This window comes from Cupressus sempervirens, chromosome 1 (assembly GCF_028749045.1).
Source record: "Cupressus sempervirens isolate cs-2001-9-10 chromosome 1, ASM2874904v1, whole genome shotgun sequence".
NCBI lineage: Eukaryota > Viridiplantae > Streptophyta > Pinopsida > Cupressales > Cupressaceae > Cupressus > Cupressus sempervirens.
In genome coordinates, this window is record NC_143118.1 from 196856385 (window position 1) to 196928473 (window position 72089).

Below are 72089 nucleotides of genomic sequence, written 5' to 3' on the forward strand. Positions count from 1 at the left end.
TTCAACAACACTTATAGGACGCTTTTAATTAATGATTTAAATTGTAACTGTAGTGTGTAGTTATATATTAAACTATTTACATTATAAATAAAATATTTACTGGCAAACCATTGGAATTTGGAGCGATTGATGGAATCTATTTTTAATGCTTCTGTTGTCCACTTGTATGCAATTCAGATTTGATGCAGCTGCACCAGGGAAGATCACGCCTACCTAGAAGGAAAATGACTAAAAATGAGCTAGAAAAACTTGTGTAAATAATAAAACAATTAGGAGTTTAATGGAAACGCACACGACTTCCATTCTCGCCAGCAGAGCCAGACGTGGCAGAAACAATTCATCATAAAACAATCAGATGAACATCATTTTTTTTTTAATACTGAAATGTTTACATTGACGAATGCTCTCACTATAGAAAGCCTCTCGACTTAATTAATTAGAATTTACTATGAAAATTAAATAATTAAACTTTCTAAAATATTGACGATATTACTATAAGGACATTTAATTATAAAGCATTTTTAAATATTCATAATTTGTAAAAATTTAAAATAGAAATTATGTGATTTTAATAAATTAAACTTTAATTTTTATTATAAAGTTCATTGTTGAAATTAAAGAAAAAATGAAAATTAATATAAAATATTTTTTTTTTATTGATTTTTAATTTGAGTTTATTTATATTGGATTCTCGGAGACAATGAAATTGATTCAAAATTAGAAATTTTAAGTTGAAAGTTATTTTCTTTTCTTCTCAAATTGCTTCTTAGATGTAAGGTAGGGTTTTTTTAAAGCTCTGTAATTTCTATTTGAAATTTTTTTTCTTCATTCTTGGTTACTTTATGTGACTTCCAATTCTTTTTAGAAAAATTGAAATTTTGATAAAAAAAAATTATATTTGAAAGAAGACATCCAAGAATTTTGATTGTTTTAAAGAAATTGATGTTTTAGAAAAATAACATGCATCCTTGTTAATTTTTTAATTTGATCTTCCTCTAGATTATGGAGTTCTTTCATTCAAACAATAATAATTTTTAAAAATAAAAATTATTATTATTTTTTTTTAAAAAGAATACTAATAATTACAATTACTTATTACTTTATTTCAAAATTTAAAATAATAAACAAAAATTAATTATATGTCTTCTAGATTTCAATATCAATGTTTTTTGTTTTTATTTGTGTTTTTATTTATATAAATAATTGTAGTTAAATTATTAGTTAGATATAATTTAATATAAATTTATTAAAACAAGTATAGTTATAAATTAATAAATTTATAATTACAATTATTTAAATTGTACGAGGAGTTAAACAAAATTGTGTTTAGTATATAATCATTTAGTTATGATTATTTTATATTATTGATGAAATTATAAATAATTTAATTTAATTATGATTTAAAACTGACTATAAACAACTTGACTTATTTATATATACATTGTAAATTACTGTGGAAGTGAATATTAGTAAATAAGATTATTTTAGACAAAATGATGTTATAAATTGGATTTAATAAGATGTCAAATGAATGCATGTGATTTTTGTGTTGCAATTGTATAGATGTGGTTTTGTTGTGAATCTATGAGTGATACCATGTGTTCTTTAATCTCAATATTATGTAATTTGACCATAACAGGTGACAAACATTATTGTGTTGATATTCTACTTGGTTGTCTTGTTTCTTTTGTTGTGATCATTCTATAATTTGAAAGATTGTATTGTCAATGTATGTTTTACTTCATCTGTTGGAGAGATATGCTTTTGATGATCTTGATCTTGGGAAATGAGACGATGAGAACTGGTAATTGTTTTATTGAAATGCTCATTATGGGATTGACAATTTGGATTAGGATGTGATATTCTATTTTTGCTGCACTTTTCTTTGGTGTTTTTCATGACTTGATTTATAAGAAGTATTTTATTGTGTTGGTTTTGTCTTATATTGCTTCTTTGGTTGGAATATTAGGGTAGGTTATCTAGGAGCATATAGGGGAAGTGGCTTGCCTCATTCATGCTTTAAGAGCTACTATAAGATAGGATTGGAGTGGGCAAAGATATTTGATTGAGGTCTAACATTTAGTTTTTCTCTTGTTTGTATGAGAAAATTATTGATACCGCATATGATCACTTGGGTGATGGGGTCTTGAGAGAGATTATAGAGATAACTCGAGAGTTGACATATGTGATGGAACTTCCCCATGTGTATTTTAGGTTCCTACATTGTGTTTGGAACACCTAATTTGTGTATTGGTCATTTATACCTTATAACCATTTAGTTATATTTTATGTGTACCTTAGCATTAGTCTTACTTGTTTGGTTGATTCTTTGGGTGAGGTGTGGTGTTATTTCCTCAATAGGGTAGGAGTAGACCTCAAAGTTCCATTTGGTTGAGTGGAAGTTAATCTTATTACGATTGAGTTATGATGTTTATTTTTCATGTCCTTGGATGATCCCTCTTTCAATTTGTTCATTGCTTGGAGACTTGCTTATTGTCATCATGGAATGCATATCTTCTACTCTTTATGTATTGATTTGATATACATCTAGGAGATATATTTGTATATATATTTGCATTTGTATTGTATTTATAACTTGATTAATTATTGTGATCCTAACAACATATGCAGTGGAATTTGTATTGTTATGTATGTCATGATATATCATTGTATCTCATTGTATGTACCTTTGCTTAATTTGATGTAATAAGTTTATCTTATAATTTAGAGCGTAATGTATATGATAGTTTATTATTGTATTATTTTCCTTATGAATAAATAAAAACTAGTTCATGTTTCAATTTGGGCATTAAAATGAGTATATGATATACATCATATGATTATATTAAGATTGTTCTTAATACATTAGTTAACTTATACATAAGTACATCTTAAAACCCTTGGAATAGTTAACTAATCAATATAATATCTTATCATGTGTTGATAATTTTCTATTAACTAATGTTTGTACTTACTTCTCTTGGAAATTTGGTCAGTGCTCCCCGTGGGATTTTCGTGACAAGGGCTTAACTGCCTCCTATGTACTATAAGTTGAGTGGTTGTATCAAGCATTAATAGATCGGTCTTTTGGTGCAATGGAAATCCCACTCAAACAAATGATATCAGAGCTTGGTCATAGGTTCAAATCCTCAAACCCTCAAGTAACATTGAGGGGGCGATTGTTGAAAATTTGGTCAGCTCTCCCCTCAAGATTCGTGACAAAAGCTTCACCGCCTCCTATGTACTATAAGTTGAGTGGTTGTATCGAGTATTGACAAATCGCTTTGGTGCAACAATAATCCCACTCTAACAACTTCTACATTTGTAATGATTAATATTTGTTTAATATTTAATAAAAAACGATCATTGCATCAAAACAGTGTACACTTAATTTATCATGAATTTTATGGGCATTACATCCCCCTTTTATATTTGTATCCCTCTCTATCTTTATCTATCCCTATACCCAATATATTGCTCCCTTTATTTATATCTATCTTCCTCTAGCTTTATCTACATCTCTATCTCTATTTTCCTCTCCCCTTTATTTATACTCAAGTATCCATCTATTTCCCTCGTATTTGCCCTCCTCTCTATCTATATATCTCTACCTCTCTGTTTGTCCATATATTTTCTTGCATATCTCAAATCTATAACTCTCCTCTCTATTCCCTTTCTCCACAACCCTCTCCTACATCTCCATCTTTATCTCTAACTTCCTCTATTTTTATTTCTTGTTTTGTCTTCTCCCCCACCTCCCCCCATCCCATCCTCCACCCACCCACTCCCCACTCCTCGCCCGTAACACCCCCCCCCCCCGCCATATGTATTTGTATATGTATTTGCATTTGTATTGTCTTTATAACTTGATTAATTATTGTGATCCCAACAACGTATGCAGTGGAATTTGTATTGTTATGTATGTCATGATATATCATTGTATCTCATTGTATGTACCTTTGCTTAATTTGATGTAATAAGTTTATCTTATAATTTAGAGCGTAATGTATATGATAGTTTATTATTGTATTATTTTCCTTATGAATAAATAAAAACTAGTTCATGTTTCAATTTGGGCATTAAAATGAGTATATGATATACATCATATGATTATATTAAGATTGTTCTTAATAAATTAGTTAACTTATACATAAGTACATCTTAAAACCCTTGGAATAGTTAACTAATCAATATAATATCTTATCATGTGTTGATAATTTTCTATTAACTAATGTTTGTACTTACTTCTCTTGGAAATTTGGTCAGTGCTCCCCTTGGAATTTTTGTGACAAGGGCTTAACCGCCTCCTATGTACTATAAGTTGAGTGGTTGTATCAAGCATTGATAGATTGGTCTTTTGGTGCAATGGAAACCCCACTCTAACAAATGATATCGGAGCTTGGTCATAGGTTCAAATCCTCAAACCCTCAAGTAACATTGAGGGGGACGATTGTTGAAAATTTGGTCAACTCTCCCCTCAAGATTCGTGACAAAGGCTTCACCGCCTCCTATGTACTATAAGTTGAGTGGTTGTATCGAGTATTGACAAATCACTTTGGTGCAACAACAATCCCACTCTAACAACTTCTACATTTGTAATGATTAATATTTGTTTAATATTTAATAAAAAATGATCATTGCATCAAAATAGTGTACACTTAATTTATCATGAATTTTATGGGCATTACATCCCCCTTTTATATTTGTGTCCCTCTCTATCTTTATCTATCCCTATACCCAATATATTGCTCCCTTTATTTATATCTATCTTCCTCTTCCTTTATCTACATCTCTATCTCTATTTTCCTCTCCCCTTTATTTATACTCAAGTATCCATCTATTTCCCTCGTATTTGCCCTCCTCTCTATCTATATATCTCTGCCTCTCTATTTGTCCATATATTTTCTTGCATATCTCAAATCTATAACTCTCCTCTCTATTCCCTTTCTCCACAACCCTCTCCTACATCTCCATCTTTATCTCTATCTTCCTCTATTTTTATTTCTTGTTTTGTCTTCCCCCCCACCTCCCCCCATCCCATCCTCCACCCACCCACTCCCCCCGCACCCCCCACCACCAACACCCCCCCGCGCCCCATATGTATTTGTATATGTATTTGCATTTGTATTGTCTTTATAACTTGATTAATTATTGTGATCCCAACAACGTATGCAGTGGAATTTGTATTGTTATGTATGTCATGATATATCATTGTATCTCATTGTATGTACCTTTGCTTAATTTGATGTAATAAATTTATCTTATAATTTAGAGTGTAATGTATATGATAGTTTATTATTGTATTATTTTCCTTATGAATAAATAAAAACTAGTTCATGTTTCAATTTGGGCATTAAAATGAGTATATGATATACATCATATGATTATATTAAGATTGTTCTTAATAAATTAGTTAACTTATACATAAGTACATCTTAAAACCCTTGGAATAGTTAACTAATCAATATAATATCTTATCATGTGTTGATAATTTTCTATCAACTAATGTTTGTACTTACTACTCTTGGAAATTTGGTCAGTGCTCCCCTTGGGATTTTCGTGACAAGGGCTTAACCGCCTCCTATGTACCATAAGTTGAGTGGTTGTATCAAGCATTGATAGATTGGTCTTTTGGTGCAATGGCAACCCCACTCTAACAGATGATATCAGAGCTTGGTCACAAGTTTGAATCCTCAAACCCTCAGGTAATATTGAGGGAGCGATTGTTGGAAATTTGGTCAGTGCTCCCCTCAAGATTCGTGACAAAGGCTTAACCGCCTCCTATGTACTACAAGTTGAGTGGTTGTATCGAGTATTGACAAATCACTTTGGTGCAACAACCCCACTCTAACAACTTCTACATTTGTAATGATTAATATTTGTTTAATATTTCATAAAAAATAATCATTGCATCAAAACAGTGTACAGTTAATTTATCATGAATTTTATGGGCATTACATCCCCCTTTTATATTTGTATCCCTCTCTATCTTTATCTATCCCTATACCCAATACATTGCTCCCTCTATTTATATCTATCTTCCTCTTCCTTTATCTACATCTCTATCTCTATTTTCCTCTCCCCTTTATTTATACTCAAGTATCCATCTATTTATTCATCCATCTATTTCCCTCGTATTTGCCCTCCTCTCTATCTATATATCTCTGCCTATCTATTTGTCCATATATTTTCTTGCATATCTCAAATCTATAACTCTCCTCTCTATTCCCTTTCTCCACAGCCCTCTCCTACATCTCCATCTTTATCTCTATCTTCCTCTATTTTTATTTCTTTTTTTGTCTTCCCTCCCACCTCCCCCCATCCCATCCTCCTTCCACCCACCCACTCCCCCCACCACTGTAATGTCCCCATTTTAGCAGTTGACCAAGTGTGTGTGCGTTAGCCTTGTTCTACATGGTCCCGAGGGCTAACGAAGGGTTTAATGGGATCTTGGAGTGTTTTGGCCTAGTCATTTCCAGTTTGGGCCAAAACGAAGTTGATTTACTCAGTTTCAGGCATACTTACTATTTTTAGTAAGTCGGCAGGACACAGTGCAGGTCAATTTTGGTGATTGGATTCGATACTCCTCGGTGAGAGCTTTCCGATGAGCTATCACTCGCATTATTCGGAGTTCGATTGCTAATACATTTTAATGCCTGAAGTTTTATTAAAGTAACGTCTAATTTAATTGTAAAATATTAAAGTGTTACTTTAATATTTATTTTATGGTGATGTGTACCCAAGGGAGACATAAGGGGTATTTTAATATATGTTTTATATTACACATCTTTTATCCCACATTGCCCATATGAGTTGAGCGGACCCGTGGGAATAGAATAAAAGGAAGCATCTGTGGCTTCATTAGGCAGGTTGAATATGAGAAGAAATTGGTATGTGAGTTGCAGCTCAGTTCTTGGCATTTGAGGACGTCTATCCTCTCTTGTAACATTCTAGACGTCATTCCCTTGGGGTTTGGCCTTTGGAATTCTTTGTTTTTGGCTTCATTATCAGGCAGTTTAGTTGCATTTCTGGCTACAGGCAGATTTGGTATTTTGCTCATATCTTCTTCACTACTTGTCCGACGCTTATGCCGCTTTGAGGGAATGGTATTACGAAAGTAGTGGACTGATTGAAGGACAAAGTATTGCAGCAGCAAGTTCGTAAGCATGGGCTGGAGTATTATGTCAATACTGTTGAAGTAATTAGTGAGTTGATAAATCTGCCATGTATTTGGTTTTATGAATTCTGAAAATAACATTTTATTAGCAGCAGTTCATTTCCACTTTGCATATTATTGTAGTTCCTTTCTTGTTTATGTTGTATGATACCAATTCCATGCATGAAACACAACAAACAAATAAACGTTTGATTTCCGGAGTTATAAGGGGTTTTAAGAAGTTGAATGCAAACTGTTTGACATAATTCCTTTCAGCAATTTGGTTTAGTTTTTTGGGACATCCAGGGGTGCCCATTACAACCACCCTAATATTTGTCAATATATTATCTTGCATATCTCAAATCTATAACTTTCCTCTCTATTCCCTTTCTCCACAGCCCTCTCCTACATCTCCATCTTTATCTCTCTCTTCCTCTATTTTTATTTCTTGTTTTGTCTTCCCCCCCACCTCCCACCATCCCATCCTCCACACCCAACCACACCCCCCACCCCCACCCACCCCCCATATATTTGGGGTCATGTATCCTCTATTTATCCTTCCATTGCTTTCCTTCTTATTAGTTCTCTCTCTCTCTATATATATATATATATCTTTGCCTCTCCACAACTCTCCTCCATTTCCATCGTTATCTCTATCTTCCTCTCTTTTTATTTATTGTTCTCTCTCCTCCACCTCTCGTAATGTGTCCCTCTATTTAACCATCCATCTCTTTCCTTCTTATTAGTCCTCCACTCTATCTATATATCTTTGCCTCTCTATTTGTCCATATTTCTTCTTGCATATCTCAAATCTATCCCTCTCCTCTCTATTCCCTTGTCTCCACACCCCTCTCCTCCATCTCCATCTCTATCTTCCTCTCATTTTATTACTTGCACTATCTCCCTACCCACCTCTTTCTTACCTCTCCCCATTGACCTCATATATTCTATAGGTGTACGCAATAAATAGACCACAGTTTTCTCCATTTGACCTTCCACACCTATTTGGCATCATTGCACACCAAGGTGCAATTGGTAGTTTTAATCCACTCTCTGGTTCTTACTCTACAAGTTAAAAAATGTTTTCAAAGAGAATTCAAATATTACGATATCCTCTTTAATTATTCAACTTTTACCATATACGTCCTTCATATATGAATGGTTGTTGAATGCATTGTATTTGCCTCGGGAATTGCCAGTCTTAGCAAATCGATAGGATCTCATTAAATACTTACAATCAAAGCATCACAATCTGGGAAACAGATGTTTGATAAAGGTTCAAATTCAAATTACATTCAGTTTGGTTTCATTCAAGATGAACTCCTAATACAACTTGTGCTTTTTCGTAAAAGAAAACATGCTTTCAATTAATCAATAAAAGGCATTTACAGGCACAGCATAATCATACTTCGGACCAGCCATAATTCTGTTCAAAACAGATGAGCAAGTAATGTGAGAAATTTTTTTAATTCATTTCTGAATGCATATTCCACATCCATAAAACAGAAAATTCCTTGTGACAACGAACAGATTATCTATCATGGCATAAAATTCAAATAACTCAAATTGTCACTTCATTTGTTAGCATGGTTACCCAATCATACAGTTGCTTAGTTAATTTACACTTTTATCTTAGCAAATTGAATGAGACATATTCAAGTTCAGATATTTTGCAACTGCCTCCAATAGCATCAATCAAAATTCTATTTTGCATCCTTATCCAAGTCATGAAAAAGAAATTGATTGTGCCTCACCAAACCCACTCGATTATTTACTGGCATGATGGCAATGGACATAAATTAGTCAGCCAATATAACAAATTGAGACAGCTCACTCACCCATGATACATCTTTAACTGAGGTCTATATCAATAAGGCTTCTTCTCCACCCTCGTCCTCTTCACATTCTTCATCATAATCATCACTTGTCAAATAACCAATCAATTGACAGTCCTTTTCCCCCTTAGTCTGTGATTGTTGAAGCACCTGTTGAGCCTCAGCAATCACTGCTGCTTTTGCTGCGCAAACCACCTCCATTTTGGGCAATCTACCAACACCTGTTTCAACATGAGTTGGTCGTCCCTTGGTATTTTCAGCCATAGCCATTCTTATAGCATTTCTAGAATGCAACAAATCAATATACTTATCGTGAAGAGCAGGGTTCTTTACTTGTTTCAGCACTTCAGGGCTTACTAGAGTTTTCTGAATTTGCCGATGAGAATCCTCTGAAAATCTAGAGAGTGATTTCTGCCACTTAGCTGACTTTGTCTGGGAAAATGTTGACTCCGTGCTAGGTGTATGAGCATAATCAGGTGTAACAGATGAATTAGTAATTGGAATAAGGAAAGACTGTGATGATGGATCAAATGTTTCGACAGCAGAAAAAAGATCTGTCTCATAATCTTTATCAGCATTCTTATTCCTTCTGAGCATCTGCCTTACGGTCTTATGTGCAAGCAGAATTTTTTGTTTGCTGCTCCCTGACCTTCTGCCAGTTGAACCACCTGACTTCAACAATGTATTTACATCATCAGCAAAGGGTCGGACAGGAGACTCAGAACTGTTCCCTTTAATCCTTGAACGTGGCTGAGAAACAGGTGGAGTGGGGAAAGCTGAATAAAATCTATCAAAGCATTCCTTGGATGATTTGCCTGGAACCTGCAAAAAATACTAATGTTAATGAAGAGATGATGAATAGTATTACTAAAGCTATTATGTTCCTAGAAAAAAGCCACCTCAATTAAAACTATTATTTATGGAACAATTTATAGCTAGAAATGGAGAAAATGAGATTCATAAGGTCAACCCAATATTCATGTATTCTGAGAACCAGCACAGAAAAACAATAGTCGAATAACAGAATAACAGAACGCAATGAAGTGTGCTTTTAAGGAGCAGCATAAAATGAAGAAAGAGTGTGTATCAGCATTAACACTGTAAGGTGTTAATGGCTTTAACTTGCAACATAGCAAGAACGAAAGAGCTAGGCCTATGTGTGAATCATTGTGTCTATAAATTGATCTGCCAGACCATAAAGAGGCAGCAAAGAAATCAATTAACCACAAGCAAAGTCCCATACAATTACCTCAATTCAGTACATTATTAAGTACAAGATTTTTGTTTTCAATTTCTATTTCAGCTAAGAATTTGCAGCACACAAACCTGGAATTCATTTTAAAATTCTCTGGATATGATGCGTTTGGGATAGAAAGGGTATAATAATATCTTTATACAAACACAAACTAAAGTATCCATATAACATAAGAAATTCTAGACAAACTTTAGCCAAGAAACCCTCCTCTCATGAGCACAAGCACATGATAAATGGGAGACATGAAAAGGTATTTACCTCCAATGGTACGTAACATTTTCTTGATTTTTTTTACAATTTTTTCAATTCAGGTCAGGCTTCACACCACACGTATCACATACATTACCTAGCTGCCCTCAAATACATCACCCAACTGCACTATGTATATCTTAAAAAGATTATATGTACATATATTTCTGTAAAACCTTCCCTTATTGTTCAGGCTTTGCAGATAGATACATAATGCAGCTTTATCATAATGTTGTGCTTCTCTGGCTACATCATGTAAACCACTAATAATGCATTTCACTTTCAGATCCCTGCGACAGGATGAACATGCTTCGTATGCACCAAAACGCTTTGGAGAATTTGGTTAAACTAAATTCAGTTTCAATATAGATATACAAATAGCCCTTGTATATCTAACCACCATGACAAACTCTTAAAAATGAAAGATGCAATGAACAATACTTAGAAATTAACCAGAACCAAAACAAAGCCATTTAGGACTTTGCAGTAAATATATTTAACTTCAGAAGAGAATCTTTGAGATGAAAACAGAAATGCAAAATATATATAACTCTAGACAATTATTATTACAATCAGTTTGATAAATTAATTATTAATATTTATAATTTAAACTTTAATATATAGCTTAATAAATAATAATACATATATAAATTAGGATATAAATTTTATTATAATATTAATCATACAATTATTATATATTAAATATCAATATAGTTAAATAAGGAATACTATAAACTATATTAGATTGCAGCCCAAGACTGCATTCCCATCTTATCACATGAATAAAGTTGAATTGGGAGATATTCCCAGGACAATTTAAGCTTCAGTAATTCAAGTTATTATCTGTGAATAATGGTATTACAGGTGGTGCATGAAGGTAGCTCTATGTTCTTTTTTACTGGGTTCGTTGTACCTGGAAGTGCTAGAGAAAAGATAGAACAATACATTTAAGCAGGTCTGCAAATATATGCGGTGAACTAATGGACAGAAGGAATACTACATACGGACTCAATTTATAGTTGTTTTGATTAGGTTAAGAATAGCTGAAAATCGGACTACACACTGGCAGTTGCTATGAATCCCTTTTGGGAGATTCAACTAGCCTGGGCCAAGAGCGGAATTTCCCCAATGCAATCTACAACCGGACTTTGGGGAGGTTCTGACAACGCAGCAGCAGCCCACATAAATAAATTTATTTCCATGCTTTATAGGCTTACAAGTTCAAATTTGAACAGCTCCAGATGTGATGCATCCAGGAGGTATCCACAGGGTTTCTGTGGATGCATCCACCTCCACTACTTTCTTGGACACATCGATGTCTTAGACTTACAGTCATGACTCTCCCTAGCAACATCCAAATATGTTATGTCATTCAATACTTGACAATGATAATAGGTCATGTGTGAGAGTCCTTAAGGAGTGTTCCCAATTCCCATTAATCACTCATCTTCCTATTTTCTACTTGAAACTTCATAATTCACCTTTTTTTGTATGAATTCCATAAATATAAAACAATGCTAAATTTGAACATTAATAAATTAAATGATCTAATTTCTAGATCCATTTCCATATATTTTTTACATTTTCAATGGGATTACAACTTTTGTGTATCCCCCTACTTCCACACTTCAAGCAACCTGATGTACAAAACTGAAAGAAAATACTCATGTTTGCAGAAGCTGTTCTAATGGCAATGGAGTTAATTAATCAAATAATATCTTAGGAATCTTGATAAACTCAAAGAAGAAACAACTTATGTGTATCCCCTTCTTCCATGCCTCCTGCACCTGAAGAAAGAAACATATAAAGAAAACCATTGTGTAGAAAGTGAGTCTTGAGTCATTGAAAAATTTTGTACTTAGTAAATATTAAGTCTTCTTATTTTTGTAGTACCAATATGAGTTAGGTTAGGGCAGCAACAATAAGTGTTGCATTTTAAGGATCTAGAACTGGTAATTCAAGTTCATTAGTATTTATTGCCCATGATGGGTGGTCCCACAATAGTGTGTCCCACTTTTTTTGGACATCTTGATATTTGCTGGAATTGCACATTTTTAAGAAACCATGATGATTTAAGTAAAAGTCTTATTTGAAGGAGTAAATTGAAAATGGTTAGATAAGAGCCTCTTCGATCAAACTCTCTTTGGTATAATCTGTCTATTCCTCAGCTACACTGGTAATCAAGTCTCCTTTGCACCCATTAACATGTAGTAAAAAATCAATTTAATATTAGCTTTTTGGAGGGATCAAATTAAATTATTTGACAAACCCAAAAACAAGATCATAGTTGTATATATATATAGGGTTTATATGATTTTATTTTTTACATTTTACTAAACTTACATTGTCTAGCCATTCCGCAACATGTCTCTTTGATGGGTCGGGAAAAAATATGTAAGAAATAGGTATGTAAGTTACTTTTCTATAAAAACAAAAGAAAAAATGAATTTTGATATATACAGATCAAGTTAAAGAGATCAAAACGAACATATATCTAAATTACAGTTGCTGTCACTTCAAAACTTAATTAACTAAATAAATGAAACCAATTCCATCTTCTAGATATTGGTGTTGCAAACCCAACCTTGAAATAATTACATCGAAGTCATTTTTGAGAAAAAGTCATGTTCATCCAAGGTATAGTCACTTTCAATATATATAGATACAAATCAATTTCAATATATATAGAAACTAGAAACAAAATGCAAACAGACAGTAGTTTACTCATCTTCAAATTCCTAATATTTTTGATACAATAGATGTTTGAATGTGAATTTTTTTTTTCAGAATGTTGATCTAAGTGTCAAAGTTGGTCAAAAAGTGGGGCACACTATTGTGGCCTGACCTCCATCCATGTTATTGTCAAGGCCCCTTTACAACAATTTGCAAGGTCTAGAAAATAGCACTAAGAGTGGGAAGGAAAAGGGAAGCCAAAAAGAGCACTCAAACTGGTGATTCAAGTTAGAGTACCACGAGTGTTCATTGCCCATCCAAGTTATTGTCAAGGTATCCCAATGGTTCATCCAAAAGCAAGGCTCTTTTACAACCAATTTGTAACAAAAACTGAGATGCAAACAGAAAAAACCAAAGGGTTAACAATGAAGAAGCACTATAATATTGGTTGACCGTTGAATAATTATTAAAACCACAACATTAGTGGAACAAAATGCCCACCTCCTACAGATTTTTATTTTTTTGGTAAAAGAATTGGGGTGTATGATAGGCTCACTTAGAGAAAGGCCAAGACGACTATATTTCATAATGGTGACATCTCCAAACCTTTTTTACGAAAGAACTGTCACATCCTTCCAGAATTACTTGCAAAAAAATAAGCACAAGTTTATCTATTTTATTCTAGTGTAGTATAATTTAATAGGGAAAAGATATGGACATGGGATCAATTTAAAAACATGGTGATAAATATGTTCATGGTACAGACAAAAGATGAGGTAGATGATAGCATTGGTAAATTCTTCTTAAATTGCACTCTGACCAATGTTGCCCACTCGCCTTAATTTAAGGAGCCTATGTCCACAGTTGCACAAGGAAGAACTTCATATGCAAGACCAAGGGAAACAAAACTAAGGACCACTAACTTGGATAAGCACCACTTTAAGATAAATGTATTGAAAGATCACATGGGCTTCACATGGATGCAATATTATTATGGATGGGACGGTGGGCATTAGATATTGTCCGTCATTGATGTCATTATCACGTGTAAGAAGAGGCCTTACATAGAATAAGTGATCATTCAGGAAACTGTAAGGATGGAAATATTAAAATATCTAATTAGTAATTTTAGATCTTCAAATATGTCAATGAAAAGATTAGAGCCCAAAATGTGGGGTGGGTTGCATCAGATCTTCAAATTTGTGTGCAAGGCAGGCAAGAAAATGGTTGAAGCCGCCTGCCTGCAAGTATATCTACTCGACCCCTGGTTACATTTCTTGAACAATGCACTCAAGAACATCAACAAGATCAATTAGATCAAACAAGTTGTAGCTGATGCAAAAGATGTGTAAAGTTTCATCTAAGGTTACCACACACACAAGCACTGTGTTGGTCCTTCTTTGAGAAGGAATTCATCAAACTTGTTGAATCTAGATATGCAACCTACTTCAGTTTATTAAAATGATGATTGACTTGCATCAAACTTTCAACTAATGATCATATGACACAGCTGGAATCAGAGAAAGGAGTCCATGAGAAAGCAAGGGCTGTGAGCTATGTTTCTTTCTTTGTTTAGTTGCTTTCCTCACTGTTAGAGCTCTTCCCGTACAGTTAGGTACTTCCCGTACAGTTAGGTATCTAAATAGTTAGGTTCATTACTGTAAGTCAGGCTGCAGGCGCTACCATTTATAAGGTGCTGGACGGGATATTTTGATTGGAAAGGGAGGGATAAGAAGGTTCTGAAATCTCACCAGGATGCACATCCCGGCTGTCTTAACCAGCATCCATCATCCCAGTATTCCTGGAACAGTAGGTCAACACAGGGCATCCTTTGAATGTTTGACAAGGGTTGTGAGCTAAGTTTCTTTCTTTGTTTAGTCGCTTTCCTCACTGTTAAAGCTCTTTCCCTACAGTTAGGTATCTAAAATAGTTAGGTTCATTACTGTAAGTCGGGCCCTACCATTTAATAGGGTACTGGCTAGGATATTTTGATTGGGAAGGGAGGGGTAAGGAGGTTCTGAAATCTCACCGGAATGCAAATCCCGGCTGTCTTAACAAGCATCCACTGCCCCCAGTATCCGTGGAACAGCAAGGCAACACAGGGTATCCTTTGACTGTTCCATTATTTTGGTGAACCTGAGGATAAGTTCCCCGGATGCCATCCTCAAGGGCAAGAAATCTCTGGGACAGCAGGGAACATCTAAAGCATCCCTCAACAGTTCCAGAGACAGCTGCACATCAACATCAAAATCAGGTTTTAAAAAAAGAAATTAAAACAGCATGGGGACCCAAAAATTCTCACAACACCTTGGAAAACCTTACAGCACAAATAATTTTTGACATCACTTTCAGTGGAAAATGGAAGTGATGTCAAAAATTGATTGGCAGTCATTTTCAGCATCTAGGAATGGTAAGCCACACTTATGTTAGATCATTTTTAAATTTTCTCCATTTCAAATATCTTCGAGAATTTTTTCGCTATTTTTTCCAGTCTGCTGTCAAAAAATTCAGTTTCTTGAAGTTTAATTAAATTTGGGTGAGGAAAAGAATAAAAATGTGAATGAACTGAAACCAAGTACAGAGACGTTTACAAAACTCAAGGTTAGTTGCACCAAATACCTTTTCATGTCCTTCAACAACTGTCAATATACAACAGAGGACCTTTCAATCCCATGAAACACTTGCTGCAATATGTAATCAATTGAGGAAAACTAAAATATTTAATCCAAAGGGAGTAAATTGATTTTCATGGCAATTACAGCAAGGTCAGCTACCATTTATTAGGTGAGCTTGGACTTGGAGTTAGTGTTTGTAAGGACGTAGCTTTGAAGAGAGAGTTGAAATAGCTAGATTCTCTCTTCAAATAGCTAGATTGGTTGGGGAGAGTGGGACAAAAATGAAAGGGGTGCTTGTAGGATCTATTCCAATGTGTCATTTGTTGCTAGTAAGGATGTGAGAGGCAAGGGTTTTAATAAAATGAAGTGTATGCATAGCACAATAATAGGGTTGTTGATCCATGAACAAGAGTGTGTTGATGATAGTACGCAGATGATTTTGTCATCAAATTCCTTTATAACCATGTCATCCTATTTCATGTGGCACACTTTCCACATTTCAAAGATATGTTGAAGAAAAAGAATACTATTGGATCAACTTATGTCCAATTAAGAGCATAGATTGTGCACCACATTCCTTGATAAACAATATTCCAAGGTGAACTTGTTGATGGACGACATGAGAGAAACATGGATGACTCTATTAAACTAGGAGCCAGCTTAACATGCCAAAATAATATTAGTGAGTTGCCATTGTGAGGTAATAAATTCAACTTGTTTGCTAAGTTACTTTTAGTTATAAAATTTAATTTCTAATTCGTCATTTCAATTTTTGATAAATATTAATTTTGTTTTAACTTTGTTTTAACTTTGTTTTTTAAATTGTAAATGTTGTTTGCACATATATTTGCTCTATTATATGATATCATCTGTTCTTGGGTAACAAATTAAGCTGATAAAAAACTCTCCTATCTTTGGAAAGATTTGTCAACATGCTTACTAAGTAAGGCATGGTATTTGTACCATAGATCATAATTTACATTTTGATGAGGAACATATCAAGTCTACTCTCAGAATGAGATGGAATGCAATTAGCACCCCACTTCTAATGGCTGCATGTACCCATAACGCAAATTAGTACAATTTATAGAACATATTAGCATTTTCCATCATATTTAAATCAAAATTAATACACATCATAGACCAAAAAAAGAGTTCATAATCAAAATGAGTTACAGTAATCTTTAAGTCAACATACTCAAGAGTTATATCCCAATTCCTTAACAGCTCAAATTAACACTCATTTCCACAGATAAGAAAGCATCAAACAACCACTAAATACATAACAACAACAACGAAATTATCATATGCTCAACTCAACATTCATTTCCAAAGATATGAAAGTGTGAAACAACAGCTAACCACCCAAAGGTATTTGAAGAGAAAAATGGATGCATCCTCTAATTCAAACTTTCTTTTACTTTTCTATTTTACATTTCTTCTCCCTTCTTTATTTTCTGAAAATGTCACCTGTGCATTAGAACTTTTCAACAAAGCATTGCAAAAGTAGCTTTAAGTTAATAAGTTATATGAAAGGATGTACCATGACACGCAAGCCACTCAAAAGCATACTGCAAGCAAGCCTTTCAAAATCTACAGAAAAAAAGCTAAAGCAAGAAAAAAATCAGAAGTGATACAGCCAAAATGCTAAATTTCAACAATGTGCCTGGCAACTCAAGAACTGCAGATCTAACTCAAAAAATCCCACCAATCAAAATCAACAATGATGAACCAGCTCTGCATCAAGCTGTCCCAAGAGCAATAAAAACTTACATCTCTAATATCAAGTCCCTCATCAGGTCATATTAATGACAACACTCAAGTACATGCATATACCATGATGCTTTGACTCCCACCTAGGTTGGCCTTCCCAATCTCAAATTTTGTCAACCAACATACATTTTTGCCAATGATAGATTTTGCAATGTAATTCTGGTAAACCAAACCTCCTTGCCTTCCCAACTCAATTCCAGAATCCTGTATTCCCAATCTTTAGGCCAAACGCCACTTCTAATGGCTACATGTACCCTTAACGGCAGCGATTCTTGGGTGTGAGAAATATTAAAACATCAGGAGGTACCAGCATACCAATCCAGACTTAATGATATTCTTACTTCTAATATTGCTGTGCATCTGACAGCAGCAAGCCTGCACAAGAGGACCATTTTCTGCGCAAATCTGAACAAGGTCATGGTGAAAGGAAAAGCAGTTGGTGTCTAAGGTAGAGACACAAACCTAACAAGCATTAGTCAGTGAAGAACAACACCAGAAAAATGTATTCATTAGGCTCACATTTCAATTGTATTCATGGAGATTCAGATATGTAAATGATTATAAAATTGAATGCATGATTAACTGCCTATGTTTTTAGCTGTGTCAGTCAGTCTTAATTTAATAATAGAGCCTGCCCTGAAGATTGAATAATCTGAAGACTCATCCCTAACAGCTCATTTAAATGCATCGTAATACTGAATGAAGATACCGGATTATTGTTTGAAAACTGATAATCGTGAAGTATTTTTTACTGATCAGACAGATTGACAATTGGTTTTTTGAGTTGCGCACAAATATTTGACCTGGTGAATTTCAATGAATAAACCAGCTTTTGGTTCAGATTTGCAATTAATTCAGCCAGATATATTTCAGTGGTATCGGAGCATACAAGCATGCCATCCTGCGGACAATTTGATGAGTTAATGAACTAAGAGGAATCTACAGAAAAAAAAACAGAAAGGAAACAGTATGGGGGTTGAGATGAAGATGCCGCTAGAGCATTCTACAAGAGATTTGAAGAGCTACATATTAACATTTCTGAACCATTAAGAGAAATAACATAGTTCCTGAGAGGGCTCACCCAGAAACAAAATGATGATAAGCTCATGAATCAGAAGAGTGAAGGGAGCAGTGCCAATGGAGGGAAGTCGGTTGCAGAAAGAGAAAAAAAATCAGAACAACATTTAGGGCCAAATTTCTGACAAATAAATATTTTACTGAAGGTCAGCCTTATCAAACTAGTGAGATGGATTGCCTCTATGCTGAATACCACACTCTCAGTGAAGCAGTTAAGAATGATGTGACTTTCACCAAATTCTGCAGACTAAAAGCTAAAGAAAGGCATAGAAGGAAAACGTCCAAATGAAAGGATATTCAGCACTGTTTGCGGAAGATAATGCTCCCAAATGTTTGACAAGACAAGTGGTGCATCAGCAAGGGCATAGCTGTAAAAACTAGATACATATTTCTCCTTAAATCCCATGCATGAAGAAGAGGCTATTAAGTTTGTTACCCTACATTTATAGGGAGTAGCTCATGCCTGGCGGTATTAGACGTTGACCTTGATAAGTTTTTGAACCAGAATAGGATACATAAATAACAGATAGAACAAAACACAAGCAACGCCAGACATACCCTGGGAAAGCCCTCATACTCGAGGGAAAAACCAAGCCATGCCTAAAGATAGAATCTTTGTTCAGATTTGCATAAAAAATTACAAGAGACTCTGATCCTTATGATGTCTTCAATGTCGAATGATCACTCATTGATCAATACAAACAATCAAAAGAGTGATGCTGTAAGAATCACAATACATAGATATGAATAATCAAGTCACAACTGCTCATACACAGAGCATAGTAGGCTTCATACAGCTGCTCATACATGGAGTACACAAAAACTCACAATGCAAAATAGAGACCTGATGATTACACGCAAAATTCGCACACAGATCTGAATATAGTTCACATACTCTGCTCCTTATTATGTCTTTGAATGATAACTCATTGATCAATACAAACAATCGAAAGAGTGCTGCTGTAAGAATAATGATACATAGATAGGAATAATCAAGTCACAACTGCTCATACACAGAGCATAGAAGGCTTCATACAGCTGCTTACATGGAGTACACAAAAATTCACAATGCAAAATAGAGACCTGATGATTGCACACAAAATTCATACACAGAACTGAATATGATTCACATGGTTTCCATAAGGAGCCAATGGTAATAATTAAGCAGCCTCCATACAACGTTTTTTAACAAAATATATCTCAACTTTGATCACAGATGAAGAAGAAAGAAACACAGCTTCCACGAGAGAGAGAGAGAGAGAGAGAGAGAGAGCATAGCAAACAAAAAGGTTTTGACATTTCAAACTTTCATCACCAAGAATCAGAAGCAACATCAGGAGGAGTGACGGAACTTTATTAAACAACAGTGAAGTCCTAAACAAAATGGCACATATGAAAACCATTCAAGCAGCAGAAACATTAAACAAAGCCAAATCAAACTGGCCTGAGAGTGTGGCATTGCATAGTCAACACAACCAAAAGCCACATACGAAGAAGACATCACAATGAAGAGGTGTCTGGCATCAAGAAGAAGTGTTCAAACAAAAAGGAATAAAGCAGCATGGCAAGCAAAACTCTGCATGAGCGAACCAAGAAAGAAGAGAATGTTTTACAAGCTCTGAGTGTCTCTACAACTCCAGAGCCAAAACAAAGAGTAACAGAATCACACAAAGATTTCTGAGATGCTCAACCAGGCATGCTTAGGTAAAAAAGATCTTTCTCGCTATTATAACCTTTAACAGACATAGGGGCATGCCTCTATTTCCACCATAGAAGAGTTCAGCCAAAGGTTGATTGGTAGGTTTGATAGGACAGATCAATAAATTTGTTTCAAAGACCCCGCATGGTTGAAACAGGAGGGCAAGGTGGAGGATTGAGTCAGAATTTAAAAGGCTTGCAATGATGGTTCTGGACGCAACAGATAGAAGACTCATTGTCCTATTTTTGGAAGGTTTAGCAAAACCTCTGGAGAGATTTGTAAGGTCAATTAATCCAAATACCTTACAACATGCCATTATAAAAGCCTTTGTTTTGGAGGACTCGGTGACTAAGAACAACTTTTCATTTAAAGGGAAACTCAATCATGAGAGTAAGCAGAAAAAGGTAATTCAAGAGGAGCCCAAAGTCCAAGCCAAGCCAAGTAAAGAAGATAATAAGAAGCCAGAGTTTGCGAGGAGGAGTGAGTTACATAGAAGGAAGAAGTGCTTTACTTATATGGAGCCATGGGTGCCCGGTCACAAATGGTGTGGTAAGCATCAATTGCATTACATAGAAGTTAATTCTGATGTTGATGATGCTTCAAATAGTGGCAATGAGGGCAAGGATATCGTAGTCATAGTACATAGTGCCACAGCTTTACTTTTAGAAGCTTCTAAGTATTAGTCATTTAGAGTGAGAGGATTGGTTAATGGACAACAAGTAACGTGCTTAGTCGATAGTGGTGCAATTCACAATTTTGTAAGTGAGAACTTGGTAGCAAGAGGAGAATTGCCATTAAAAGAATTTTCAAGGTTGTATTATGATGGTTGATGTTTTTCTAGAGGAAACACAACAAGAGAGTACTACAAATGAACATTTGTTTTAATGACTACATCATCCAATGATTTCTATATGATAGGGATTGTTGATCCAATGTCATATTAGGAATCCAGAAGTTGAATTCTCTTGGGTGGTACATTCAGAACTTTCTACAGAAGGGAAGGAAATAATTATCAAGACCTTAGTGAATAAAGTGCCACAAGCAAAAACGATCACAGCAATGCATAACCATGAGTGGAATGGACAGTCTTACCAATCAATTCTCCAGGATATAAAGAGAATGAGGATGCAACTGTTTCTCAAGTGTGACATTTATCATGAGCTTTCAACCTAAGTTACAGGTTCATGTTCAGGGATGGGTGCAGTACACAAACCCGGTACGTGGGTACATGAAAAAAAATTTAGGGGTTTGGGTACGTGTGTGTGTGTGTGTAAATGCATTATATATACAGAATAAAAGAAATATACAGAATTGTAAAACTAAATCATTTCATAATATGATATTTGATCATTGATCAATGCCAAATGCCAAAGATAAATATTAAATGTCAATTGATGTCTGAAAAATATTTGACTAAGTCATATCAAGTACCCACAGACGAAACTGTACCAAATGCGTACCCAAACCCAGTTCGTAACCTAAGGATGTGAACTCGGAAACTCAGCATTCAACATATTATGCAACCATTGAGGGAAAACTGGAGTATGTAAAACAGATGGGTATACAAGCACTCATGAGTATGCAACATGTTGTTAATCATATTTCAGTCTACAACGAGAGTACAAACTGGTGGGACTATGATGAGACATTGGAAGGAGTGTTGATGAGCATAACCATGGGAATATTTTCACAGGACAGTTGTAGATTTCAATAATGATAATTGCATCAGAGTGAAGCAGCAGTGCAATATAGTACTTCTCAAATCTACTGGTTTGGGATCCTGGTGGTATAGAAGAATTGTTCGAGGACAAGCAATGTTTGGGCAAGGAGTACTATAATGTCCCAAATATTTAAGGTGACATTAATTACAATATTTTTTATCAAGTTGTCAAAAATAAAGGAAACATTTAAACGATGACTTAATATAAATTAATTAAATTAAATAATAATAGAATAATATAACAATGTTAAATGTCACTTCAATAAATAAAGATTCCCCAGAAAATTAAAAGCTATAGATCAAGCCAAGTCAGCCTAATGTCCTAAATTCTTCTTGGAGTTCTTTATAAGGAGGGAAATCAAGCTTGCTTGGATTTGATACAGTTTGAAATTTCTAGAGATGGAAACCTTTAGGAGTTTGATAGGAGAGTTGGACGAAAACCTGGCTCTTCTAGAGGGATGGATTCACGATGGAGTCTACATCTGTGCCAAAATTGAGAAGTCTCAATTGGAGACAAATTTGTAAGGTTTGGAGGCCGATTTCAGAAACATATATTTATTTTCTGTAAGAAAATAATTTATAGGTTTGAGGGTTATTTCAGAAATAAATAATTTATATTGAATAACAAACTATAAGTCTATATATTCTGAATAATTGCCGTGTGGAATTTTGTTAAACTTTCCAGGCCACAGCTATTGTTGAAGTTTGGAAAAAAAGTAGATATTAAGCCATGAAAGTCTAAAGAATCATATCTATCACCAGTTTAATATTTTCATTTTGCATGAACTTTAGAGTGAAGATGATTATTTTGTGAATAATCAGTTGGAGCAGCATATTTCTAATATATAATCAAAGGCTTGGCTTTCAATTTCTGTATGTTTTTAAGTATAATGAAATTTTAAAAAGCCACTCTAAATGGTTTTTCTGCTAATTATGGGAATTTCTGTATGTTTTTAAGTATAATGAAATTTAAAAAGCCACTCTAAATGTGCCCAAATTTTCAGAAACATCTTATATCAACTTTCCCTTATAAGACAAATATGACCAGTTCAGATTCATGCTCGAATCCCTCATAAATGTCTTCAAAACTCTAGCTGCCATTGCCAAAACCTTCAGAAAATTAGTGTAGGTCTCACATGGACATCCTACTTGTCTTTTTTTATGTTAGCTTCAATGGTGCTCAGAAACATGCAGACATATTGCTGTAGGATGTCCAAATCTGATCCTGATAACTCTGAATTGCACCTATAAGATGGACTCGAAAACTAATAAGGAAATGCAACTCTGAAAAATGATGTGCTAGACATCACAGAACAAAGCCTTTCCACCAAGCACACCATTCTGATGGGAGCTCATATGCCTCAACTCTCTCCAAAACAAAGGACACTCAAGGGCTTCGAAGCTCAAACCAGATATTATTGTGGCAATAGTGAAAAGACTGATCAAGTAACGTGCTCCAAAAGATACCTAATATGTTATATAATTACTGGGAAGAATTTTATATCAGTCACGTATCCAAATAAAGGCCCCAAAGTGGTTCAATAGGTTCCCTAAATTCCAATGCCCCCTTTCCCTCTTCTGCACATGTTTAATGGTAATACTTAAAGAACATGCATCTTGACTTTAAGTCATTAAACTTCAAAGGGGAAAATATTAAGTCTTTACGCTAAAAGTCACTTATGTAATATAAAATGGTGTGCCCACAACTTAAAATCACTTAAGTTGCATAAAAAGACGTGTCCGCAACTAAAGAGTGGAATAAAGAACAAACCAAAGATACTAACAATTGCCCAATAATGCTGTAAATCCTCTTGCTCTTGCGTAATCTGATGATAAGGACAACCGATGCATAATTAATTCTCATGGCTTCAGTTGGAAACATTACAGTTCCTCACTTGCATAAAAGTTTTTGAAGCTACTCAAGGCCAAATGACATAACTAAAGGCTATTACTAAACATTAATTTACATCATCAGGGGAACAAAACAAAGAATAAGAAGAGAAATTATTGATGTTTCATTAAGTAGGCTCATGTTGCTATTGTAATGAGGAAATAATGGCTAGGTAGTTCTGGATCTAACCACTGAAACGATTTATAATTATATACAGTTTTTTTTATGCTGCTTTAGCTCTCCAAAGTCCAAACTCATTAATCAGTCATCTCAAATGATTGGTTGCATAACTCCTCTACACGATATAAATCCCTACCAATATCTACATAACAAAGCTTCAGAAATCTGAGTGGTGCACTGTTTATACCCCAAAGATCCGACAATTATGGTCACAACCATTTGCTCGCACGAGGAAAGTAAACCGCTTTGAATAAAATCTCAATTTCATATAATTTCCCATAGATGGGCTCGAGCATGTCAGCGAGGTTCATGATAAAGGGAAAGATTCATAGCTTTCATCAAACCAAAATAGATTTCGTGAAGATTGGAGCCCTCAAAGCTTGACTGAATAAACATTAATTTCATGGGAAGCTAGGGGGAAACCGTTTGCCACGGGCAGGTAGAATACTCGAACATAGCAAGGGAATATCAACCCTTATTCGGTATTAGTTCTTAAGGGGTACCATGGTTTAAAACCTTGAAAATACATTAGAATCACAAAACAGAACAGTTGTGACCTGGTAAAAGCAGATTCACAAAGTATCATTCAGGAAACCATCGATATGTCTATCCCTAACTAGTAAATTCAAAAGATGGCCCAAGATTGCTGTGATATTAACCAAACTAGGAATACTAAGTCCATCAAACATTTCACAAGAAAGGTAAGCAAACGTTCTTGGTCATCCGTATTAGCTTTCTTATAGCTCGTGTTTGGCAGCCGTTTTCCTTCAGTAGGGCGCACTCTCCTCGTTTAAATTAAAAATTAATGAAACTGAACTAGTTAAATCAACTAGGAACATGAAGAGAATGTGCATAAATACAAACCAACTTAGCAATCTGCTTCCAGAAATTGGGAAGGGGCTTGATTGTGTAATAAGCATTGTGAAGGGCAATGTCCTGCTCTTTGCTCCAACCCTCGCAGCTCGATCCTCCCAAAAGCGGCATACATTTCTTCTGCTTCTTCTCTTTTTGCGAACACCCATCATTATTTTCCTTTTCGGAATCGGAATCGGAGACAGCGTTTTTGCTGAGCACTGTCTTCTTCTTCTTCTTGGCCCTCTTCGTCTTCTCATTAGTTTGGTGTATTAGAGGGCTTGGCAAACATAGCACAAATTCTTCTGGATACACGGAGAGATTAGGTTGAGCAGTCGCGTTGTCCTCTGGCTTGACAGAATCACGGCGGTTGGAAAGCCTAGCGGATCTTCTGTGTTGTTTAGCTACTGTGGTTTGTTTCCGTGGGTTAGCGATGCGTGCCATGACAAGATGAATATTAGGGCTTTCGCCCTCTCATACGCGCCTCACTGCATTTTGAAATCCACTCTACCGGCCGCAAGCAGCGTATTTTGTAACATACTCTGTAATCGGGCTGTTATTTCACCATATTTTTCATTTGCTTGGCTGGGGTTCTTTCGAAAGGTTTCCTTCGAAAGGTTTCCTAAGATCTCTCAACGGCTAGCGTTTTAAATTTTTCTGAGTATTATTATTATTATTATATAAACCGTATCATAAATTTTGTAATAATAATATTAGTCTAGCTTCAAAGTTTGTAAAAATAATAATAATAGTCTAGCTTCAAATTTTGAGGAAGTAAGTAATTTTATATTGTCTTTTAGCAAGAAGTAGTAGTTTTATATTATCTTTTAGTGAGTTAAATTTCTTAGCATGTAATTAAATTCAAAAAATAAAGATAAATTTTTAAAATTATAAATAAATGACATTTGAAGTAAAATGTTGAAGACTGTGCAGGAAAAGGAGATTTCTCTATAATAATGGTAAAAGAGTAATTTGACATTATGTTATTGACTCTTTAAAAAATTAATGTCTTACATTTTGTTTTTTTTATTATGTTAAATAAATTTCTTATTCTAAACTTTAATTTATCTCTCTTCTAATTTTATTTAGTCATCTCCCTATTTAGCATTTTTGACCCTCTTGTCGACAAGGTTCTTGTACTGCCCAACACATAATAGAATAGATTGAGGCATCATGTTCTCTCTTTAAAGGAAAATCTATTCAATGGTTGAAACATTATCACTCTAAGGCATTAGCAATTGAGTCTTGATTGTGCTTTAAATAACCCAATGAATGCACGTGATTTTGTTGATATCATAAAGGAGCTTAAACCAAGAAGCTAGAATTTTATTCCTACAAGATTTCTCAAATATCCTCACATTCAAGTGTGGGCTGATAAAATTGCCCTTGAGGTTTCCCATTTATAGGAGCTCCTTAAGCATTGGGGAAACGCTTCTTGCATTGTAGCCAAATCTATCCAGATGGTTCAACTTATGATGCTCGTTTCACTCCTCATGGTCGGTGTCATGGTAGTAGTGACTATAGCAGGTGAGGTGATTCTCAGTCTTAGCTTCAATGTCGTTGTTTTCCTCCTCATCATCATTTGCCACAATGTTTTGTTGTGCCATCATGCCCACGAGGTTCTCCCTCAAGTAGGGTAGTGGTGGTTGCACCCACTTGGCCACCTCTTGTTGCCATTGGCTAACTAACTAGTGACAATTACTCAAATTAGCCCTCCTCTTGCAAAGGCTTCCCTCTCCCCTCAAAGAGAAGACAAGAAGGAAGAAAATAATAACAACGAATGGACATTACTAGATCTCAAATAAACATAGGAAACTAGTTCGAGATGAAAGAAAGATGAATTGGATCGCCCACCTCCTTCCACCACTACTCTATGTTAGAGTAATAAGATGTTGCCTTATTAATTTATTTATTTTTATTTAATTATTAAGTCACTTATTATCTCTAGTTTACTTAAGCTAAACTTTAGGCATATAATAATTAATTCTTTTATTAATTATTATCATGCAACTTAGGTTTTACTTTGTTAGGGTTTTGATCTCCTTTTATAAGGATTGAACTCTTTGTAATTTTATACATTCACTTTTGATAATAGCAATCTCTTTTTTTGCTCATCAAGAATGTCTCGTCTATGGATTTGGGAATTCCAACTTTCATAGCTTTTTGCTTCTCTCTTCTATGACAAGTGTTTGCATACAGGTGATTCTAAGGAGCTGTGGGGTTTATCTTTCATCAACTTAAACATGGTATAAGAGCTCCAAATCTTCATGCCTCTGTTTTGTTTATGAGAAGTTTGGCTTGGCTTTCAAATCTATGCTTTTTTTTCTAGAGGGTTTCATTTTTCAGAGTTATTTTGTATTGAATCTGGGGGACACTAATTTTCAGGTCACTTTAAGCCCAAATGAACATCATCGTTGAGCTCAGAGCACCCAAAAACACTTATTTCCATATAAAATTTGTCCAATTTCAACACAATTCAAATTTGAGGCAAAAAATTGCTCCAGGATTTGTTCTCGATGTGATGATTTTTTTTATTTTTGGCACGTTTCCTAAGGCATTGATTTTTAGATTCATTGTTACACAAATCAAGATTTTTTGTTTGAAATTCGAGGTTGACACATTTCCCGAGGTGATGCTTTTTTGAATTTTGTACAGAAATTGAGATTTTTGGCACAATTCCTGAGGCAATGATTTTGTTTTTTGGTACAAAATTTGAGATTTTTGGCAGACAAATCAAGGCAATTTTGGTACAAGGCTAACACACTTCCCGAATCAGTTTTGGTACTACTGGGCACACTTTTTGGGGCATTCTAGCATGGATCCTGAGGTGATTTTTTTTGCTTTTCCAACACTTTTTTGACATGCGTGTGGTTTTTTGGCCATAACTTTCTCATCCAGACTCTGTTTTTCAATCCGAAAGAAGCGTTGGAAAGTTGATTTTGAGTCTATTGTGATGGTGTAGTTTATTTAGTTTTTTGATACTATTTGGTGGTCTTTTGGCTGTCAAATTCAGAAGTTTTGTTTTACACTCCGAGAGACATATTTTGAGACATTCTATTTTCCAAATTCTGCTCTAGGCACATCCCATTCATTTTTTTTCTTTTCTGTATTCTAATGGATATCTTGGTCTCAGGTTTGGGGATTGATTTTGTTGTTTCAGATGAATTTTCATGGGTTATACTATCTATTGTATCAACCTTATGTCTCTTTTGATCTTTGTTGACATCCTTTTGTAGTATTTTTGCAAACGCACTGAGATAAAGTGTCACTCTATTGCATTTCAAGATCTTGGGCATCTTTGTATTTTGTTGTACTTGCACTATATTATAAAGTGCCTTGGGGGGTTTTATGTTGGCCATATTTGTCATCTTCCTTTGTTAAGTGAGTGTTCCTTCCATGACATTAGCCTCATGATGTTTCAATGACATGTAGTAGTATAGGCGTTTGTGCTTCTTTTGCACTCGCGATGTTCCTAGTTCTTTTTTTCTACATGAGATATTGTTGGAAGCATGAATGTTAATGATATTCCTATGGGGGAGCATTGTAGAAACATGATTAGATCATTATCGTGATGATATGTTACATTCATGATTATGTTTGTCATTGATGTCAACATAACAGTTTTATGTGGTATCTGACAAAAGAATAGTAGTAAAGATCGAGTTGGTATCAACAGATCATTGAGCATTTTCACTAAGTGAGGTTAAAGGGAGATACTACTAAGTTTCTAGTATATGCAGTTAACCTCAAAAACATAAGTTATTAAGTTTGGAAGAAGTTATGCAAGTTTTTGTGAAGACTATCTTGAGATCATTTTTATAGAGGCATGTTCTGGTAAACTTGTTATATCTCTTAGCAGAGTTGTTATTTTGAGAAGCAAGGTTAAAGGCATTTAGAAGACATGTTGGAGATGATGTGACTAAGTTTGATTGTCATAATATCACATGTAACAAAAGTTAATCAAGTTACAAGGCAAAAGATTAATGTTGTCACTAAGTGTAACGTGTTCTTAATGAGGTCCTATAATAATTAATTGAGAAGGTGTAATAGCCAACTTAGGGAATTGTTTTATGGATTTTGTATAAAGGAAGGACATTTTCCTTTGTTATGTAGGAATGAAATGAACAATTGCAAGAAGCAAAAAGAGCAAAACAAAAAAGGATAAGAAGAGTTGAGCAAAGTTTGAGAGAACTTCATTGCCAAGGTTTTATTTGAAGATCCAAGGTTTGATATTTAGATCAAAGATTTATGACCTAGTCTACAAGGTCTAATAGTGATTGGTCTAGTTGACAGGACATAGGAAAGAGGTTAAAGCACAATACAAATAATTATTCTGCGAGGAATAGTTGAGAGATCAATTGGACAGTGAGTTCAGTGGTCTTGCCCCATAAGTTGTTTGAACAGTGGGTCCTTCTATCCTCTTCAACTCCTAATAGGGTTGGAATCTCCTAATAGGGATTTAAAGTATCCTAATAAGGACTCTTATGTACTAAATGTGTTTATTGACTCCTAGCATGGTCTATCCTCTAACAAGGAATATATATATATATATATATATATATATATATATATATATATATATATATATATATATATATATATATATATATATATATATATATATATATATATATATATATATATATATATATATATATATATATATATATATATATATGTTAGTATATCTTTGTGGGCATCATTCCCACCGGGGTTTTCCCTCTGATCAAGGGTTTTCCTAGTTAAAAAATCTGGTGTAATTGTGTATGTGCATCTTGTTATGGTTGTTTTTTATTTTGATTGGATGATTAAGATTAATTGAGGTTGTTAATTGTTTTAATTGGATAATTGATTCACTGCCCCCTCTTAGTTATCTTGGTGGACTATTATTTCTAACAATTGGTATTAGAGGATCAGGTCCTTGGAGATAAAGTTTAACAACTTTGGGAGATCCATGATGAACATATTCCAAAAGGATAGTCCAAAGATTGATGGAACAAATTATGACAGTTGGAAGGAAAAGATGAAGACACGTTTGTTGTGTATGGTTCCGGGATATTGGATTTTGATGAAATTAGAAAAGATAATTATTGTTGAAAGTGCTTTGGAAGCTTGTACCAAGGATGAGAGAGAACTTTTCATGTGCAACATGAGAGCTAGAGAAGCACTATTGTCTGCACTTCCTGAAATAGAGTACAACCAGGTAAAATCACTTAATACTTCTCGTGAAATTTTGAAAGATTTGGAAAATAGTTTTGAAGGCGATGAACATTCTAAGAAATTGAGGCTACAAAGTTGGATCTATGCATTTCAAGATGCTAAAATGATGGAAGATGAATCTATAAGAACATATGTAGGCATAATATCAGAAATTACTACATGTATTAGATCTCAAGGAGGAACCAAGGAAGATGATGAGGTGATCTAGAAGATATTAAAGAGCTTAACACCACCATTTAAGCAAGCAGTTCAAATGATACAATTGTTCATCTCTTGTACCAAAGATTTCACCAAGGAAACATTACTTGTAAGACTTGAAGTAGTTAAGAATGATCTTAGCAGTCCAAAGAATTGACCATAAAAAAGACAACTTTCAATGCCCTAAACATTTGACCTAATATGTCAAGGAGCACAAGTGTTAGAGGAGATTTTGCCAGCAATAGCAGAACTAATGAGGATAGAAAGATAGAAGGAGTAGCCCTTCTGGTAAGAAACTCTTTAATGTTAGAATTGTAATGAGTTTGGTCATTATGCATCTAAGTGTCCTAAAAGAGAGAAAAAAATATAAAGGAAAGTTCAAACCTCAAAGAGATAGAGATTGTTTGTATGCCAATGAAGAAGATGAATCTAATGAACAAGAAATAAGTGCTAGTGATGATGAAATAGGATTTGTGGATGTTAAAGAAGAAATTCCAAAGAAAATGGCTTTGGTATCACATGTTGAAAAGAAATTTGATTGGATAATTCACAGTGGTTGTCCACATCATATGACTGGTGATATGAACAAGTTTGTTGACTTTAAAAGTTATGATGGAGGCATTATCAGAGTTGGAAACAATGCAACTTGTCATGTTAAAGATATTGGATCAATAACTCTTGATGGTAAGACTAACATTGGGGATGTATCTTTTGTTGATGGTTTGAAACACAATCTTTTGAATATTGGACAACTAGTGGCTAAAGGTTATCAGTTATAGTTCATAGAGAAGACATGCATGATCAAAGACAAAGATGGAAAGGTAATTGGAACAGGAACCAAATCTAGAGGTAATGTATTTCAGCTAAATCCCACTGAAATGACATGTTGGTTGCAAACATTGATGAAAGTTGGTTATGGAATAAGAGATTTTGTCATATAAAGTTTGACAACAATGTGAAAACTAGTAGTATATTTGCAGTTAGAGATTTACCTAAGATTGTAAAGCCTAGTAACACAATTTGCAAGGAGTGTGTATTGACAAAGCATACCAGAACCTCTTTTTCTAGCAAGAAGTTTACTACTACAACAAAGTTGGAGATTGTACACACAAACCTTAGTGGTTGTACAAAGACTAAAGGATTCTATGGTGCAAGGTACTTCATGATTATTGTTGATGACTTTTCTAGAATGATGTGGGTTACATTTCTTAAAGAGAAATATCAGGCATTTGATAAGTTCAAGATATTCAAAAATAGAGTTGAGAATGAATCAAGTGTGATGATTAAATGTTCAAGATCAGATAGAGGAGGATAATTTACTTCAAATGAGTTTAACATCTTTTGTGAAGCTAATGGAATCAAAAGACAATTTTCAATTCCTAGAAACCCTGAACAAAATGGCATTGCAAAAAGAAGAAACAGGTCAGTAACAGAAGCAACAAGAGATATGTTAGCTAAGAATAATGTATCCAAGATTTTTTGGAGAGAAGCCATGAATACAAAAATCTACACTATGAATAGAGTGTAAGTCAGGAAAGACACAAACAAGACCCCTTATGAACTGTGATTTGGTCACTCACCTACAATTAAGCATTTCAGAATTTTTGGTAGCAAATTTTATATCAAAAGAGATGATGATGTTGGTAAATTTTATGCTAGAAGTGATGAAGGTATGTTTCTTGGTTATTCATTGAAGAGCCGAGCTTATAGATGTTATAATCTCATAACTAAGACTATTGTTGAAAGTGCAAATGTAAGAGTTGATGAGAAATTTAGGATACAAGGAAGAATAGTTGACTACAATTCTGATGATGAGAATGTTGTTACTAAACCAAGGAATGATGAAGTATTCTTTGAGACTAAAAATGATTTGTAGAATGAAGAAGAGTAAAGGTAGGAACAAATTTTAGAACCTAAAATAGAGCTAAGAGTTGAGATGACAACTCGTATTTCTAGTAAGAATATGACAAAGAATTATCCACCAGAGCAAGTCATTGGAAGCAGAGATAAAGGTGTGATGAGAAGAAGTAGAATCAATGAAGAACTATGTCTGATATCTCAAGTTAATGTAGATGAGGCATGTAAAGATAACTATTGAAAGCAAGATATGAAAGAAGAATTGGATCAAATAGTGAAGAATGAGACATGAGAATTAGTCCTTAGACTAGTAGACAAGAATGTGATAGGAACAAAAGGGGTATTCAGGAACAAGATGAATGAACAAGGTGAAGTTGCAAGGAACAAAGCAAGATTGGTATGTAAAGGTTACTCACAACAAGAAGGAATAGACTATGATGAAATCTATGCTCCTATGGCAAGAATTGAAGCAATAAAGTTATTCTTAGCCTATGCAACACATAAGAAGTTCAAAGTGTATCAAATGGATTTGAAGTCAACATTTCTAAATGGAAAACTTGAAGAAGAGGTATACATAGAACACCCTAAAGGTTTTCCTTTAACAAATGACAAGGACATTGTATGAAAATTGAAGAAAGTATTGTATGGCTTAAAGAAAGCCCCAAGAACCTAGTATGCAAGTTTAGAAAAGCATTTAGCAAAACTTGGATTTAGCAAAGGTATGATAGACAATAATCTATACTGGAAAAAAATAGATGATGGATTGATGATTTTGGTGATATTTGTTGATGATATCATATTTGGAGGAGATGATAATGAAAGTGACAAGTTTTCAAAAGAAATGAATAAGGAATTTGAAATGAGTATGATAGGAGAGATGGAATATTTCCTAGGATTACAGATTGTGCAGGATAAAGAAGGAATCTTTATCTCTCAGACTAAGTATTTGAAAGATCTATTGAAAAGGTTTGGTTTGGAAACATGTAAACCAGTTGGAACACTTATGGTGACTGGACACAACTTATCTACAAAGGATGAGACACCTATTGTTGAGTAGAAGAAGTACAAATCTATGATTGGAGGATTGCAATATCCAATTCACACAAGGCCGGATATAGCAAATACAGTTGGAATTGTTGTAAGATTTCAAGATGATTCTAGAGAAGCACATTATGCAACATTTAAAAGGATATTTAAATATCTAAAGGGAAAACCAGAGTTCGGATTGTGCAATGACAAATCTAATGATTTCACTTTATATGCTTATATTGATGTTGATTGAGTAGGCAATATGGATGACAGAAAGAGCACCAATGATGGAGCTTTCTTTCTTGGAGGAAGATTGGTTTCTTGGTTAAGTAAGAAGCAAGATTGTATCTCACAAAGTACAGGAGAGGCAGAATATGTTGCAACAACAAATAATTGTAATCAAGTTGTTTGGATGAAGAAAATGTTGAAAGATATAAGGATGGAATTTAGTGACCCTTTTGTCATACATTGTGATAACACAAGAATAGTAAATATGTCTAAGAATCTAGTATTGCATTCTAAGACTAACCACATTTCTATCAAATATCACATGTTGAGAGAGAAAGTTACAAAAAAGGAAATTAGATTGGAGTATGTAAGCACCAAAGAGTAGATTGCAGATATTTTCACCAAGCCTCTTCCCAAAGAGACTTTTGAGTATTTCTGAGGTATGCTAGGGGTTATGCCCCTAGCTACATCAGAGTAGATAATGTAAGAGTTCATTACTCTAGTGATATAGAGCACTATTGTTTGTTTGGACTAAATGTTGATGCTTCATTTATGGGGGAGTATTTGTGATGGACATAGTCATAAATGACTCTTGATAAATGTTGTTTTGAACTATGTCTTTGGACACTTGAGCAAGTCAGAGACAATTGTTGCAAAGATAGATGGTTGTTGAAACCTTTGACATTGATGTCAATGGGGGAGAGATTACAACATGAAAATCAGTTTGATATAGAGTACTTTGAAGGGAGAGATTACAACTGATACATGGCACATTGAGGCATATCAATGGGGGAGAATGATTGATGAAGAGGATTTGAAAAGAAAGGATAATAGTCTTTTACAGTTGGTATTTTTGGAACTAGATGTTTTTCATCTATGTTGCCATCAATGCCAAAGGGGGAGATTGTTGGAAGCATGAATGCTAATGATATTCCCATTGGGGAGTATTATAGAAACATTTATCATGATGATATGTTACATTCATGATTGCATTTTTCATTGATGTCAACATAGCAATTTTCTATGGTATCTGACAGAAGAATAGCAGTAAAGATCAAGTTGGTACGGAGAGATCATTGAGCATTTTCACTAAGCAAGGTTAAAGAGAGATACTACTAAGTGTCTAGTATATGTAGCTAACCTCAGAAGCATAAGTTATTAAGTTTGGAAGAATTTATGCAAGTTTTGGTGAAGACTATCCTGAAATAGAGTTTACAGAAGCATGTTCTGGTAAACTTGTTATATCTCTTAACAGAGTTGTTATTTATAGAAAGAAGGTTAAAGGTGTGTAGAAGACATGTTGGAGATGACATGGCTAAGCTTTCTCATCATAATATCACACATACAAAAATTTATTCAAGTTACAAGGTGAAAGATTAATGTTATCGCTAAGTGTAACGAGTTCTTAATGAGGTCCTATAATAATTAATTGAGAAGGTGTAATAGCTGACTCAGGGAATTAATTTATGAATTTGATATAAAGGAAGGACATTTTCCTTTGTTATTTATGAATGAAATGAATTATTGCAAGAAGTAGGAAGAGTAGAATAGAAGAGGATAAGTAGAGCTGAGCGAAGTTTGAGAGAACTTAATTATCGAGGTTTTATTGAAGATTCGAGGTTTGATATTTGGATCTAAGATTTGTGACCTGGTACAAGGTCTGGCAGTGATTGGTCAAGTTGACAGGATAGAGGAAAGAGGTTAAAGCATAATACAAACAATTATTCTACAAGGAATAGTTGAGAGATCAGTTGGATAGTGAGTTCAATGGTCTTGCCCTAGAAGTTGTTTGGACAATGGGTCCTTCTATCTTCTTTAACTCCTAACAAGGTTGAAATCACCTAGCAAGGATTCAAAATCTCCTAATAGGGACTCTTATATATTGAATGTTTGTATTGACTCCTAATAGGGTCCATCCCGTGGGAATTATTCCCACTAGGGTTTTCCCTTTGATCAAGGGTTTCCCTAGTTAACAAATATGGTGTAATTGTGTATGTGCATCTTGTTATTGTTTTTGTTTATTTTGATTGGATGGTTAAGATTAATTAAGGTTGTTAATTGTTTTAATTAGATAACTAATTCACACCCCCCCCCCCCCCCCCCCCCGCCTCCTCTTAGTTATCTTGGTGGACTATTGTTTCTAACAAATATTGCATTCAATTTCAATGTTCATGTCTTACCTCTCAACATTAGAGGGGGGTTATGTTGGTTCTATTTCTTTCTTGGTTAGATGGAGTGAGCTGTGTATTCAATATTTAATCCTATGTACTAGGTGATTGCATTGGCTGGATACTTATGGATTTCGGTGAGATGGATCATTTACCATATAGACATTCTTTCATTCCTATTTTTGGAGGCCATGAAGATACCTTCCATCTTTGATTGATCGGCTCTTTAGACTTAGTCTTCTTTACTTGGTCATGTTCTATATAGTGGAGGTTCTTCAGATCAATAGTTTGGCAGCGTTTGTAGTTTCATGCTTCAGTGGTGTTCTTCATTATCATCTTTTGTTCCTATCTTCTAGAACAATATTTCCATCTCTTTTTGGAGTAGTTTTCTCTATTTCTACTCTTTACAAAGATTTGGTTGTGCTTGGGTACCTCATCAGGCCTTGTTGTCAGGACCCAATTTGCTTTCAGGAGTACTTTCTAGGTTTTTAGCTACTCCCTAAGTTTATCTCAAGGGGGGGTGTTAGAGTAATAAGATATTGCCTCATTAATTAAATTATTAAGTCACTTATTATCTCTAGTTTACTTAAGCTAAACTCTAAGCATATAATAATTAATTTTTTAATTAATTATTATCATGCAACCTAAGTTTTACCCTATTAGGTTTTTGATCTCCTTTTATAAAGATTGATCTCTTTGTAATTTTATTCATTCACTTTTGATAATAACAATCTCTTTCTTTGCTCATCAGGAATGTCTCATTTATGGATCTAGGAATTCTAACTTCCATAGTTTTTTGTTTCTCTCTTATGTGACAAGTGTTTGCATGTAGGTGATTCTTGGGAGTTGTGGGGTTGATCTTTCATCAACTTCAACACTCTAGCAGCTTGAGGATGTTCCACTTTTGGGCATGGCCCCTTTATTTGTCAACTTATATTCCTAGCCTTGGCCCATATGACTATTTTAGGTTGTTACTTATTTCTAGGCACAACCCATATGACTTTGATCTTAGGGCTTACCCCATGTTTTCTTCTAGGGAGATGATTTTTTCCTCCATCTCTTACTTTGTGTTAAATTTATATTTTTAAGAAATGAAATTTTGGTCCCATATTTCCATCAAAAAATATCCTCACATCTAAAATATTAACATCGTTAGATTTAGCAATAAGAATGGATGTGTTTAAACTTACCTAAATTTTTTCAAAAGAAAACTTTAAAGAGTAGGGTTTAGAAAGTTAAACTAAGAATCCTAAATAAAAGCTTGTTGATACTACTAGAGAATGTTAATTAAATTTTGTTTCACCATATTACATCATAGCCACAACATAATAGATATTATTTTTAGTGGAATACTTCATATTTTCATATTATAAGTCATTAATTGAAACCATCTAATAATATGAATTAATAAAAACAAATGATTGAACTTTACTTCATAAAAGACGGGGATTTAGACTAATCATACAATGAAACTTACTATCAAGAAGTACCAATTGGTATGCATCTAAAACTTCATCAAGTATCAATCTCAATAAATCATCATACTACTAAGATTAATTTTTAGAAGCAAAAAGTTGTGTAAACATTCAAGATCAACATCTACATACTCCTCAACAACAAAGAATTTTTGTATTAATTTTCATAGTCTATTTTGGCATAATGATGTAAGATTGGTAAAACATAATGATGATATATGGTTGTCATTTATGGAGACTATGGTTAAAAATATGGTAGTAACTATGATTTTTTACTATGGTAGCAAATTCAGAACAAGCACATGATTGGTGAATGTATAATGATCAGTGAATAAGCATATGATTGATGACTATAATAGAGTAATTGATAGTATATAGAGCACCTTTACAATGATCAAGATTGAAGGGGAATCAAGAGATGTCATCACATGCATAGAATCCAAGTGATTATCCTAGTGCATATTTATAATCATGACTTGATTGGTTAACTGGGGTGTAAAAAATTTAAACTATTCTAGATGTCAAGCAAAGGAAGAACACTCGAGGAAAGTTAGAATATTTGAGACAATTGAAAGGTACAATATGTGTGCTCATGTAACGCCCCACCAAGGAACCCAAAAGAAATAAACCTAAAGTTTCACTAAATTTGTCAAACATTTTTTTAAAAGATGATAACTAAAAAATAATAGATATAATAGTGGAAGCAATAACTCACATTCATACAATCATTATAAATAGATTACATCTCTTAAGAGTCCCATGGCATTGAATTACATGTATAAGTTTTATTAATATTGAATCTAACACAAACCAAAATCCACAACATGAGGTAATCACAAGTACGAACCTAATTAAATAATATACAAATTACAAATGATGCCACTTGGCATAACTAGAATGCATAATCATCCATTGTACAAATCACAAGGTATGACAATCTCAAAGAATATACATCATCTCATAAGATCTCTAGAATAAAAATACAATACAATAGAATATAATCATCCAATAGAAATATAATATCAGATAGAAAGGATCAACTATACAAGTACATCTAGCAGACATCCAACGGTTAGATCTTAATGGTATAAGAAAAATGTACTACAAGCCTACCTCGTGGAACCTAAATGGCCCACTCCTATCATGTTGAGGAGATAAAATCAAGTCCCAAATAGGATAACAAACCACAAGTCATGACCAACATCTAGGTGAAGGAAACACCTGAAAGCAAACTATCTCGAAGGTACCAAGACACAAGTATCATCTAATCCTAGAGACAACAAGATAGCTGGGAAATCTACTATGTAAGTGGGCAAGTGTCATCACATGAGAAAACTCTAAGGTTACCCTGGCAGCCACTTTGGACTCTAGCCCCCTAGTGTCTCTATGCGGTACCAGTATCCTTTCATACAGACAAGGCATACTAATGATGCAAGGTCACAACCAAGCATCATCTCTACTCCCATTCTAGCCTCTACTAGAACTCAAGGCATGGACGAGGAAAAACACATACTCTTATTAATTCATTTTAAAACTCATTTAATGAAATGTTATCACTTATTAAAATAGCGTACAATACCCAGGTAGCCACTATAGGCTCCAGCCTCCATTGCAAGCCACTTCCCAACCTATACATAGATTACCTACCCTAGGCTCATAAAAAGTACAACTCATAGAATCACAATTTTCCCCTCAACCCTTTACAAGCAACTAGAAAGCACTAAAACATAAAACACAATAATCACCTTAGTCCTAAACAAGCAATTGGAAAGCATCAAAAGATAATACACAATAGTCATCTCAGTCCTACACAAGCAATTAGAAAGCATCAAAAGATAATTGATCAAAGTCTCAAAGATTACATAAGGAAAATCATACCATTCACCTCAGTTCTACATAAGAAAACTGGAAAGCACCACAAACATCAAAAAAAACTCATCATAGAAAATATGTGACACATCACCATGGTCAGGTATAAAAGATTGTATACATAATATCATCACAGAACAAACCCCCAAGCCTCTAGTAAACATCCTGATATGGTCAAAGTACTAATTTAAACTTGAACCCAACATCAATAAACCACACATATAAAGTACAAAACAATGTAACTTTCATAACCCATTAAGTTTTTGAAAACACTAAAGTTCAATTTTCACTATTGGTTTCAAGTTTTCATTTTCGTTCTCAAGACTCAGATTCGCTATATTTTACAAATTTCCCTTTAACAGATAAATGATTATTTAATTAAATGAATAATAGATTTAAAAATAAATAACACAATTATTCCCTATTGTTTTAAACCAAAACTCAATTCCCAAAATTTGTAATTCATCAAATAAACTAAGTATATATATATTATTAATATTAAACAATATATTATTAAATTATAAAAATAATAATTATTTTAAAAGTTAATAAAATAATATCAATATTATTTACTAATGATAATAACTATACATTTTTTTATAGGTAACATTTTGTATTATATTGATAAAAAGAGAGTTACATTACTTTAATATGGCTAAATGTCTTTCAACCTATACTATCCATACCCTGACCATACCCATGCCATTAGACAAATTTTTAGAGTATGAACACTCTAAAGAAGACAAGACTACCCAACCCATATATTAGACGAACAAATAAACAAAATAGAGCAACCATCATCACCACTATCTATAATTTCTTACCCCTTGAACCATCGCATAGCTTCCTCGTGAGTGAAGGTTGGAGTTGAATGATCATCCATCACTGAATTCCCCTACCTCCCTCGATAATGCTTTCCACTACTTCCCCCCTCTTTGATGAGCAATGATGCATCCACCCAAACTCCTTTTGATGTGGACGCACCTTGCTTCAGGTGGCACTTCTTCACTATTTGGTGGCATATTTGTTACCTAGGAGTGATCGTGCTCTTTCTCAGCATGGCCTTCATGAAGCCTCGTTCATTCCTTGTCGATGCCCAATTTTTCATAGTCAGGAACTCCATTACCTTTGTCTACCCCTGTTCTAATTTTGGGATATGGGCACCTTGCAGATTTGAGGATAGCCACACAACCAGTGGTTGAATTGAAGAGTCCCCTCCACCAATTATCCTCCAAGGCTAAGTTCCCATCACAATACCAACACCCAGAACAACTCTCTCAATTATTTCCTCTAGCCCCAAAAGCCACTGCCTATCCACACATGAAGCAACAACTCGCCAAACCTCTTCTTTTGATTCTCCCACCATCAACACAAGTGCAACAAACAACTACACAATATCCAAATTTAATCTCCTCTTCCAAAATGTGTTCACGTATTATGGCCCTAGCATCTAGTGTAAACTCTCTAGAAAGGTGAGGTCATCAAAGAAAAATATGTGTTTGAGACACTGCATGGTAATCTAGCCTTCATAAGTCTGCATTTGAGAGTCCGAGCCTAGAGTAAAGTTTGCCTCCATTTTTGTCACAGTGGAAAACAAATAAACTTGGCCTGCCTTCATACTAAATTTATTTGCCTTGGAACTCTCTGGAATGAAGTACCAAGACATAACAAACACTCAAGCTAACACATGCAAGGGATACATTAGTATATTGGAAATCTCTACTTACCGTGGAATGATTTAATGTCATCAGAAGTCAAAATCATGACGCCTTCCCCTTAAACTATCCATTATGAAAAAATTTATGTGTGAATTAATGTGTCTAATGGCCAAACAATAGTACTCTCTTTATTCTAATATAGGTAATGCAAGTCCTCAAAGATTTCATTTTGTGGACCAAATGCTAAATTAGCACCCATGCTGGCTAGCATGTTTGCCACCCTATTTGATTCCTGAAATGAATGTGAAACCTTAAAGTCATCAAATTCTAGAAGTAATTCTTTGATTTGCTATATAAATTGATCTAGGTGCCATGCCTCCATCTTCCCTCTCTTGATGCCATTTATGATGATCCCTGAATCACCTTCCAAATGAATTCATTTACAGGCAATTTGTGCTCCTAAGACTAGAGCCTCCTTGGCTACAGAATATTTTATAGTATTATTTGAATAATCTTGCAAACATTTGGCTACAAGAGCGAGAATGTTACCCTTATGGTCTCCTGCCACACACCCACACCTTGAAACACCTGGGTTTCCCACCTCCCCTCCTTCCTTCCAACCTCTTTTCTTTTCCCCCCACTGTCACAACACACACAATGCGTACAATAGTTGTGAGCACTGCAAGCAGTGGCTCATGCCATCGTAGTAGTGTTAAGTGTTGTTGTTGCAATAGTCACACATAGCATGAAAAGCCCCTTGGGCTATAAATGAAACTTATGAATGTTCTAATTTTTTTAATGTTTTCTTTTTATATTTTATAAATTACTTAATATAATTTAAGTATTATTATTAATTATTATTAATGTTTGTTATATTATTAAATGTATAGTTCATGGGCTTGTTGGGGTTAATCCAACTTTGAAGAGGGCAACGACGTTATGGACACCTTTAGAGGTTGGTTGGATTAAGATTAATTTTGATGGAGCAGAGGTGGGGATGGTGGCCCACCTCCCAATTTTTTTAAAATTTTTTTATAAAACAAACAAAGTACGTAGAACCCCCTGTTTAAAATACATACCAACAAAAACATTAAAAAACTAGTACCCCTTGTTTAAAATGCATACCTCTGTCCTTTTCTTAAAAAAATTGCAAATTGTTATTGCTATATAGATAGATAGATAGATAGATAGATAGATAATTATCACAGTATTTATTGCTGTAATTTTATATGTTATATACATATAAACAAAATTCCATCATAGATCTGATAGGAAAGATAAATACAACTTATCGAATTCATAAAATAAAATCTTTATTTCTTTTCCAAAACCCCCATCTAGATTAAAAATCAAATCCAAAACGAATCACCCAATATACCAAACAAGGGTTTTCCAAACTTAAATTATTTACAGACATTTTCAAAACACAAAAATAATCAATTCACAAACAAGGGTTTCAACCCAAATTAAATTCCGAATACAGATTCACAAACACGGAGAAGACAAATATTTCAAAGAACGAATCTACTGCGCAAAACCCACAAGATCCTACTTGGATATGATGCTTAAATAATTGAATACATTAAACTCACAAGCAATTCCCTTTTTCTTTCGAAACCCTCTTCTCGAAAAATAGCTCCTCCAAATCTCGGTATGGAGAAATGAACTCTGATTTTCTAATAAAGAGTTTTTCCCCAAATTTAGGGCTTTGATTTTGCAATCATGTGAAACCCTTTTTTTCTTAATTGCTTTATTATATTTTAATTTTCATGTGCAACCTTTTTGCAATTTAATTAAAGTAACTTTATTAAATCAATTTCTTTCTCTCTTTTATTGATTCATGAGACGTTTTTAATATAATATTTATTAATTTAAATAATAATAACATTTAGAGTTTATTATAAAAATAAAACTCCTAAATAAATTATTATTAAATTAAATAAATATAAATATGCCAAAATTAGAACTTTCACTATATCTTTAAATTTAATTAATTTCTTAATTAATCAAATATAATTAAATATTGATTTTCCTTTATAATTTTTTTATTAAATTAAATCATTAAATTATATTTTAATTTGATTTAATTATAAATGAAAATTACAACAAACCCACAAGACTAAATACGACAACTCAACTGAAGAGAAAGGACGTAATCAAATTCCAGGGTCAAAATCACAAATTCAAATCACTTGATGAGTTCAAATGGGTAAACAACTTAGATACTTGTCCTAACTTCTAGGAAAATTGGCTTAGGTTAGGGTTTGGACTCAAGAATTATCTCCCCTATTTTACCATTGAGATACTATGATAGGGCATGCTTATGCTAGCAATTTAGGGAAGTCGATGCCCGATACTTGCAATCGGCATAAAATCCATGCATATACATACTCATATATTCTAAACTAAATAGGAAATGGCAGGGAGTGGTGCATTGTGTAGATCCCGACTAGCAGGTGACTATGACTCCCTACCTCAACCACATCAGAAAGGTCATACATAAAGTAAAACATACAAGTACACCATACACATGCAAGTATGGGGTAAGTAACCATAGAAACTACATATAAATCATTCATCTAACTAACATCATGAAATAAATGAAATCATTGTTTGAACATGCATGTAGTGTTATCAAAATAATCCTAAACACATGAAATAACTAAGTAACTCATCACATAAATCAATTGAGTATGAAGTAACATTTAATCAAATTTGGTAAACAAGTATCGATAATCATAAGGCATGACCATAAAATAGGCCCAAAATAATTTGGCAATACAACAAGAAAAGTCAACTAGGGATAGACATTACAACTCATATTGGATAATGTGGTAATCTAGACTGAAAGTTATGAGATGATGAGTTGACAATAGTTGGATCATTGGATTAGTATAAGGCAACATTAAAAAGTGGTGCATTGGGAAAGGTAATATGTTTTGACCATTTTAAGTGATTGACAAAGAAATATAGTTGAAGGTCAATGTGGTCAAGATAAATCATTTTGAGATGTTGAGATATGTGATATGCTTAAGGAGATTAAGAAGGAAGCTTAAGGTTTGAATGAATGGTTAGGATTAAGAGGCAAAAGTTGTGCCTAACAGTTTAAAAAGAAGGTTTGTAATAGGGAAAATAGAGGAGAGTAAATTGAGGATATTGTGAAGTGCATGAAGGTTGCAATCAAGATATAAAAAAGAGAGAGTAGAGAACGGTTATAGAAGATCAGTGATAGTTGTTTCCTAATACTTGTGATAGAAAAATCCCTTAACCGAGTGACCCCTAATAGGTTCTAGTTGTAAATTCCTTTACTGAGTAAGCTCTTGAGAGAGTAGTTAAAATCCTTTAACAAGGAAGATCTTAGTGTATCTATTTGTACTTCTAATAAAGTAAAAATCAGTCCTAATAGGGTGAACCCTCAAAAAGAGTAATTATATTCTTCTAACGAGGAAACTCATTTATTGTAATAGTGAGCTTGTGGGTATCATCCCCATTGTAGTTTTCATGATGCCAAAATCACTATGTTATGTGATGAATGCGTGGTGGATTATTGTTGTTATCTTTTATTTGTTAGTATCAATTATATGCTTTACTATTTGGAAGTCTGTATTTCAAGTTAACAAATCATTGTTAAAAGTCTTTAACAACCTATTTGTACTGATTCAACCCCCCGCCCCCCAATATTTAAGAATCCTAATAATTGGTATTAGAGAATTGGTCCTCTTGGTAATATGCCTAAAAAACTGAGGAAAAGATCCACAATCGTAGAAAGTTATAGGTATGAGAATCATCTTGAAAGTGTTAACCAAATGTTTCAAGAGCTGCAAGAAAAGCTGAGAAAATCCATATTTGCAATAGAACTCATTGAATGGCTAAATAAAAGATAGGATTGCATTGATCAATTGCCTAAAGGAGCCATGTCAAAATAATTTGAAGAAGTACTTACAAAATTGAATGAAAAGAATTAGAAGCTCAAAGACAAAGTAGCAAAATAAAAAAGAGATCTTGAAAGCCAAACAGTTAGGATGTGTAAATATCTTGAAGGAAAGAGAGCAATTGAGGAAGTTAGAAAATTTTCTGAAGATGCAAATAGAACTATTGATAATGCATTGAAAAAAAGGATGAATAACTTTTCAGTATATCCCGAGAGAATGCTATCATGCATGGACACCTCTACCAAAAGATTGTGGAGAACTAATAGATTCTAAGAATCAAAGGTTGAAAGAAGAGAATGAGAGATTAAGGAAGGATCTACAAATTGAGAAAGATTCAAATATAAAGTTGAAGCAATATAGTGAAATCTTGCAAAATCTAGATGAACAATTGAAGAACCAATTGAGACACAATGATACAACCAGTCTTGGTTACACAAATAAAAGAGCATTCATTATCAGTGAGTCATCTAAAGGTGTATCTAAGAAGTAACAAATAGCTAGAAGGGAGCCACAAACAAATTAGGTAAGAGGTCTAACATGTAGTGCCTTTCCCAGTTGGATTTATTTAAGTCATCTTGATGGATGCAACCAAGATTTTCTTGCTTTGTGAGTGATCATGTTGGGACCCATGAGTAGTTTGCACCCTTGGGGTGATTTGATTTATGTTACTATATCAACAAGATTGATTATTCTTGTGACTGGTTCATGTGATTATGACATATTTGATGGTTTCACTAAGGTTTGTGCCATTGGTTACCCAGTTTACTATGGTATCATGATGTTGTCCCACGAGTACCCCTAAGATGTAAATGTTAGTTGCATTATGTGTTATTTGGTATGATCTACTTGGCTTGGTTCCTACAACAATGCTGACCCATATGTTTGATCATGTTGACTTATGATATTTTGACCATATCTATATGAGAGTGCTTATGATGTTGTTTGTTGTATTTTATATTAGAGGATTATGATGTTGCTGCAGGATGATTATCTAAGATCATGTGTTATATTGTGCCTTATATGATGTTGGGCATTTAGTTGTTATTTCCATTATTAAATGCTAGAACAATTGGGAAATGTGTTATCCAAATTAGATTCATGAATTATTGTACTATAGATATTTATCTCGATCTTATAGTAGACTTATGCAATGATTCAAATTGATTATTTAAATAGATTATATAAATAGAATTAATTAGATAATTTATTATGTGATTATGCATACTTGTTGCTTTGACAATAATATATTTTGTATCTACACTTGATCTTTTTTGTTTACTATACATGAACTTACATCCCAGTAGTGGCACATAGAGTTAGCAAACTATCCTTTCATGTTGAGTCAATATCATCCCTATAATGCCCTGCCTAGAGATCCTTGGAACATAAGGATGAAACATGCACTATATAATTTTTTTCTTAAGATAAGTTACTTAACAACAACATAAAGTAACCAAGTACAATAATGAAACACTAGGACAAGATGATGAGAATAGGGAACATGGCAAGACTCACATGTTCACCTATACCAACGGAAGTTTGACAACTACTTCCAAAGATCTCCAAGCTCAACTGAAACTCACAAGCCAAGACCACATGAATCATGAGAAAATACTAATGGGATGTACTCATTCAATCCCAAAGTAAAATCTCCTAGCATGGTTAGACATACAAGTCAATATCCACTAATCATATCATAATCAAGAATCACAAGGAGAGACCAACAATGACCATGCAGAAGACAAGGGCTAAAAGTTATATCCACTTATCTACTAGACACCATGTTGATTCTTGAAATTTGGCCAAGTCTAAAATTTTGAAGCCCTTAAATTTGGCTAAGTCTGAATTTCTAAAGACCTAAAATTTCCTAGACTCTTTATCTTAACTCAGAGAGATCTAGAACCGATCTCAAATGAATCATTACATATATTAGAATATATCTTAAGTTAGGAATTAAATATATGTCTACTTAAACAATATATTTTAAACCCCATAGAAAATCTGTTGAACTAGGAAGGAGTGCAACCTTAAAGGGTACCCAAAACACCCTTCAACTCTCCACCAAAAAGTCTAAATATACTTGATATTTGCTTGAGAAGGTTTTTGCAAGAAATCAGGCAACACTTTTCAATAGCCAAGTGATATTTCTTACTTTAGCCAGGTGATACTTTTTACTTAGGTGATACTTTTCATTATAGCCAAGCTATACTTCTCAGTATGGCCAGGTGATACTTCACTAGTATCATATGATATTTATCACTACTATGGTGCGATACTTTCCAATATTGTACGATAAAACTCCTTAAGTGATGTGATACTTTTCTAGTATCACCCAATGTTGAACCACTATCACCCAAGATTGAAAAGAAACAACTTGACAAACAATCAGAAGGGAAAAAGAGTTAGAACCTCTACACTTGGGAGTACCAGATCCACTATAATCAAGGCTTGGAGACTTGAACACATGAAATGAAAGACACCATGCAATAGGAAGGAGAAAACATCTATTCATCCAAACCATAGTAGCATATGAAGGAACATGTGGAAAGCAACATCGCAATGTACATACATGGTTCATAAACCAAACATCATATGAAGGAAAAACATAAACATTAGAGCGCCAACACAACTAAAATTGATGCACGGTTCCTCCCAACTGTAATAGAATCATGAGACCTCAAAGGCCCTAGCCATCCCCTGCGCATAACATGCCAAACTTCCAACTAGATAGTCAAAGTTGTCTTATGAGGGAGTTACTACTACAAAAGTAACTAACATCATATGAAGGAAAAACATAAACATTAGAGCACCAACACAACTAAAACTCATGCACATTCACAACATAAGAACAAGAATATCTAACATGCTAAACCAATAAAGAAATAGATATTTTAACTAAGTGAAACACATAATCTAACCATATGTTGAACATCATAATAAAGGAATGCATCAAATGAAACTAACATCATCGACACATGATATCCAATCATTCCAATTAAAGCATAAATCACAAGGAAACATACTCTGGAAACTCAAAATACCAAGTGAACATTAAGCATCAGTCTCATCTAGAAAATAAACCATCTCTATACACTAGTCCCCAACAGTGGTATATGTTGCTACACCTCCCAACTACGTGAAACCTATAGGTCCACTCCCATTGTGCTGATGGAGATAATGATCCAACCATAAAGACATATAAAGAAAATTTCCATGGTTAACACTCATGCTAGATAGTAAAGATGACTGGAGCCAAAATCACAAGACAATGCAAGTGGATCAGGTCCTGGTCAGACACTCTATGGGCCACTACGTAGGGGCTCTCTAGAGGGTAAGTAGCTTGGCATCAGGTGGCCCAAGCTAGTATTGGCAACTCTAACTCTCCTAGGGAGGAGCACAATCCTATGTCTTCAGACTTAATCAAGTACTCATATAACATTATATTATCCTAAATTTATTACGAGTAAGTTATTTAGTTATCACTTAATTAGAACTTCTTCACACCAACTCCTTGGGAAAATAGTCACCAGGTTGCGAGAGAGAAGCTCCTCCATGCTACCCTACATACCCATGTTCATCACATGATGAGTGCCATTGGCATGCATATTCCCAACCCAATCCCAATGAACGTAACTCTAATTAATACATCTGGGAGTTCAGGCCCTGCAAGTCACCTGACTTGGGTTGGATGAGAACACCAGCACAATAACACTCAAAAAAATACAAACTTAGGAGTACATATTCTACATGAATCCCAATGATGCAACCAAAACATACATCATGAACTCACTCAATCGACCTTAATCCAGGAGTATGGATTCTACACCAATCCTAGTGTCCATGAAATAACAACAAGGGTTTGACAAGAAATAATAACACCAAATATAAAATCACTCAACCAAACACAAAGTCAGGAGTATGGATGTGACATGCATCCCAATGCAAACATAAAGATGCAACAATGGTTGGATTGACATCTTATGGATAATCTAAATCCACGACCAATGCCATGCCAAGAAAACGTAAGAAAACTAGGCAGCACACAAATTGAGGTGAAAACCTCAAAAATCAAAAACTTTGAAATTAAAACCCATTTTGTCTTAGGGCACAAAAGCCATGAATATCAAATAAAATATGGGTTTGGAGTCTGTATGCAAAACCTATTTGGTCAAATCTCATTTTTCTAGCAAAACTCAAAAAAAAAAAATTCAAAAACTAAAAATACCCTTTTATAGATCTCAGATTCAATATCATCATTATATAAATTTCTGAGTGTTTTGATTAGTTATAATATGTTATAATTTCAAAATATTATAAGTTGATATTTAAAAATTTCAGAAGATGCTCCCTTAAAAAAGGAAAAAAAATAGTAAATCATATTAAAAAAAATTAAAAAATTATATTTATCTCTAGAGGAGAGAGTCCTCTTCATGAATATATAATTTTTTTCAAGAAGGTGTAGATTTGATAGGGAAGTTTTGACAGGAGGAAAAAACTATTGGATTCTGATAAGGTCGAGCTTGAGTACTTATAAAAAAGAAAATATACATAAAAATAATTATTTCTTTTTTTTGTTCCCTAGCTATACATTTCATCTAAAAGATATTTTCAAATCAGAACAAAAAAAGATGATTTGCATATACTTGTTTGATGGGAACTACACCCTATATTTTTTACAGTAAAAAATAGGATTTCAGAGTTTTAAAAAAAAAATGAATTCTTACTCAAAAAAATTATAAAAATAATAGGCATAAAATTCATCCAATTCTACACATTTCATCAGTTTACATCATCTTCAAATTCTAAACACAAATACCATTTTTTTGGTCATTAATGTTGAACTGTCACATTCTGATATCCTATTTCTTTATAAAAGGTGACACAGGTTTGTTCTTCTACCCATGCAAAAATTTCCAACATAATGGTGCAAAACCCCAAACCCCAATCTTGGAAAATAGGGAAATGCTTATACTCATCCAACCGAGTAGAGTTACATACATAAATGAAGGGGAACACTAGTTCTCAACCTCCTAACAAATTACTACCAAAGAGGGAAGCGTAAACATAGTTGAAACAATAAAACAAGAGAGCCCTACCTCGCAACCAAAAGGGAAAATTTAAAAATCAACACAATAAAATAAATAACCCATAGAAGCTACCAAAAGTCACAGTAATCCAAGGTCTCCTCGAGTTGGATCCAACAAGACCTATCTCATGAAGATCCCATACCCATAGCTCCTACAACAAACAGAAACACAATCCTCCAAAAGAGGATTTGGATATTTGCTCTCACATTCTATTTTCCAAAAGTGAGAAGTGAGGAAAAATTCATTTTTGGATACTTATTTACTATTCGAGTGAATACAGGATTAGGGTAAATAACTAGGTCACCTAGTTAAACTCTAAATCCACCCGAAAAAAATAGGCTATTCCAAGTAAATGGAATTCAACTACGAAAAAGCTATTAGGATTTAAATAAAATAAGATAAAGCCCAAAATTACCTTAAAACAAAATCATAGAATTCCTTGATTATTTTTGCAATGAATAGAAACCTCTAAATGCACAGACATGCTCATGGTTCTAATCACATAATGAAGGTGAGTCTAGATATATTAAATCTTGAGAAGGTTTAACTTAAACAACTAAATAGGATATGTTGACCATACAGGGACAACATTGGCTAGATATGAACAACTGAATCACTGACTCCGTGTGCCACTACCAAGGACATAAATCCTATACACTAAACAACATGATCAAGTGAAATTTCATATAATAATATAGTCGAAGTGATAAATGCATTAAATAACCTAATTTAACCATTTATTTAATTATATTGAAATAATCCATTTTCATCACTCACTTTCACATAAAGCACCACAAAGCAAGAATGGAGTAAATAACCATAACATTAAATCTAACATATAAACGTAATTAGAGGATATATCCAAATATTAGATAACCAGATATCATCATAAAACATACTGTCATCTCAAACAAAAGACATCATCATGCAAATATGATCAACTGAACATCATAGTAATCTAACATGGACAATTCACTTCTAACTATTTAAACATTTAATAATGGTTATTTAAACAACATGAAAAGACATTTAAAACACATAAGTGAACATGGTCAAATACATGAGTAAACACTACTACAGGGATCTAGTCCAATGTAGCAAGATAATAATACATAGTGCAATCTCTGCACACATCTTAGGGTAATCATAGAACAATATCATGATACCACATCAATCCTAGTAACCACTGGCACAAACCTCCGTGAAACCATCAAACACATCATAACCTCACAAATCAATCATAAGCATAATCAAAGCAATGGATACAATAACATAAATCTAATCACCTCAAGGGTGTAGACCACTCATGGTCCCAATCATGATCACTTCATAAAGAAAGATCAACAAGGTTGCATCCATCATGATGACTTACATAAATCAAATGGGAGAGGTACTACCCTGTCTGGGTGATGTATCATTATATTTGTTATTTATAACCCTCTAGTAATTGGTATATCCAAATTCATGATGCATTATGTGATTAGACCCAGGAGTGTGCCTATGCATTTAGGGTTCTGTAATTGTAGTGGAAAATGTTGATTTAAAAATTATGAGGGATTTTAATTAAGTAATTTGATTTATTATAGTTCTTGGCTAATTTTTTGTAGTTGAATTCCAATGTAATTGGAATTGTCTGATTTGATTTTGGAAAGGGCCAATTAGTTTATGAAGTTATTTTAATAACCTATTTTGTAAGTCACTTGATAAAGTGCTTATATTATGCCAAAAGTGAGTTTCTATTCTCACTTCTCACTTTGTTATTTCATGGTTTTGGAGGAAATTCCTAAAAAAGCCTCTTGTGAGAATTTAGTGTTTTGCTCATTATGAGAGCTTGGCTTGATTGGTCATCGCGAGATCAATCTTAGTGGATTAATGTTGGGACTATTCCCCTTTGCCGAAGCATTCATCTGATTATGCGCAATATTTATTGTATTCCCTTTGTTCTTGGTTTTTATCAAATGTGAGAGGTGGAAAATTCTCATTTATTTAGTTTTACTTTGGTTTAGTTCCCATTTTTGGTCACTACATGTTACAGAGTGGAGAACTAGTGTTCCCCTTCTTTTTTATGCAACTCCATCACTTGGTTAGACGAGTGAACATTTCTTCTTCATAGGTTTTTAGAAATGTAAGTTTAGGTGTTGTTATGCTACTAGATTTTGTGTGTATATTTGGAAGTCAGATTTTATTTGATTTTCCTCAATTTCAACATGTTTTCTCAATGGGTTTTCAATTTCATTGAATTTAAAGATGTTTTAATTTTGAGTTTTTTTGGCATTGCCTTGTTTTGTGTGTCATCCAATTTTTGCATGTTGCCCTATTTTCTTAGTTAGGGGTTTGATTTATTATCCCTTTCTATAATGATTACGATCATAAAATCAAAATGGATACAGGACATTCTAGGGTATTTTATTTCCCAATCCAAAGTCATGTTTTTGATGTAGAAGCATCCTGGGTTGCATTGCTATCCTGGTTGGTAGATAATATTAACATGAATATAGTATTCCTATGATGGAGTATCCTAGTAGTGTTAGAGACATGATTCAGTAGCTGTGTGTTGCATTCATGACAAAGTTTTTCATTGATGTCAACATACTAGTTATTTTGTGAAGATTGGTACATCAACAAGCAGTGTTTGGCTTCACACAGTTTGAGGATTAAAGATCAACTTATACGTACATAAGATTATATTCTAGAATATGTTTGGATTCTATATTTAAGAGTGAATATAGAAATACTAAAATTGGACAAAGTTATGAAGGATTTAGTGAAGGTAGCTTTCAGACAATGTTTCTAGAAAGCGAGTACTAATGTTTGGATCGTATCTCCTAATAAAGATGGAATCTAGTTGAGCAAGCTTAGACAGAGGTTGAAGATGCTTTGGTTAATCACACACATTTAGATCATCAAATTGTAGAGATTTATGAAGACTATGAGCTAACATATTACTTATAATTATGAAAAGTTGTGATATTGTAATATAGCGTGTAATGCAATATTTTAAGTTGGTCTTATATTATTATTGTAAATTGGGAAAGCCTCAAGGCTGACTCAATAGCTTATTGTAGGAATTGGTATTAAGGAAAGGTCACTTCCTTAGATGTAAAGTGTGATATGTGGTCATTCTATTTGATGTATTATGTGAGCTTGAATGTGAATATCTATTGGATCAAAGAAGGGATTGGTGCAGTTCAGGCATGACAAGCTTACAAGGAATTGTATTTGGCAAGAGAAGTTGTTGTTAGACAATTGTTGATGTAAATTTGTATTATTTAGTGAGGATAGTGATGAAGTTGTTTGGACACTAGGTCCATCTATCTTCCTTTCAACTCATAATAGGGTGGCACAAATCCTAACAGGATTGGAATCTCCTAACAAAGATTCAAAGTTTCCTAATAAGGACTCATGTATACTGAATGTATTTCATTAACTCCTACTAAGGTCCATCATTTCACAAGGAAATTTTATATTAGTACATCATCTCATGGGTACCATCCCCACGAGGGTTTCTCCTCTAATCAAGGGTTTCCCTAGTTAACAAATTTGGTGGTATTGTGCATGGTTTTCTTTCTATGGTTATTGTATTTGTTGCTTACATGTTTCAAAAATAATAAGGATATTGAGAATTATTTTAATTACATAAGTGATTCACCCCCCCCTCTCAATTATCTTGGTGGACTTTACTTTCTTACAATTGGTATCAAAGCATCAAGTCATTGAAGGAAAATCTTAACAACTTAAGGATATCTATGACACATTTCAGGAAAGAAAGTTTGAAAGTTGATGGAGTTAACTATGACAGCTAGAAGGAAAATATGAAGACACATTTTCTATGCATGTATCTATGTTATTGGTTGATTATTACATAAAAAAAAGGATGTAATTGAAGAAGACAAGCTTGAGGGTTGTAATCAAATAGAGAATGACACATTCACGTACAATATTCTTACTAGAAAATCACTATTGTTAGCTCTTCCTAAAACTAAATTTTCTCAGGTAAAATCTTTAAGACTTGCTCATGAAGTCTGGAAAACTTTACAAAGTACACTTGAAGGTGATAAACATGCTTAAAAGGTTAGATTATAAAATTGGACATGCTTATTTCAAGATGCTAAGATGATGGAAGATGAATCTATAAGAAGTTACTTTGGTAGAATAGTAGAGATTGTTATAGGACTTAAGACTTGTGGTAGAGAGAGATTAGAAGATGAAGTTTTATGGAAATTATTGAAGACTTTGACACCTGCATACCAACATATTGCACAAATTATTGAACAAGTTATTCCTTGTGCATCTTGTTTTACAAGAGAGATTCTTCTTGGGAGATTGTAGTTAACATAAATGTGGATGAGACAAAGCGGAAAATTTCCTAGAGTTGAAGCTACTTTTAGTGCATTAAGTGTTTAGCTTGTGCTAACAAGGAGTACAAGTACAAGTGGAGATTATGCCAGTAGTAGTCAAACAAGAATTAAAGAAGAAAAGAATATTGAGGAAGGACTTGCCCTACTTATGAAGAGATAAACTAAAGGTACAAAAAAATTTAAGTTTTGGACTTGTAATGAATATGGTCATTATTCTTCTAATTTTCCTAAGAGAGTAAGCAAGTCTAGACAACCTTATAATTCAAGAATGCCTAAGGATTGTCTTTTTGCTATAAGGATGAATTAAATGCTAAAGTGGAAGAAATCTTGAGTGAAAGCGATGATAAAATAGGATTTGTTTCTATTAAGGAAGAAATCCCTGAAATGCAAGAAGTTAGAGAAGAAAGAACATGAGTATCACAAGTTGAAAAGAAGAAATCTAATTGGATTATTGACAGTGGTTGTTCCAATCACACGACTAGAGATATGAATAAGTTTGTTGATTCAATAGCTATGATGGAGGAGTAGTTAGAGTTGGAAATAATGAAACCTTTCATATGAAAAGAAAGGGATCTATTACACTTTATTTAAATATTAACACTAAAGATGTTTACTTTGTGGATGGTTTGAAACATAATCTTTTAAGTGCTGGACAACTAGTTGACAAGGGATATCAGTTGCAGTTTATAGAGAAGACATGCATTATCAAAGATAAAAATGGTATGTTGATTGGTACTTGTATAAGGATAAGAGGTAATGTAGTTTAATTGAATCCTATTGAGATGACATATTTATTTGCTAAGGTGGAAGATGATTGGTTACGAGATAAGATATTTTGTCATATCAACTTTGATAACATTATGAAGCCCAGTACTACATTTGCAATTAGAGATTTGCCCAAGATTGTTAATCCTACTAACATAGTGTGTAAGGAATGTGTAATGACAAAGAAAAAGAAAAGTTCATTTCCAAGTAGGAAATTTACTACTTCAGTGAAGTTGGAGATTGTGGACACAGATTTGAGTGGTTCTACAAAGACAAGAAAATTCCATGGTGAAATGTATTTTATTATTCTTGTTGATAATTTCACTAGAATGGTGTGGGTAGCATTTCTTAGAGAAAAATATGAAGCTTTTGAGAAATTCATGATATTTAAGAGAAGAGTTGAGAATGAATTTGGTTTGAAGATTAGATGTTTGAGATCTGATAGAGGAGGAGAGTTTACTTCAAATGAGTTAAATGATTTTTGTGAAGATAATGCTATAAAGAGACAACATTTAGCACCTAATACACCTAAACAGAATGGGATAGAAAAAATGAGAAACAAAATAGTAACAGAGGAAACACAGGCAATAAATCTTGAAAATAATGTATCAAAAACATTTTGGAGAGAAGTAATGAATATATAAATATAAACTATGAATAGAGTACAAATCAGACAAGGCACTAGTAAGACACCTTATGAACTTTGGTTTGGACATACACCTTCTATGAAATATTTTAGAATATTTCAAAGTAAATGTTACATTAAAAGAAATGATGATGTTGGAAATTTTGATTCAAGAAGTGATGAAGGTATGTTTCTTGGATATTTATTGAAAAGAAAGGCATACATATGTTTTAATTAGAGAACTAAGACTATTGTTGAGAGCACAAATGTTAGAGTTGATGACAATTTTAGAATCCAGGAAAGGATACTTGATTATAATTCTAATGAAGAGAATAATCCGAGGCCTAATAGATAGAATTTTAAGAAGGGATTATTTTACGAGATTGACACTAATTTGTAGACTGAAATTTAAAGAGAAGTACAAAGAGAAGAACAAAGAGAAAAACCTAGAGTAGAAATCAAATTTGATACAGTGACACCTCATATAAATATGATAAAAAACCACCGTGCTAAAAATATCATTGGAAACAAAGATAGAGGGGTTATGACAAGAAACAAGGTACAAGAACTATGTTTAATTTCTTAAGTTGAACCTAAGAATGTTGATGAAGCTTGCAAAGATGACTATTAGATTAAAACTATGAAAGAAGAACTAGAGAAGCCTAAGAAGAACAAAACATGAGAATTGGTTCCTAGACCTAAGGATAATAATGTAATGGAACTAAGTGGGTATTCAAAAACAAGATTAATGAACAAAGTGAAGTTGTAAGAAATAAAGCAAGATTGCTATGTAAAGGTTATTTACAACAAGAAGGATTTGACTTTAAAGAAACTTTTGCAACTATTTCTAGATTAGATGCAGTAAGATTTTTTTGGCATATGCAACTAACAATAACTTTAAAGTTTATTAGATGGATGTCAAATCATCTTTTCTAAATGGAGAACTTGAAGAATGGGTATATATTGAGCAACCTAATGGTATCCCTTTGAAAGATGAAGATGATATGGTTTGTAACTTGAAGAAGACATTGTATGGATTGAAACAATCACCTAGAGCTTGGTATGCAATATTTGACAAACACTTGATTTTTTTTGGATTTGTGAAATGTAATGATGATAGTAACTTGTTTATGAGAAAAGATGATAAAGGATTACTGATTTTTTTAGTTTTTGAGGATGAAATTATTTTTTGAGGCAATGATAAAGCAAATAAGGTACTTCTAGTAAAAAATGAAGAAAAAATTTGAAATGAGTATGATTCATAAAATGAAGTACTTCTTGGGATTACAAATTGTATAGAACAATGATGGCATTTTCATATTACAAGCTAAGTATCTTAAAGACTTATTGAAAATATTTGGAGTGGAAAGTTGTAAACCTATTGGAGCACCTATGATAAATAGATATAAATTGTCTAAAAAAGATGAATCCCCTACCATTGAACATAAAAAGAACAAATCTATGATTGGTGGATTACAATATTTGACACATATTAGATATGATATAGCTAACGTAGTTGGAATTGTGGCAAGATTTTAGGCAGATCCTAAAGAGACACATTGTGCAACGGTAAAAATATTTTTCAGCTATTTGAAGGGTACACTTGATTATAGATTATGGTATGACATATCAAATGAATTTACTCTATGTGCATACACTGATTCAAATTAGGTAGGAAGTGTTGATGCCAAAAAAAGCACCTATAGTGGAACATTTTTCTTAAGAGGAAGATTGATTTCTTGGATAAGCAAGAAACATGATAGTATTTCACAGAGTACAAAAGAAGTAGATTATGTAGCAACAACATATAGTTGCAATAATATTATTTGGATGAAGAAAATGCTAAAAGATGTTAGAATTGAGTTTATAAAGCCTATTATCATACACTTTGATAGCACAAGTACAATATGTCAAAGAATCTAGTATTACATTAAAAAAAAAAAGATCTATTAAGTATCACTTTTTGAGAGAAAAAGTTGCAAAGAGAGAGAGAGAGAGAGAGAGAGAGAGAGAGAGAGAGAGATCAAATTGGAGTATGTTAGCACAAGGAGTAGATAGCAAACATATTTACAAAAACCTTTGAAGAAGGAAAAATTTGAGTACTTGAGAGGTATGCTTGGGGTCATGTCCCAACCTACTTTTGAGTAGTTGATGCAAAGATTGCATTAGTCCAATATTAGCAAAGCACTATTTATTTTATCTAGACTGGATGGTTGATGCTTCTCCTATGCAGGAGTATCTATGTTTGAGTTGAGTCATGAAGGACTCTTGGTAACTAATATTTAATAGTATCTTTGGACACTTGAGCTTATTTCACATCATACTTAAAGAATTGACATAATGATACCTTTGTATTGATGTCAATGGGACAGAGTAGCACATGAAAAACATCCTTTGATATGAATATTTAGAGATATCTTATGAGGGAGAGTAGTACATGGAGAACATTCTAGGAGAGATATTCTTAAGGGAGAGATTCAAGTTTATTGATGAAGAGGATTTAAAAAGATGTTGATGTATGGGGGATATTAAAATTTTACTTGTGCATGATGGTTAGAGTATATATGGCATTCGTGCAGGACAACATGAATGGGTGAGCAAATGCAACTAGGACACATTTGATATATGTAGAACTTTGATGTTTTTCATCTAAGTTACCATCAATACCAAAGGGGGAGATTGCTAGCATAAATATTGATGGTATTCCTATGGGGGAATATCCTAGTAGTCTCGAAGACATGATTTAGTGGTTGTGTGTTGCATTCATGATAGAGTGTCATTGATGTCAACATATTGGTTATTCTATGAAGACTGGTAGAGCAACATATAGAGTTAGGCTTCACATGGTTTGAGAATTGAAGATTTTCTTATGCCCAAAATATAGAGTTAGGCTTCACATGGGACCATATTCTAGAATATGTCTAGATGCTATAGCTAAGAGTGTGCAAAAAAATAGGAGAAATGGATAGAGTTATGAAGGATTTAGTGAAGGCAGCTTTCAGACAACATTTCTAAAAAGTGGATATTGATGTTTGGATTGTATCTCTTAATAGAGATGGAATCTAGTTAAGAGAACTTAGATAGAGCTTGAAGAAATGTTGAAGATGCTTTGGTTAATCCTGCACATTCACATGATCATCTTGTAGAAAGTTATGAAGACTATGAGCTAGCAGATTACTTGTAATTATGAAAAGGTATAATATTGTAATATAACATGTAATGTAATATATTAAATTGGTCCTATATTATTATTGTAAATTGGGAAATCCTCAAGGCCAACTCAATAACTTATTCTAGGACTTGGTATAAAGGAAAGGTCACTTCCTTGGATGTAAAGTGTGATATGCAATCATATCTATTTTGTCAGGAATAGATTGAAAACAATAAAAGATGGAGATTGTTGAGAATAGATTGAAAATAATAAAAGAGGGAGATTGTTGAGATCAGATTGAAAAAGATCATTATTGAGGGAGTTTTTTGATTAGATTACAAGAAGGAGATTGTTGAAGAAGATTGCCTGTTTCAATCATTGTTTTGTCACTAATGTCAAACCTACTATTTGCTGGTAAGACAACTACTTATATGATTTAAGTGCGATCACTTAGTTGATTAAAGAAGAGGATTTGATCAAAAGATGTAACAATAGTACATAGAGGAAAGGTTGAGTTATGATTATGTAATGAAGTACAAGAATTAGTTAAGATAGTGATAACATGATGTATTGATAAGGTTACAAAGGCTGGTTACACTAAGAAAGTTTAGAAGAACAAGTTACACAAAGGTTGTTTGCCAAGCTTGATCGAGTGGATAGTAGGTGCCAAGCAAACACAATGCAAGCTAAGTAGAAAATTAGTTGGAGCCAAGTAAAAGTTCATTCTAGTGTATACTGAGTAGAACTGTGAATGCCAAGTAAATTTTAGTTGATGCCAAGCACCAGTAAACTTTAGTTCATTTTGAGTGATTTCACAAAGGATGTTGAGCAACGTAGTATGTGTCGAGCATCAGAAGCCAGATAATGTTGAGTGGTGTCATTATTAAAAAGATCATGAATTTGATGGATCTAAGCTAACAAGTTTGTTTTCTTGGAATGAGTAAACCAGGTGGAAGGTAAGATTGATGAGTTGGTGGCACAAAATTCAAGGTAAACCATTTTAAAGTGAATTCAAAGAAGATTCAAGGAGAAGTCTCTAGAAGAGATATGGAGTGTGGGATAGATTCATTGTATCCTACCTAATCCATCTTAACCCTAAATTGGATGATGGAAAATGAGTAGGAAAAGATCTTAATTTTCTATTTATAGGAATGACTGGTTAGAAGCAAAGGTTGTTAAGTGTGAGAACTTAAGGAAGACAAGGAGTTAAGGGTTTTGCTTCATCAAGTGACCTAAGAGAAGAGATTGCATTGGCATGTTAAGCAAGAAGGCTTAAGGATATGAATGCTTGAAGGGTGAACAAGCTATTAGAGATGAAAAATATGAAGGCCAAGAAGAATTGAGGACTAAAATAGTGGATCTGTAATCTGCAAATGAAGTTATAAGTTATCATTAGATCAAGCCTTACTGTTACTCTCTAACAATTGTATCAGTCTAGGGTAAAATCCTTTTGATTAAGGTTGACCTAATAGTCATTTGTAAATCCTTTAATCGGGTGACATTCCAAGTGAATGATCTAAAGTCCTCTAACAATGCTCACTCCTAACAGGGTGATTGAAATCCTTTAACAGGGTCACGTTTAATAGTGTGTATTGTAACCTTTAATAGGGTTGGCCTTTCACAGGAAATCACTTCAGAAAGTGAAAAAGAGTAGCATGTTACTGGTGGTTTTTTCCCAAATTGGATTTCCACATAAATCATTGTGTCAAGTGTGTTGATGAATCTATTATGTTTCATGATTATATTTCTACAAGTAGATTTGATAGTAACCTACAAGTTGTAAGTAATTGCTGAATCTTATGGATGCATGCATGATGAAGATAAATGTTTTATGGGTTCACTAAGTTGTGAAAAGTTTTGTTTATACATTTGGACCTTGGATAACTAATTCAACCCCCCCTCTCAGTTAATATAAAGTATTCCAACAATTGGTATCAGAGCCATCTGCTTAAAGAGGACTAGTTTGAAGGTACTGGAAGCGCAAAGATCAAGATGTCAAAAAGAGAAGTACCAAAGCTCAAAAAAGATAATATTCTTACATGGAAAAGTTTGATGAAGCTACACCTTGGAGGACTTGGAGATCATGCACAATCTACTATTACCACTGAGCATGTTGACCCTATTGGAGCCCCAACTGCTGAGGATATGAGAAAGAAGAAAGAACAAAACTAGGCAATGCTGGAGATTGCCTCTGCCCTAAGTTATGCTAAATTTGATGATATCAAAGGTCTTGACAGTGAAAAAAAATGTGGGATGCCCTAGCCATCATCTATGGAGGAGACACCAATGTTCTTAGAGCCAAAGATGAAAGTCTCAGAGTTAAGTTCAATGATATGAGAATAGAAGAAGGTGAAAATATTGCTCAATATGTTGCAAGGATAAAAGAAGTTGTTAATGCAATAAGATGAGCTAATGGAAAAATATATGATGATACTATGCTAAGAATTTTTTTGAGAATACTACTGCCTATAAATGCTATTAGAGTTTCTACAATTCAAGCACTAAGATGTATATAGGAAATAATCTATCACTTGAAGGACTAGTAGGTGGACTCACTGATTTTGAGCTATCTAACTTTGATAATTACAAACTTGAGATTATTGAATCTACTTTCAAAGCTAAAGTGTCTTTGAAGGAACCTGATGAGAAGGGGAAGAAGAAAAGCATAAAATATGTGTCCAGTAACACTGATATAGATGAGGAGGATGTAGAACAACTTGAAGCACTACTGGCAAGAAGATTCCACAAAGGTAAAGGTAAGTTCAAAGTTAAATTACCTATCATTTGTTTCAATTGCAATGAGGTTGGTCATATTGTTGCTAGATTTCCAGAGAAGAAAAACTACAGAGGTGGTGGCAAGTACAAGAGTAGAAGAGATAAAGATAGTAGGGACTACAAAGACAAAGACAAACAATCATGTTACATTTCTGAAGAGGAAACATTTGATGAACATGATGATGAAGTGGTATATGTTGCAATGAAGGACAAATCTTATGAAGATGAGACAACTACACTTGTGACCTGTATAAACAAGAATGACAAGTGGATCATTGATAATGGGTGTTCACATCACATGACTGGAGACAAAAATAAGTTCATTACCTCAAATTTTTATGATGGAAGTAGTGTAATATTTGGCAATGATGCACCATGTTTAATAAAAGGAAAAGGTTCTATCAAACTCACAAGCACAATTTTATATGACAATGCTTACTATGTTGAAGGACTTAACTATAATCTCTTGAGTGTGTCACAATTAAACAATTTGGGATGTAAGGTTGAATTTAAAAACAAAGTTGCTAAGATATATGACACAAATGGAAGACTGTTGGAAAAGGTGATCAAACTAGAAGCAATTTATTCTATCTTGATTTAGAGGATGCTACTTGTCTAGTTGTAAAATTTGATGATACATAGTTGTGACACAAAAGGTTATGTCATGTAAATTTTGATAACTTGGTCAGTATTAGTCACATGAGAAAAGTTAGAGGTTTACCTAAGTTGAAGAAGCCTGATAATATAATTTGCAAACAATGTCAGTTAGGCAAGATGACAAAGTCAAGTTTTAAGAGTAAAACTCATACCTCTAAAGAAATACTAGAGATAGTTCATACTGACTTGTGTGGACCAATTGAAGTCCAAAGCTACAAAGGAGATAAGTACATTATGTTGTTTTTTGATGATTATTCTAGAATGATGACAATTATGTTTTTGAAATAGAAATATGATGCTTTCCAAATATTTAAGTGGTACTTAGAAAGAGTTGAGAAGGAAACAAGTAAAAATTTGAAGTGTTTAAGATCTGACAGAGGAGGAGAATTTACATCAAATGAGTTTGAAATGTTTTGCAATGACAGAGGAATCAAAAGAAAGACATATGCCCCTAAAACCCCTCCACAAAATGGAATTACTGAAAGAAGGAACATATCTATAATGGACTTTGATAGAACACTCATGATGGAGAAAAATGTTACTTTGAAATACTGTAGAGAAGTTGTAAGTATAGTTGTCTATACCTTGAACTATGTACAAGTCAAGAAAGGTACTCATTCGACACCTTTTGAATTATGGTATGGATACTCACCCAATGCAAAATACTTTAAGGCATTTAGAAGCAAATGTTACATTTTTAAAGATTTTAGGAATGTTAAAGTTGATGCAAAAAGTGAAGAAGGTATATTCCTAGGCCATTCCAGAAGAAGTAAAGATTATAGGCCATTCCAGAAGAAGTAAAGATTATAGGCCATTGAATATTAACACTAACAAAGTTGCAGAAACTGCAAATGTGAACTTTAATGAATATATAGAGTTACATGAAGTTGAAGCTATAAAAGAACTAGAAGAATAAAAATCATTTGTATACTCTTATGAAGGTATGCCTACTGAAGAAGATGCAACAAATCAAGCTACAAACCAACAAAAAGTTTCAGTGACTACCGAGTCATAGACTATGAATGCCAAGCTTCATTTAGGAACCAAGTTACTTTCAGATGCCGAGTTACAGAATGAATTTGAAGCATATTGTGATTATGAGATTAGTAGAGATTTTGAGTTACCTGAAATAGATTGACAAAATGATTCTAAAACTGAAAGATCAAATGAAGAAACAAGAGCTGAACCAAGATTGTCTAAATATGTCAAAAGAGATAATCCTGCTTAGACCAATGACAAGAAATAGATTGAGAAACAATACATGTTTTGAGCATGAAGGGACCCAAATCAGTAAAAGATACATTAGAAGATGAAGATTGTAGTAAGACAATGGAAGAAGAGATAGAACAAATTGAGAAAAATAAGACATAGACTCTAGTTCCTAGACCAGAAGACAAGAATGTGATTAGCACAAAGTGGGTATTCAGAAACAAGCTAGATGAAAATGGTGAAGTAACGAGGAAAAAGGCAAGAATGGTTTGCAAAGGATATGCACAAGAAGAAGGAATTGGCTATGGAGAGACATTTTCCCCTATTGCTAGATTGGAAGGAGTAAGAACCTTACTTGCTTATTTTGCATACAAAAGTTTCAAAGTTTATCAAATGGATGTTAAACCTACATTTCTAAATGGCATATTAGAGGAAGAAGTTTATGTAGAACAACCAAAAGGTTTTTTTGATATTAACAATAAGAACATGGTATGAAAATTACACAAAGCTCTATATGGTTTGAAACGAGCACCAAGAGCATGGGATGAGAGACTTCATAATCTTGTGAAGATTGGATTTGAAAGGAATGATGATAACATAATTCTATACATAAAGACAAAGAATGGTAAAGGTATTTTGTTATCTAAAATTTTTGTTGATGATATCATATTTGGAGGACAAGATGCTTTATGCAAAACTTTTGCAAATGAAATGAAGCAAGAATTTGAAATGTCTATGTTTGGAGAGATCAAATTCTTTGTGGGTTTGCAAGTATATTAGATGAAGTATGTTATATACATCACTTAGTCAAAATATGTCAAAGAAATACTAAAAACTTTTGGATTGGAGGATTCAAAACTAGTAAGTACACCTATGGTGATAGGAATCAAGTTGTCAAAGAATGATGATTTAGCTGAAGTGAATCAAACACTGTACAGGTCTATGATTGGAAAATAACAATATGTGGTACATAATAGACATGACATTGCATTATTTGTAGGGATAGTTGCAAGATTCTTTGCTAATTCCAGGGATAATCATTTGATGGCTATGAAGAGAATAATGAGATACCTAAAAGGGACAGAGGAGTATGGTCTATATTATAAGAAAAATGAGAAATTTGAATTAAGAGCCTACATAGATGCTGATTAGGCTGGAAACATTGATGACATAAAAAGCACCAGTGGAGGAGCATTTTTCTTAGGCAAGAGATTAGTTACATGGACTAGCAAGAAAAAAAATTGTACCTCACAATCTACTACTAAAGTTGAATATGTTGTTGCTGCTATAAATTGTACAAACATTGTATGGATCAAACAACTACTCAAAGGTATGAAGGAAGAGATCACAAAACCAGTGATACTTTATTGTGATAATAAAAGTGCGATCAATATATCAAAGAATCCTGTGATGCACACAAAGACTAAGCACATTGCCATCAAGTATCATTACTTGAGGGAATTAGTTTAAGATTAAGAGGTGAAGATGGAATATGTTAACACAAAAGAGAAAATTGTTGACATGTTCACAAAAGCATTACCTAAGGATGCTCATGAGTATCTAAGAAGTAAACTAAGGGTGATACCCCTATCAAAAGATATCCAAGTAACAAAGAGGAGTGCCCTGCATCAAACAAGCTAATTTTCATATGTTACAAATTGATGCAAAGGATCTTACTTTAGGAGCTTCCTAAAGTAATCAAAGAGTTGAAACTTCAAATTAGTCACAAGCAAGGTGATAGAGGGAGAAACTGAAGAAACTGAAATGCTTATATCTGCATGTTAAGATGACAAGTCTTTGTCATTGTTGTCAAAGAGGGAGAGATTGCTGATCAAGAAGAAGATATCAAGAGATAATTGCCAAGGAAGATGGAGAGATTTACTAATCAAGAGAATGATCAAGGGAAATAATTGCTAAGGGAGAGATTGTTGATCAATTTTTTTTTTGATGATCAAGCCAGTGTATTTAGCAAGAAAGATTTACTAATCAAAGTGAGGGAGAGATTACTGATCAAAAGAGAAAATTGTCAATCAGGAGCTATACAAAAGGGAGAAGAGTTATCAAAGAGGAAGAAATCATAATATACCTAGTAAGAGGGAGATATAATAAGAAATATTTAGAGGGAGCTATAAGAAAGAGTTTTGTAACCTATTTAGAAGACGGCAATTGCTGATAGAGGGAGAAATTTCAATACAAGGAATTATTTTCTTTTTTGTATTGTCTTACTATTTGAACCTAGTCAGTTTGGTTAAACAAGGTGTTTTTTCCATTGGGTTGATCAGTTTGGTTTGCCATTAATACCAAAGAGGGAGATTGTTGAGAACAGATTGAAAATAATAAAAGAGGGAGATTGTTGAGATCAAATTGAAAAAGACTATTATTGAGGGAGATTGTTGTGATTAGATTACAAGAAGGAGATTGTTGAAGAATATTGCATGTTTCAATCATTGTTTTATCACTGATGTCAAACCTACTATTTGCTAGTAAGATAACTACTTATATGATTTAAGTACTATCACGTAGTTGATTGATGAAGAGGATTTGATCAAAAGATGTAACAATAGCACCTAGAGGAAAGGTTGAGTTATGATTATGTAATGAAGTACAAGAATCTATTAAGACAATGATAACATGATGTATTGATAAGGTTACAGAGGCTAGTTACACTAAGAAAGTTTAGAAGAACAAGTTACACAAAGGTTGTTTGCCAAGCTTGACCAAGTGGATAGTAGGTGCGAAGCAAAGACAATACAAGCCAAGTAGAAAATTAGTTGGAGCCGAGTAAAAGTTCATTCTAGTGTATGCCGACTAGAACAATGGATGTTGATTAAAGTTTAGTTGATGCTAAGCACTAGTAAACTTTAGTTCATGTCAAGTGATTTCACAGAGGATGCCAAACAATGCAGTATGTGCTGAGCATCAGAAGCCAGATAATGCCAAGTGGCTACATTATTCAAAAGATCATGAATTTGATGGATCCAAGCTGACAAGTTTGTTTTCTTGGAATGAGTGAACTAGGTGAAAAATAAGATTGATGAACTGGTGGCATATAATTCAAGGTAAACCATTTTTAGGCAAATTCAAAAAAGATTCAAGGAGAAGTTTCTAGAAGAGATATGGAATGTGGGATAGATTTATTGTATACTATGTAATTCATCCTAACCCTAAATTGGATGATGGAAAATGAGTGGGAAAAGATCTTAATTTCCTATTTATAGGAATGACTAGTTAGAAGCAAAGGTTGTGAAGTGTGAGAACTTAAGGAAGATAAGGAGTCAAGGGTTTTTGCTTCATCAAGTGACTTGAGAGAAGAGGTTCCATTGGCATGTTAAGAAAGAAGGCTCAAGGATATGAATGCTCGAAGGGTGAACAACCTATCAGAGCTAATGAGTATTAAGGCCAACCAAAATTGAGGACTTTTGCAAATGAAGTTGTAAGTTATTATTAGATCAAGCCTTATTGTTACTCTCTAACAATTGTGTCACTCTAGGGTAAAATCCTTTGGATTAAGGTCAACCTAACAGTCACTTGTAAATCCTTTAACTGGGTGACATTCCAAGCGAATGATCTAAAGTCCTCTAACAAGGCTCACTCCTAAGATGGTGATTGAAATCCTTTAATAGGGTCACATTTAACAATGTGTATTGTAACCTTTAATAGGGCATTACTATAGAAGAGTGAAAAAGAGTAGCATAGTACTAGTAGTTTTTCTGAAATTGGGTTTCCACGTAAATCATTGTGTCAAGTATGTTGATGAATTTGTTATGTTTCATGATTACATTTCTGCAAGTAGATTTGATAGTAACATACAAGTTTTAAGTAATTGTATAATCTTATGGATGCATGCATGATGAAAATATATGTTTTATGGGTTCACTAAGTTGTGGAAAGTTTTGATTTATACATCTAGACCTTGGATAACTAATTCACCTCCCCCCCTCTCAGTTATTCTAAAGTATTCCAACATATTTGATGTATTATGTGAGTTTGAATATGAATATCTATTGGATTAAAGAAGGGATTGGTACAGTTGAGGCACGATGAGCTTACAAGGAACTGTATTTGGCAAGAGAAGTTGATTTTGGATAGTTGTTGATGTACACTTGTAGTATTCAATGAGGATAATACTAAAGATGTTTTGGCAATGAGTACATTTGTCTTCCTTTCAACTCCTAATAGGGTTGGCACAACTCCTAATAGGGTTGGAATCTCCTAACAAAGATTCAAAGAAGGGACTCATATGTATTGAATATATTTCATTGACTCTTAACATGGTCCATCCTTTCATAAGGAACTTTTATATTAGTACATCATTTGTGGGTACTCTTCATCTTAGTTATCTCTATGGACTTTACTTTCTAACAAATATGTGCTCACTTATCATTGTGAACCTAATCGGTGAAGGTTTTTCTATCTTTGTTCACCGAGTGGCTTGGGTTCTTCTTTCATGGAGTAGATTTATGTCTTGTGTTCACCGAGTGCCTCAGTGAGTCTTTACTGCTTTTGTTCAGTGATATCTTGTTCTATTTTCACTGATTTTCCTATTTGGTTCTTATTTGAGAGCCAACTTGTGTATTCAATTTGTGGTCATGATTTAAAGTATTAGATCAATCATTGGGATATGTGTAGACTATAATTTGGCTGACCTTCTCCATATGATGATCTAGAATCTTCTATAAGTTGTTTTGGAAAGTATAATAGGGGACCTTGGTCTAGGTTTAGGAGAAAGTAGTTAGTACAAGAGTTAGAATCTGAATAGGAGATCATAGATCTCGCAATTTGGAGGATTTTTCTATGTCTGAATCTTTGTATTGTTCGTAACCTAGAAGGCCTCATAGCTAGGCATGTATGATGAAAGTTTGATGAATTAATGAAATATTATTGGTTCTATCTCCTTTGTGGCGTTATCTCATTATGATTACTTCTTTTGTGTAAACTCAACAAGGTTGCATGGTAATTGCATGAGCTTGCAATGATGACTATTAGATTAAAGCTATGAAAGAAGAACTAGAGCAAATTAAGAAGAACAAAACATGGGAATTGGTTCCTAGACGTAAGGATAAGATTGTTATTGGAACTAAATGGGTATTTAGAAACAATATGAATGAAAAAGGTGAAGTTGTAATAAAAAAGAAAGATTGGTATGTAAAGGTTATTGATGCAGGAGCATCCAATGGTTTAAGGGCAATCCTATATCAACCAAAAATATGCTTAGTGTTAGTTTATATTTAATGTGTTTTTATTTTTGGATACCCATTTGGGTCAAATAGATATTTCAACTCTCATAATTCAATTATTGGTTTTCTGGGTTAGTGTTTTTGAGCACCTTGGGATATGTGCCAATGTATTAAAAAAGGTTATTTTGTAATTGAGCCATAATTATGATGAGTTAGAGGGTGTAATTTTGAGGGATGATTATACTTGTAATTTAAAGCACTCCAAAAAAAGAATCAGGTCAAAAGGCTTTACAGTTTGAAAGTTATTATAGTTTTAAGTTGCCTGGAGACCCCTTAAGAGTGCTTCAAAGTTAAATTTGAGGCACTAAATAGCCTTGTACAGGCCAAAAAAAATGGGGGACAAGAAAAGCTTGTCAATAGGGCTATAGAGCACTTGGAGAGCTTTTCAAAAATGTAAATGGTTAATCAACCGGAGTCCCAGATCAAAAGTTATGCCTCCCAAAATTTGAACTACCATTTCTGGATTCTAATAATTTTACACCAACTTTTGACATGTTTTCTAGAACCTTTTGTTTTGGTGGTGGATGTCAAATGGCATATTCTAGAATTTATTCCTAACCCTAAACCTAATTCGAGCTACTTAAGGTCATTTATGGCGTTATAAACATAGTTTTTTGGTGGAGTTTGGGAGAAGGTACTATGAGAAGGGTTTCTCTCTAGAATCTGATAACATTGTAAGCCCATAGGGCATGTCGTGGAGTCTATTTTTGTTGTACTAAATGTAATAGCATATCACTTCTAATAATAATATTCCCATTTTACTATTGTGTTCATTTTTTCTTAGGTTATGCCCTCATCAAGTCGTATCAGAGTGAGTTTTCCTGAGTGTGTAGACAGAGTGCCCATTGTGAGGCAATTTGCACTAGGATTGTGTGGTTGTGGGTTTTGATATAGTGAGAAGATGCCTCCATAAAGGGAGCATGGTGGAAGGGCCAAAGTTGTTCCTCTTGAGGTTAGAGCCCTCTAGAGACAAGTTCAAGCATTGCAGGAGTAGATCCGTAGAGGAATGAATATAGCCATATGCAACAAAAGTGAGGAGGAAAATGAAGAAGAAGGAAATATTATGTAGGAAGGGGAAGGAGATATAGAAGTCCTATACTATGTGGAGGAGAATCTTTTTAGGGCCATTGCCAATCTGGAAAAAAACCTAAAATTAACGTCGATATGTTTTCGAGAAATCTAAACCCAAATAAGTTGATCAACTAGATCAATGAGCTAGAGGAATATTTTGAGTATGAGGATATCAAGGAACCTGATAGGGTTAAGTTTGTAAAGGCCAAAATTTGGTGGCAAGAGATTCAGTTGGAAAGAAATAGAAGAGGAAAGGAGAAAACTACAAGATGGGATCACATGGTGGACAAACTAAAGAAGCTATTCATTCTTGTTGATTATGAGCTTGATTTGTTAAAGAAGATGCAAGGGTTAAATAAAGCAGGTAAATCTATCTAGGAATACACATAAGAGTTTTACTAAGTCCTTATTAGGGTGGGGCATGTAGAAGCAAACAAGGAGAAGGTTGTTCGTTACCTTAATGGGTTAAGAACTAGCATTCAGGAGGAGTTAAGTCTGGTTAGAATGACTGGCATTGAAGAGGCATAACAATTTGCCTTGTGAGTCAAGGAGAAGTTTAAAAAAAAGTTTGATGGAAGGAAAAGAGAACACAATCAAGGAGGAAGGGGTAGTGGTAGGTCATTTGGAGGCTAAAATGAGAACTAGAAGAAAAATGAAGATGTGGGTACCAACTGAAACCGGAGGAATGAGAGTTTCAACTACTCCCATGATCAAAACTTTGGAGATTAGAGAAGAAGAGGAAGAGGGCATGGACAAGGTTTAGGAAGAGGAGGCTTCCATGGTACCTATTTTCATTACAATGAAGAATGTCATCATGCCTACGAATGCCCTCAACGCCAAGGAAGGACAAATAGGAGAGCTAATGGTCAAGCAAGGGTTGCTCATGTGGATGATGATGCATAGTAATCACATTCAAAGGATGTAGAAAGGGGAGAGGTTCTGGTTAATGAAAGGGTCTTGGTGAGTGGTGAGACTGAACCTAGACAAAGGAGGAGTTTGTTTCATACTAGGTGCAAGTGTGAGGGTAAATGTTGTGATGTGATTGTTGATGGTGGGAGAATTGACAACTTGGTGTCAGAGGAGATAGTCTCAAAGCTAAAGCTCAAGAGGGAGAAACACCCCCATCCCTATTAGATTTCTTGGGTGTAGGATGATCATAAGGCCTTGGTTAGTGAACAATGTTTGGTAAAGTTCAAGATTGGGAGTTATCATGATGAGGCTCTCTATAACATCATCACAATGGATGTCTTCCATTTATTGTTGGGAAAGCTATGGCAATTTGATAGGCATGCTATACATGGTGGTCATGCAAATACATGAGTTCACCACAAATTAAAGCCCTTGATAAAGGAGGGTAAAAAGGCATGCAATAGTGTTAGGGTATGTCTTGTTGATGGAAGAAAATTTCTGGATGGCATGAAACATCAACATATATGTTACACTTTAATTCCTAGAAACAAAAAGGAAAGTAGTAGTGAAGTTCCACTTAAAGTTTTAGGTCTATTAAGTGAGTATGGAGATGTCATCTTTGATAATATTCCAAAAGGGTTGCTGCCAATAAGGAAAATTAGTCATCAAATAGATTTAGTCCCTAGAACTAGCTTTCCTAACAAGGCTGCTCATAGGATGACTCCTACTGAGACTGAGGAGCTAAATAGACAAGTTTAGGAGCTATTGAAGAAAGGTTTAATTCAAGAGAGCCTAAGTCCATGTGCAATACCTGTAGTGTTGGCACCAAATAAGGATGGAGATTGAAGAATGTGTATAGACTCTCAAGCTATAAATAAATTAACCATCAAGTACCAGTTTCCTTTGCCAAGGATGGATGATCTTATGGATTGCTTGAGTGGATCTCAGAATTTCACAAAGATAGATCTCAAGAGTGGTTATGACCAAATATTGATATGAGAGGGAGATGAGTGGAGGATTGCATTCAAGACCAATGATGGTCTATATGAGTGGTTAGTCATGCCCTTTGGACTGATCAATGCACCAAGCACCTTCATGCGGCTTATGAATGAGATACTAAAGAAATTTTTGGAAAAATTTGTTATTGTCTATTTGGATGATATTTTGATTTTCAATAAGTCTTTGGATGAACATTTATTGCACATTTGTAGTGTCCTTGAAAGGTTGAGGGAAGAGAAATTATTGATTAATTTGAAGAAGTGTAGCTTTGTCAAAAGGGAGTTAGTCTATTTGGGGTTTGTTGTATCAACTGAAGGTCTCAAAATGGACCCAAAGAAGGTGAAGGTCATCTTGGAATGGCCTACTCCAAGGTTTTCCACTGAGGTGAGGTCATTCCATGGTTTGGCTAGTTTTTACAGGAAGTTCATTAGGAATTTTATTAGTATACGTGCACCCCTAACTAGAACAATGAGGGGGGATAGAAAAGAGTTCAAGTGGACTATAGGAGCTACAAGGAGTTTTGAATTGCTAAAGAAGAAGGTGATAAAGCAACTTGTGTTGGCACTTCTTGATTTCAATAAAGAGTTCCAAGTGGATTGCGATGCTAGTGGCAGTGCTATTGGGGCTGTGTTGAGCC

The 72089-nt window shown here is 33.9% G+C and overlaps 1 protein-coding gene across 1 annotated transcript; it reads right to left on the reverse strand.

Annotated features, from left to right (window-relative positions):
* Window positions 1-8713: 8713 nt before the first annotated feature.
* On the reverse strand, window positions 8714-25572 carry LOC149576786 (uncharacterized). Its single transcript, XM_089819963.1, has 2 exons — window positions 24988-25572; window positions 8714-9813 (listed from the first exon to the last, which is right to left on the reverse strand). The coding sequence occupies exons 1-2, from the start codon at window positions 25417-25419 to the stop codon at window positions 9019-9021; spliced, it is 1227 nt and encodes a 408-aa protein (XP_089676089.1). The 5' UTR covers window positions 25420-25572; the 3' UTR covers window positions 8714-9018.
* Between the last annotated feature and the right edge of the window lie 46517 nt (window positions 25573-72089).

Bases quoted from the DNA above. Each gene is read 5' to 3' on its own strand.
- LOC149576786 (XM_089819963.1), bottom strand. From the start codon at position 25,419: ATGGCACGCATCGCTAACCCACGGAAACAAACCACAGTAGCTAAACAA. The intron at 9,814-24,987 runs GTTTGTATTTAT...TATTTTTTGCAG, and splicing joins GGAAGCAGATTGCTAAGTTG to GTTCCAGGCAAATCATCCAA.